The 66,190-nt window shown below is 50.7% G+C and overlaps 8 protein-coding genes across 12 annotated transcripts; 3 read left to right on the forward strand and 5 right to left on the reverse strand.

Moving 5' to 3' along the window:
- The first annotated feature begins 2,702 nt into the window (after positions 1 to 2,702).
- Positions 2,703 to 3,031, forward strand: LOC129403654 (60S ribosomal protein L37a-like). The gene has a single exon (XM_055133478.1). The coding sequence runs from the start codon at positions 2,703 to 2,705 to the stop codon at positions 2,982 to 2,984; it is 282 nt and encodes a 93-aa protein (XP_054989453.1). The 3' UTR covers positions 2,985 to 3,031.
- Positions 3,032 to 11,484: 8,453 nt separating this feature from the next.
- Positions 11,485 to 12,670, reverse strand: TMEM95 (transmembrane protein 95). The gene is made up of 6 exons (XM_004605206.1): positions 12,502 to 12,670; positions 12,253 to 12,309; positions 12,018 to 12,098; positions 11,909 to 11,929; positions 11,691 to 11,771; positions 11,485 to 11,576 (listed from the first exon to the last, which is right to left on the reverse strand). The coding sequence occupies exons 1-6, from the start codon at positions 12,668 to 12,670 to the stop codon at positions 11,485 to 11,487; spliced, it is 501 nt and encodes a 166-aa protein (XP_004605263.1).
- A 203-nt stretch (positions 12,671 to 12,873) lies between these two features.
- Positions 12,874 to 15,251, reverse strand: KCTD11 (potassium channel tetramerization domain containing 11). Its single transcript, XM_055132704.1, has one exon. It carries the CDS (start codon positions 15,133 to 15,135, stop codon positions 14,440 to 14,442), a length of 696 nt encoding a protein of 231 aa, XP_054988679.1. The 5' UTR covers positions 15,136 to 15,251; the 3' UTR covers positions 12,874 to 14,439.
- A 1,265-nt stretch (positions 15,252 to 16,516) lies between these two features.
- On the reverse strand, positions 16,517 to 32,541 carry ACAP1 (ArfGAP with coiled-coil, ankyrin repeat and PH domains 1). Its single transcript, XM_004604881.2, has 22 exons — positions 30,681 to 32,541; positions 30,132 to 30,189; positions 26,720 to 26,839; positions 26,516 to 26,569; positions 26,380 to 26,438; positions 25,716 to 25,899; positions 25,564 to 25,608; positions 25,367 to 25,462; positions 25,182 to 25,256; positions 24,982 to 25,091; positions 23,070 to 23,121; positions 22,869 to 22,969; positions 22,108 to 22,231; positions 21,805 to 22,016; positions 21,114 to 21,183; positions 20,912 to 21,006; positions 20,632 to 20,801; positions 18,554 to 18,726; positions 17,737 to 17,846; positions 17,546 to 17,656; positions 17,141 to 17,190; positions 16,517 to 16,649 (listed from the first exon to the last, which is right to left on the reverse strand). Exons 1-22 carry the CDS (start codon positions 30,770 to 30,772, stop codon positions 16,549 to 16,551), a joined length of 2,262 nt encoding a protein of 753 aa, XP_004604938.1. The 5' UTR covers positions 30,773 to 32,541; the 3' UTR covers positions 16,517 to 16,548.
- A 21-nt stretch (positions 32,542 to 32,562) lies between these two features.
- LOC129403587 (protein phosphatase inhibitor 2-like) lies at positions 32,563 to 35,427 on the reverse strand. Its single transcript, XM_055132703.1, has 6 exons — positions 34,762 to 35,427; positions 34,343 to 34,450; positions 34,123 to 34,194; positions 33,506 to 33,594; positions 33,163 to 33,408; positions 32,563 to 32,722 (listed from the first exon to the last, which is right to left on the reverse strand). Exons 1-6 carry the CDS (start codon positions 35,232 to 35,234, stop codon positions 32,703 to 32,705), a joined length of 1,008 nt encoding a protein of 335 aa, XP_054988678.1. The 5' UTR covers positions 35,235 to 35,427; the 3' UTR covers positions 32,563 to 32,702.
- A 1,040-nt stretch (positions 35,428 to 36,467) lies between these two features.
- Positions 36,468 to 50,890, forward strand: NEURL4 (neuralized E3 ubiquitin protein ligase 4). Of its 4 annotated transcripts, none has more exons than XM_055130331.1 (28): positions 36,468 to 36,764; positions 37,557 to 38,001; positions 38,588 to 38,886; positions 39,040 to 39,151; positions 39,235 to 39,323; positions 40,241 to 40,313; positions 40,462 to 40,726; positions 41,031 to 41,212; positions 41,469 to 41,554; positions 41,674 to 41,836; positions 41,932 to 42,130; positions 42,219 to 42,295; positions 42,427 to 42,505; positions 42,834 to 43,009; positions 43,092 to 43,223; positions 43,853 to 43,998; positions 44,112 to 44,336; positions 44,433 to 44,531; positions 44,616 to 44,777; positions 44,967 to 45,131; positions 46,057 to 46,215; positions 46,646 to 46,825; positions 46,958 to 47,045; positions 47,144 to 47,251; positions 47,384 to 47,528; positions 48,069 to 48,181; positions 48,262 to 48,427; positions 50,204 to 50,890. In XM_055130331.1, the coding sequence occupies exons 1-28, from the start codon at positions 36,483 to 36,485 to the stop codon at positions 50,406 to 50,408; spliced, it is 4,620 nt and encodes a 1,539-aa protein (XP_054986306.1). In that variant the 5' UTR covers positions 36,468 to 36,482; the 3' UTR covers positions 50,409 to 50,890. The 4 variants fall into 4 exon arrangements, with proteins under 4 accessions (XP_054986306.1, XP_054986307.1, XP_054986308.1 ...); XM_055130332.1 differs by having other exon boundaries at positions 43,856 to 43,998; XM_055130333.1 differs by having other exon boundaries at positions 42,834 to 43,003.
- A 165-nt stretch (positions 50,891 to 51,055) lies between these two features.
- Positions 51,056 to 54,754, forward strand: GPS2 (G protein pathway suppressor 2). Of its 2 annotated transcripts, XM_055130335.1 has the most exons (11): positions 51,056 to 51,198; positions 51,415 to 51,577; positions 52,126 to 52,235; positions 52,310 to 52,422; positions 52,812 to 52,891; positions 52,974 to 53,056; positions 53,215 to 53,359; positions 53,454 to 53,543; positions 53,632 to 53,711; positions 53,802 to 53,897; positions 54,015 to 54,754. In XM_055130335.1, the coding sequence occupies exons 2-11, from the start codon at positions 51,484 to 51,486 to the stop codon at positions 54,096 to 54,098; spliced, it is 975 nt and encodes a 324-aa protein (XP_054986310.1). In that variant the 5' UTR covers positions 51,056 to 51,198; positions 51,415 to 51,483; the 3' UTR covers positions 54,099 to 54,754. The 2 variants fall into 2 exon arrangements, with proteins under 2 accessions (XP_054986310.1, XP_004604941.2); XM_004604884.2 differs by lacking the exon at positions 51,056 to 51,198 and having other exon boundaries at positions 51,211 to 51,577.
- Positions 54,404 to 59,244, reverse strand: EIF5A (eukaryotic translation initiation factor 5A). The gene is made up of 6 exons (XM_004604882.3): positions 59,051 to 59,244; positions 57,058 to 57,245; positions 55,686 to 55,790; positions 55,368 to 55,499; positions 55,204 to 55,277; positions 54,404 to 55,043 (listed from the first exon to the last, which is right to left on the reverse strand). Exons 2-5 carry the CDS (start codon positions 57,220 to 57,222, stop codon positions 55,215 to 55,217), a joined length of 465 nt encoding a protein of 154 aa, XP_004604939.1. The 5' UTR covers positions 57,223 to 57,245; positions 59,051 to 59,244; the 3' UTR covers positions 54,404 to 55,043; positions 55,204 to 55,214.
- Between the last annotated feature and the right edge of the window lie 6,946 nt (positions 59,245 to 66,190).

The raw sequence follows: 66,190 nt of genomic DNA on the forward strand, positions 1-66,190 counted from the left end.
CACGCGGCCGACCCAGGTTCGAATCCCAGCATCCCATATGGTCCCCTGAGCACCGCCAGGGGTGATTCCTGAGTGCATGAGCCAGGAGTGACCCCTGTGCATCGCCAGGTGTGACCCAAAAAGCAAAAAAAAAAAAAAAAAAGATAAATATCTTAGGAGTATGGAGTGATTTGGTTTATGGGATTATTGAAGAATTAACTGTCTGTGTTTGGTAGCCAATCTATAGAATCGTAGTCTCTGAAAGTCCCTGTCAAAAAGTCACAGTTTTACTCCCTTCCCATAGTGAAAGGGTTGATTGTGTAATCCATGCAATGTTGTATAACAAACAGTATATAACTTCTAAAAGCTAGATTTTAAGACTATTTTTATTTTATTTATTTAATTATTTATTTATCTGCTTTTTGGGTCACACCAGGCGATGCACAGTCACTCCTAGCTTTGCACTCAGGAATTACTCCTGGCGGTGCTCAGGGAACCATATGGGATGCTGGGAATTGAACCCGGGTCGGCCGCATGCAAGGCAAACGCCCTACCCGCTATGCTATTGCTCCAGCCCCTTAAGACTATTTTTAGAGACTTTTAAAATTTGTTTGTTTGGGGCCACATCTGGTGTTGCTCAGGGCTGACTCTTGGCTCTGTGCTCAGGGATTACTCCTGGTGGGGCTCATGGAACCATATGGAATTCCGGGGATCAAACATGGCTCAGTTGCAAGCAAGGCAAGCACTGTGCTGTTCTATCTCTCAGAAAACCTAGAACTGAGGTTTTCTGCCAACAGCCAAAAGCCAACACCATCATTCCAAGTTTGAGCCATTTTAGAAACTGATCCTCCTCTCAGTCAGATCTCAGATTTCTGCAGTCCTGAACCACATCAAGACTGCACCTACATGAAAAGCCAGAATCAGGCCCATTCAACTAAGCTGCTCTTGAATTTTTGACCAGTTTTGAAATGAGTTGTTACACAGCTATAGGGAAGAATGCATAAAATACTTGGAATGATAGGGCTGCCTTGATAGGACATCAGAGTGCCTTGCCTTGCATGTGGCAAAGTCAGGTTCAATCCCTGGCATACCACAAGGTCCCCTGTGTACCTCCAGGTGTAATTACTGAATGCAGAGCCAGGAGTAACCCCGGAGCATAGCCAGAGTGGCCCCCAAACAAGAAAAAGCAGCAACAAAACCTCAAACAAAAACAAACCAAAAAAAGAATGATGTCTGAAAGATTCCCTACAACTGTTATCCATTGTTAACTTTTATTGTTTTGGTTTCTGGAGCACACCTGGTAGTGTTCATGTGCTACTTCCACTCTGTACATCAGGGATCGTTCTGAGCTATGTTGGGAACCAGATGGTGTCTGGAATTGAACCTTGGACTCCTACATTCAAAGCATGCTTAGCCCATCCCTCAGGCCCATTAACTATAGATAGGAAGACCAAGGTTCAGGCTGGTAAAGGGCACATAGCTAGGAAGTGTCAGGGGCTGGAGTGATAGTACAGTGCAAGCACACTTGCCTTGTATGCAATTGAACTGGGTTCGATCCCAGCAACCCATATGGTCCTCTGAGCACCTCTAGGAGTGATTTCTGTGTGCAGAGCCAGTGGTAAACCCTGAGCTCTTCAAGGTATGGCCCCAAACACAAAAAATTAAACAAACAAAAAAGTGGCAGAGCCAGCATGTCAAAACTAGGGGTTCTAGTGCCAAATCCTGGACTCCTTTTCCTTTGTCTTGTTGTTCCCACTATCTATTGTGTGACAATATCTAGTGGCATGAAACAACCATATATTATGCTCCTAGACTTTGAGAAGCTGAAGTTCAAAACACACTGGGATTGTGTTGATCTGTTCCACCATGTCTGGAGCCTGAGATGGAAAAACTGAAGGTCTGGAGGTGATCTGACAGTAGGGGGCAGTATCATCACTCCCTGGCCTGCTGAGCAATGTTGCTGTTTTGGACAGTCCCCTCCTGTGGACTGCCAGTCCCCTCATGTGGACATGTGGAGTCTTCAAGTGTCCTGGCCATCCTCATATCATGTTCTAGAATAAGGGTAGTCAGTAGAAGAGGCAGAGGGTCAGTTTCTCTTAAGTTTGACCTAGAAAGAGACCCAGTATCACTTATAACATAACCAGTTGGTCAATTGGTCACAGAGTGGAGCTTTAAAAGAAGACTTCTGGGGCAGGAGCAATAGCACAGCGGGTAGGGCGTTTGCCTTGCACACAGCCAACTGGGTTCGATTCCCAGCATCCCATATGGTCCCCTGAGCACCACCAGGGGTAATTCCTGAGTGCAGAGCCAGAAGTAACCCCTGTGCATCGCCAGGTGTGACCCAAAAAGCAAAAAAAAAAAAAACAAAAAACAAAAACTTCCATCCTTGCCTTCGGAAGAGGGGTCACCCCGATCATAACGTGTGAGGTGTGAGTAGGAAAGACCTCCAGGATCCTCCTGAGAGGAGGCAATTTGCTCCAGTGTGGTCTTGGCTCCAAGACGAAGGCAGTTGTGCCCACCGTCTGGGTGTGGTTTACAAAGTCTAGCCTGTCTTAATTCTAAATGTTTCAAAATTTCCCTAACTCAGCACACATTTATTGAGTTTCTTCTGTTGTTGATACATAATCCTTGGCCTTTGGATTACCAATCAAAAAATAAAGAATATTAGGTAAAAATTTTTTTTAAAAAGTAAAAGACTTGGTCCTGGGCTGGGTGGTGGTGCGATGGCTAAACACACCAAGAAGGTGGGGATCGTGGGTAAGTACGGGACTCGATACGGCGCCTCTCTCCGGAAGATGGTGAAGAAGATCGAGATCAGCCACATGCCAAGTACATGTATGTACTCCTTCTGCGGCAAGACCAAGATGAAGAGACGAGCCGTGGGCATTTGGCACTGTGGTTCCTGCATGAAAACTGTCACCGGGGGCACCTGGCCCTACGATACCACTTCTGCTGTCACAGTCAAATCTGCCATCAGAAGACTGAAGGAATTGAAAGACCAGTAGAGCTGCCATCAGAAGCATTGCTAGCCTATAATAAATGGCTTAATTTACGTAAAAAAAAAAAAGTAAAAGACTTTCTGGCCTCTGCTGGTCATCAAAAGGCATTTCAAATAATTTTGGGAGATATTTTAATTGTAAAACCCAGGGCCAGGTGATAGTTTAAAGGTTAGAGCAATTGCCAAGTCTGATCCCGGCACCATGTGAATTACACTGCATGTCACTCTAGTGACCTGCACTTGTTTTTTGTTTGTTTTTAGACCATATCCAGGTATGCTCAGGGCTTATTCCTAGCTTGCTCTGCACTTAGGAGTCATTTCTGACATGGTCAATAGACCATATGGGGTACTAATAATTGAACTCAGGTCAGACATGTTCAAGGCAAGGGGGCTGGAGTGATAGCACAGCGGGTAGGGCGTTTGCCTTGCACGCGGCCGACCCGGGTTCGAATCCCAGCATCCCATATGGTCCCCTGAGCACCGCCAGGGGTGATTCCTGAGTGCATGAGCCAGGAGTGACCCCTGTGCATTGCTGGGTGTGACCCAAAAAGCAAAAAAAAAAAAAAAAAGACATGTTCAAGGCAGCGCTTTACCTGTTGTACTATCTTTCTGATCCAGCATTTATCTGTTTGTTTGTTTGTTTGTTTGTGGTTGTTGTTGGATGGGAGGGGTAGCAGAGCAGCGCAGGGCTTGCTCCGGCTCTGTGCTCAGGGATCACTCCTGGAGGGCTTGAGGGACCACGTGGAATGTCAGAGATTGAACCCAGATAGGGCACTTGCCTTGCACACATTCCCTACCTACTGTACTGTCTCACACATTCGTTTGATTTTTTTTTTCCAGGAGCTACATTCAGCAATATTCACAGGTTACTCCTGGTTCTGCTCTCAGTTATCACTCCTGGTAAGTGCTCAGATCATATGGAATACTAAGGATGAAACCTGGGTCAGCCATGTGCGAGGCACATGCTCTACCTGCTGTACTCTTGCTCCAGTGCCCGCTTAATTGTTTTTTAGAGCCACAGCCAAACTCCAGTTCTGGCAGGGCTCAGGGGACTAAACGTGGTGCCAGGTCTAATCCCATTTGGCAGCGTACACGGCAAGCACCCTGCCCACTCTACCGCCTCTGCCGGGCCTGGGTTTATATTTCTGCGCCCAAACAGCACTGAGCCCCCAATTTCCAACACTGAACCTTCACAGTAAGGAAGTGTCTTCAGGAGCCATCCTGGACTCCCTGCTTTCCTGGAGGACAAAACCAAATAAAATTGCCAAACCTGAGCTAGAGGAACATCTCAAAGGGCTAAAACAAATGCTCTGTGCATGTGCTGAAACCCCAGGTTTCATCCCGAGTTCTCTGCAGGCCCCTGAATGACCTCTGAGCACCACTGGTGTGGCCTTGAAACAAGACAAATACAGCACAAAATGAAAAGAAATGAAAAGAAAACAATGGCCACATTCACAGCAGTCTCCCCGGTTTGTTTGGTGAGGATGCAGAAGAATCTCTTCCCTCCTTGGCAGGTGTTCTCCGTTGCCTCTATTTTGTGTATGCCACAAAGAAACAAACTCTAGGCCTGAGAGATAGCAGAGAGGATAAGGCACGTAGCCAACCAGTGTTCAATCCCCTGCATATTCCCTTGAGCACAGAGCCAGGAGAAAGCCCTGAGCACCACTGGGTGGGCATAAAAACAAAAATAAAACAAAAAAGATTCAAACTCCCCCAGACTCCATACTGGAGTCACAGCCAGCATTCCGCTTAGGGTGTGGCGGTTGTTTCCCTTTCTTTCTTCTCTCTTTATCATTAACAAAACAAAACAAAAAACTCCACAAGTTCCTGTGCCAAATGATCCACGTGATCATGAAGTACTAATACATGGTAAGGAGGGCTTGAGCTACTTTTGCCTCGCATACAGCTGACCCGGGCTCCTTCCTCAGCATCCCATATGGTCCCGTTCCTCCAAGCACCGCCAAGAGTAATATCTGAGTGCAAAGCCAGGAGTAACCCAGGTGTGGCTCCCTCACAAAACAAACAAACAAAACCACAAGGGGCGAGGGTAGTCAGGGATGCTTCATGACAGCCACGAGGTACCAGGCATTGGGGGAACCAACAGGGATGTGGCTCAGCAGGTAAGCGTACATTCTGCATGTGGAAATATGTGAGGCCCTGGATTCAGTCTCTGACACTGCAGAAAAGCAAACAAAAGGGTGTCAGGGCCTCAACCACATATTGCCAGAGCATAACCAGGATCGATCCGTGAGCGCTGCTTGGTGTGGCCCTAAACCAAAATAATGAAATAAAACCAAAAAAACCTTAGGTAGTGGCTTTGTAGGTTAGTGCATGGAGTAGTGGAAACACCAACATCTGAGGTGACATTTGCCACCTGAGACGCTGAGAGAGGGGGCAGTCCACTCAGCTTCAGGAACTCAGAGGCGGCTTTCTCGGAAGAGAAGGGAATCCTGGGGATAGGAACAAGCGAAGACATGAGAACAGTTTAGTCAACTGCAAGTGACTCAGTGCCGCAGTGGATTCGCTGAGCTGGGTGGTAAGTCTCCAGGACCTGGGGAGCCAGATTTTAAATAAGTATCCCAAAGGCAGATCACTTACTGAGAAGCCTTCTGCAAGCATATGCATGAGGAAAATAGCCACAAAGCTGGCACTGCAGCCTAGCCCGAGGGAGGTTACCACAGGAGAGGTCGGGTTGGGAGGAAAGTGGGTTTGAACATGTGGTATCTGAGATAGTTGTTTCCAGTTAGATTTGTGTTTGGATTGTGTCCCCTGGGTCTACAAGACAGGAACAAATTCCTGATTTAAACCCTTGAATATTAAGGTAAAGGGCCTGATCTTCTATGCTCTGTAGACAAAGAATTAAGGAAGGATCTTATTGTTTTTGTTTGTTGGGGCCATGGACCCACGTGCTTGTGTGCTACTCCTACTGTGCTAGAGGACCATCCAGTGACTCCCGCATGGAAGGCATGCACTTAATCTGTTGAGCTATCTCTCCAGCCCGTCATTTCTTTTTAGGGTTTGTTTGTTTGTTTGTTTGTTTTATCTGGTGGTTCTTGGCTCTGTGCACAGGGATCACTCCTGGCAGTGCTCAGGGAACCATATACAATGCTGGGGATTGACCAGATTTGGCCGCATGCAATGCAAGTACTTGAAGCCCCATACTATTTCTGTGAGAGTGCCTCATACATACAAAACAAACACTCCTCTCTTTTTTTTTTTTCTTTTTGGGTCACACTCGGTTACTCCTGGCTCTGCCCTCAGGAATTACTCCTGGCGGTGCTCAGGGGACCCTATGGGATGCTGGGGATCGAACCTGGCTCGGCTGCCTGCAAAGCAAACACCCTACCCGCTGTACTATAGCTCCAGCCCCTACTTCTAAGCTATATTCCTACCCTAGAGATTTTAAAGATATTATAATGTCTAAAATATAAAATAAAATATAATGGCCCACTAAATGACTTGTCGGGCACAATTCCAAACATTTCAGATGAGTTCATTTGAACATCACAGGAATGCTGTAAAGCAAACACTGCTGCACTTCAGTGAATTTAAGATATCAGTTATAATATATACAATTATGCTTAAATATGTCTTCAACTTCAAATGGATTCCTCAGAGACGTTCAAATGTAAATAAATAAAGGGGAGGCATAGAGTATATGAAATGCATTATCTGTGTTTAAAGATGAGGAAAGGAGCTGGAGCTATAGAACAGTGAGTAGAGGGTTTGGCTTGCATGTGGCCCACCCAGGTTCGATGCCTGGCATTCCCCTGAGCACTGCCAGGAGTGGTTCCTCAGTGAAGAGCCAGGAGTAACCCTTGAGCATCACTAGATGTGGCCCCAAAACATAATAAAAACAAAGTTGAATAAAATTGAGACAGAGGAGAGAGCTCAAAGGCTTGAGTGTCTGCTTTACATAAGGGAATCCTATATCCAAGCCCCAGTACCACAAGTTTCACTGAGCATTCCCAGGTATGATCTCCTGAATACAGAGATGGAGAAACCCCACCCTCTCCAAACAATTAAAATAAAGAAGCATTAGGGCCCAAGAGATAGTATAGCAGGTAAGGTGCTTGCCTTGCATGCAGTCGACTCAAGTTTGACCTCCCCCCCCTTTGCATCCCATATGGTCCCCAGGAGTGATTCCTTAGTGCAGAGCCAGGAGTACTCCTGAACATCACCAAGTCTACCCCCCAAAAAAAAAAAGTAGTATTAGAAGAGCTCCTTAAAAGGACAGGAGAAACTGCCCAACATGTGGCATTCAGAATGGCACTTATTAATGGCACTCACTCCTTATTCAAGGATAAAACATAGCAATCAATAATCAAAAATGGACATTCATTAATTTATTTTCTGATACTTACATTTACTATTTTTTTAAAATTTTAAGGAACAATATGAAACAAATTGTTATATATCTTCCAGGTGTGCAGGCTGGAGTGTGGGAGGAACCTGGGGGCATTGGTGGAGGGGAGGGGACATTGGTGATGGGATTAGTGTTTGAACATTGTACACCTGAAACAACTCCACTATGAACAGCTTTGTAAGCCATGGTGTTTTTTTTTTCCTTTTGGGGTCACACCGGCAATGCACAGGGGATACTCCTGGCTCATGCACTCAGGAATTACTCCTGGTGGTGCTTGGGGGACCATATGGGATGCTGGAAATCAAACCCGGGTGGGCTATGTGCAAGGCAAACGCTCTACCTGCTGTGCTATTGCTCCAGCCCCAAACCATGGTGTTTTAATAAAAAATAAAATTAAAAAAGGAAAATAACATGTAGAAATTAAAAATTGCAGGATGAAGAGATAGTGTAGGGGTTAAGACATGAGATCAAGCTTGAATTGAATCCTAGTTCCCATATGACCAGATGTCACTTCTGAGCACAAAGCCAGGAATAGCCTCTGAGTGTCCTTCCCTACAAAAAAGGGAAAAACTTGCCCAAAGCCCAGAACTAGAATTGGGCAGCTTAACCCCAAAGCTTCCCGACTTTTTTAAAATTTGTTTGGGGGCTACATTTAGCTGTGTTCAGGTATGGTGGTGTTTGGAGGACCACATGTACTGCTAAGATCAAACCTGGGACTCCTCTACACAAAACATGTGCTTGGCCCATTGAATTCTCTCTCAGCCTCAAAGCCCAAGTTTTTAAATAATGTTTGATGCTAGACAGGATGTTGGGACCAATGTGTAATTTTAAGACCAATATGATTACTTGGTGTGTGTGTGTGTGTGTGTGTGTGTGTGTGTGTGTGTGTGATGGTTTTGAGGGGAACAGAAAGAGACAGTTCACCTGAGAGGCTGAGATCCATAATGAGAAGGTTCTAGCATGGACTGGGGCCATGGGCAAAAGGTAACACATAGGACAGGGGCTTCAAAGAATGGGGAAGCCTGCATGCATAGCAGGTTAGGTGTAAAAATAAGCACAATTACAGAATGCTGAGTCTGCAGAGAAAGGGGTAGAGGAGTTGGAGGTGACCTCTGCTGTGGTACTAGGTGTTGCTTCTTGTCCCAGCTTAAGCAGTAATACTGCTCTGGGCCTGGACAAGTATGCACTAAGCACTTGTAAAATAAATGAATGAAGGGAATGTACGATATTGGGAAAACTGTGTGAGCTTTATATGTGATATCTGTCTGTCTGTCTCTCACATTTTTAATATAAAAATGAAGATATTTGAGCTGGAGAGATAGTACGGCAGGCAGGGAGCTTGCTGTACATTTGGCCAACTCAAGTTGGGTCCCCAGCATCCCATGAGGTCTCCTGAGCACTGCCAGGAGTTATTCCTGACTGAAGAGCCAGGAGTAAGCCCCAAGCATCTCAGGGTGTGGCCCTCAAACCAAAATAGCATTCAAAATTTTAATTTTTTTTTTAATTTTTTTTCTTTTTTTTTGGTTTACACCCGGTGATGCACAGGGGTTACTCCTGGCTCACTCAGGAATTACTCCTGGCAGTGTCAAGGGACCATATGGGATGCTGGGGTTCGAACCCGGGTCGGCCGCGTGCAAGGCAAACACCCTACCCGCTGTGCTATCGCTCCAGCCCCAGCATTCAAAATTTTAAAAAGGAAGAAATTGGACTAGAATGTGTGAAACAAAAATAGAAGATACTTTCTCAAGAAGGAAAATGTCCCCATTGCCAGCATATGGATCTGAGGTCTGAGCAAGGGTAGAGTTTTGCTTGTGTGGCAATGCAGGCAGGATTGAACCCAGGGCCTCACACATGTGAGGTGTGTGTTATATTTCTAGTCTCCAGTGTGGGTGTTTTTTTTTGTTTTTTTTTTTGTTTGTTTGTTTTTTGCTTTTTGGGTCACACCTGGCGATGCACAGGGGTTACTCCTGGCTCTGCACTCAGGAATTACCCCTGGCCGTTCTCAGGGGACCATATGGGATGCTGGGATTTGAACCCGGGTCGGCCGCGTGCAAGGCAAACGCCCTACCCGCTGTGCTATCTCTCCAGCCCCAGTGTGGGTGGTTTTTAAAGTTGTCTCAGTGCCTCATATATGCAGGTGGTTGAGAATCTTTGCCCTAGAACCTCCAGGTACCCATTTCAAAAGCCACTGGGCTAGTGGAAAGCAGGATCCTTCCAGGACTGGGGCTCTTTAGCTTGGCCTGGTTGGTGACAGGACTTTCTTTTCATGTTCCACTTTCCCTTTGCCATACCAAAAACTCCTGAGAGCCAGGAAACCAAACACCAGTGTTTCTCAACACCACACTGTGGCTTTATTTTTATGTTGTTGTTTTTTTGGGGACACACCCAGTGATGCTCAGGGTTACTCCTGGCTCTGCAGTCAGGAATTACTCCTGGCAGTGCTCAGGGGACTATATGGGATGCTGGGAATCAAACCCTGTTTGGCCATGTGCATAGAAAGCACTTTCTTGCTTACAAAGACTGTGGTCCCAAAACTATGGCTTTCTGGACAGGATAATTATAATTGATGTGTGTGTGTGTTTGTGTGTGTGTGTGTGTGTGTGTGTGAGAGAGAGAGAGAGAGAGAGAGAGAGAGAGAGAGAGAGGGAGAGAGAGAGGGAGAGGGAGAGGGAGGGAGGGAGAGAGAGTATAGAGTATAGTGATGGTGGTAGTATGGGGTTGGGGGAAGAGTGTCGGGTCATACTCAATGGTGCTCAGGAGTACTCCCAATTCTGCAGTCAGGTGTCACTCCTGTATGAGTGCTTGGGGTTGCTACTGAAGTGATGAGGGGACCATACAGTGCTAGGCATGGAACTGGGCTTGGCCTCATGCAAAGCAAGCTTCATGACTCTCTTTGGCCTGGACAGACTTATTTTTTAAGCTGTAGGACTCTTGTGCATTTTAGGATGATGCATGTATCCCTGGTCCCTACCCGGCTAGAGATCAGTAACACATCATCCCCCTCAACAGAGCAATAGAAATTTCCCCAGAGGGGCTGGAGCGGTAACACAGTGGGTAGGGTGTTTGCCTTGCACGTGGCCGACCTGGGTTCAATTCCCAGAATCCCTTATGGTCCCCTGAGCACCACCAAGAGTAATTCCTGAGTGCAGAGCCAGGAGTAACCCCTGAGCGTTGCTGGGTGTGACCCAAAAAGAAAAAAACAAAAGAAAAGAAATTTCTCCAGAGCCCAGGACATAGTCCATAAGCTGAGGCACATGCTTTGTTTGTAGTAATTCAACCTCGTAAGCACTTCCAAGTATGATCCCCTAACACAGAACCAGGAGTAGTTCCCAAGTACTGTTAGATGTGGCTCCCAAACAAATCTAAAAACAATTTCTCTGGACAGAGCGAAATATCTCCTGGGATACAGAATCCCCTTCTCTGAGAATAGCAGAGCTTCCCTGGGCCTGCTGGCCTTCCTCTACCCAACCCCACTGGAGTAAGAGGGTTCAGATCATTAACAGCAGCTTTAATTGGGCCTGGTAGAAGGAAGGCTCCCATAAGGCCAAGACTTCACAATGTTCAGTGGAGGAAGAACAAACATGCCAGAGGACTGACTGATGTGTCTCACTCAGGAGGGAGGGAGTTATCCAGAACAATCATTCTCGGATTCCCAATAAGTCATAGTAGCTTTGGGGCAGGCAGCCCCTGTTTCCCAGAACAGGTAGAAGCAGGTGTGGGAGTGGTGGATTGTGCAGAGAGGGGGCAGTTTTTCACTCTATTTTCCTGGCAGGGGTGACTGCTCCTCTCTGGTTGGCTGAGGAGTGGAAAGGTGGAGTTTCCTAGGATCCCTGAAGGCCATTTGTAGCTAGGATCCTGGGGGTGCCTGGAGTTTCAGGATCTGAAATTTGGGGGTCTATGATTCTATTTCCCCAGGGAAGTAGAAGTTGTGGGGGTGCATTTCTTTAATCTGGAAGTTGGAAGCGATCGTCATCTTTACAGGTCATCTTTTGCTTCAAGGGATCTGGACCTGGGGACAGACAGAGGCTAGGAGGCCTGGGAAGAGGGTCGGGGTGGGAAGTGGGGAGGCAGAAGGATGGGTAGAGGACAGTACTGGTCAGGTCAGAGCTGGTGAGGCTTTCATCTGCCCTTATACCCCAACTCACTCTATCTTGAGGGCGACAACACCTAGGAGCAGCGCAGTTGTGAAGACAGAAAGGAGCAGAATTCTTGCTTCCCAAAGATCATGGCTTCCTGCAGAGAGCCGAGGAGAAGAAAACTGATTCTGAGTACCACATCTGTGGGCATTTGGAGGGCGTAAACATTGGATATCAGGGCGGGGTGAGGTGGGGGTTGGGGAAGAAGGACCTGGGAAGCAGCGTTTTCGGGGCCAACAGTACACCTCAAAGCTCTCACAGGTGGAACAGTTGTACAGGATGGTGCTGCCCCCTGCAGGAGATAGTGAGAACAGGGCGGGGGAAGGGACAGCCGGGCTTCACCCTGCCTGCTACCTCACCCCCACCGCCACTGCAGATACCCTGGGGCCCCTGGAGCTTGTCCCCCTCCCCTGAGCCGTTTCTACTCACGGCAAGCAGGAGCACAGAGCGCTGAAATGAAACAGGGGATGAAGTAGCTTGATCCGCACCCCGTTTACTGGAGATCCAAGGGACTCCTGACCACCTCCCACACAAATACCTTCCCTGGTGTACTCTGGGAACTTGGTCTTTTGAAGCCATCGCCAATATTTTAGGAGTGAGGACAGAGAGCCTTTGATCTCTGGGGGAAGAAGGAATAGTTTTGCTGCCTAGGGCTTCAACAGTTCAGGTTCGCTTCCCTGCTTCCCCCGCCTCCACCACCCCTACCCTCAGGTCTCTGCCTTCTCTCCTCCCCCCTTCCGCCACAGCCTCTAGACTGTGCTGCTGGAGCTCACCGATGACCCTCAGGACTCTGTGTGTCTTCTCTGTGACTTTGTTCATGGTCGTCTCATCTATGGAGAAGGGCAAGGACCTGCAATTTCCTTACCGGCCCAAGGGCTCTTTCCCAGTTCTACAGCCGCTCTCCAAGGAGAGGGTGGTGTGCCAGCTGAAGGCCAGAGAGCTGGGAGCCACATGTGGCTCTGCTTGGGGCACAGGATGACCGACCCCTGCTGGGCCTGTCTCTAACTGTGACTATGGCTCACCTAAAGCAAAAGCTGTGAAGTTCCACGAGGCTTCACAGTCCTTCCACTGGATCTCCATCTGGCTGCAGAGCTGAGCCAGGCGGCCTGATAAGTCTCGGGCAGGGAGGTGGCAAAAGATGCATGCCTGGGAGGCTGCCAAGAAAAGCCCTCCTAGTGCCAGCATCCACATGAGACCCACTAGGGGAATCACACAGGACTGGCCCACCGAGGCGGAAAAGTCTCAGAATGCTGTATCCTGGTTCCAGACCTTTGCCTGGCAGTTCTAGAGTGTTTCAGAATGATGCCATGAATCCATCCCTGACTGGGGTAAACTTATTGCCTAAAGAACTGAGGGACAGATGACATTTCTTACCAGGTCATGAAGAGAGGAACAATGCTTCCACTGAACAGCACCCCCAACCCTCAGCAGCCTTTACAAGTTTGTTTCCAAAAGCAATTTTATTTTTCTTCTTGTAAATCATGACCCCCCAGTGAAGAATTTTGAGAGGTTATCAGTAGCCCATCCCATCAGGGACCCAGAAATCCTTTATGTGCTCTCTCCCAAACTATTTTCTCTCTGCCCTGGGCAGCCTTTTTTTTTTTTTTTTTTGTCTGCTCTATCTTGGGGACCACACTGGACTTACTTCTGGCTCTATACTCAGGGATCACTCCTGGTAGGTTTGGGGGGCTATTTGGGGTTTTCCCTGAAACCCAGGGATCAAACCTGGGTCATCTGTGTCCAAGGGAAGCACCCTACTCACTGTATTATCTCTCAAACCCTGCTGTGCAGCTTTGGGCCTTCTCCAGTTATCTCTAAGTAATAGAACTATGTTGCCAAGCAACCAAAAGTTCCATACAGGCCTCCAAGGCTAAGCCCAGGAGCTTCTCTTATCTCTCAGCAGGGAGATCCTGGTGACTCAAACCCTATTAGGTATCTCCTGCTGCTGATATGAATGCACATGCATGAATACACATAGACTCACCCCTTGTCAAGAAAGTACTAATTCACCATCTACTCACAAACATACCTGTTACTAAAACAGTTGCTGGGCAACTCCAATCAGGTTCAGACAGGCAGACACCACATAAAGACTGGCACAACAGATCCGGATCCAGCAACACTGGATTTGGTGAAGCCAGGATGCCACGGATACACTTGGCTGGGAGGACGGGAGTGTAGCCCAAGGAGCTGGATCTCTAGCTTTGTATACAGAAGGCCTGGTTTTGATTCCTGGCACTACCTGAAGCAACCCCTGACCCCTGAGCTGGCTCAGTTGTGGTTCAAACAAACAGAAAACTAGGTGCGCTGGCTGAAGTGCATTAAAGGAAGTCAGGCCAGGACCCAAGATCTACATTCCTCTCCACAGCCACCCCCTTTCAAATATCCTGTCAAACAGTTGGGCATTTCAGCAGGAGGCTACAACCTCATAATTAAAAGTAGGGGATTCTGCCAGCTCCCAATGCCAACGTAGAGTGGGGGTGTAGGTGGGTAGTTTTACTGTCTCCCTAGCACATGGTTTGGACACAGCAAAGAATCCCCTTCCCCATGTTCCAGAGTATTTTGACCTACCAGTGGTCAGGCCAAGCCAGGTAACTCAGCTCCAGCAGAAGCCACGGTCCAAGAGACCCAAATTCCCTTTCGCCAACCTCAGAGTCTCTCCAGGGCTCCTCTAGGCCTAAAGGGGACCCTCGACTACTGAACTCCAACCAAGGAAAGGAGGTCCTCCTAGGATTAGTACCAGTCCCAACCCCCTGGACCACTTATCAGCCCTTGCTGGGCTCAGGTTTGGGGATCCCTGTCCACATCTGGGTTCAAGACAGGTACAATGGGGGTCTCCAGCTTCCAGTTTCCAGGGCAGAGCTAGGAAAAGGCGTCAGGGGAGATATTATTGCTTCTGCTTCCCATCACTCGCCCCCCCCCCAACCCCGCCAGTCCAAATCAAACTAAAGGCAGTGTTCTCAGTGTCGGACAAAGCGCAGAGATCTGGAGTTGAGCAGATCGTCAGGATCAGGGAAGACTGAGTCCAGACGGAAATTGTGCTCCAGAGCCACTCTCAGTACCTCCTCCAGAAAACCTGGCGTGCCCACAACTTCCCGTTTCTCTCCTGGCCCACCAGTCCACAGTGGCTGCAGCCCCAGTCTCCTATATTCCACCTCAGGGAGTTCTGTGGGGTGAGGGGCCCACTCCAGCCGAAAGTGTGGGCCTTCCTCTGCTCTGTCCTCATTGGCCACACCAAATCGGGCCCGCAAGGCCCCCAGACACTCAGGGTCGGTGCAGAAGAGATTGGCTCGGAAGGTGTTCACCTGCACAGAACTCAGCTCATAGTGGTGTGGGCCCTTGCGCGCAGAGAAGTGTACCAGGCGTGGGCTGGTGTCCACATCTGCATGGAGGAGGGCGGCTGTGGATGTCGGTGTCCCCCGAGAGGCTTCCAGTTCCCGAAGGGCGTCCAGAAGGGGCTGAATCTGGTAGAAGTCAGCCTCTGCCCGGAGTAGCGCCGTTTCCCCGTATCCCCGGGGCAGGTCAAGGCGGCCCAGTCGCAGAAAATTGAGAATGTGCCGGAAGGCTTTGCCATCCCTGTCGATGAAGTAGTGGCCTCCCTGAGGGTTGAGGTTGGGGTGCATGGGAGTGCCAGCCCTAAACATGGCGCCCAGCATGGAGTCTGGGAAGCGAGTCAGGGTCTCCAAAGTGGTGGAATAGAGCGTGCCCCCCACATTCAGGGTCACGGGGCCCCCAAAGGAGGGGGGCGAAGAGGGCACAGGAGGAGGAGAAATTTTGGGGCGTGTAGGAGACACTGAAAGAGAAAAGGTGAAATTTCTGGAGTGTGCTCCTGGGATGGTAAGGTTCAGACTGTCAGTTGAAGGCACAGGTAGGCGAACAAGGTGGCAAAACTTGGGATTCCCCCCCGGCTACTTGGTGGTGGGGGACAGTTTCTGCTGCGAAACCTCAGAGGGTTGCGAGAACAGATGAAAAGAGCAGAGGGAAGCCAGAGAGGAAAGATCTCGATCCAAACTTAATCTACGCTGCGATTTCTGCGGGCTTCAGACAGAGTGGGTTTCTGGAATCCAACCAGCAGGTGACGGTGGCGAGCACCAGGCCGACCCCTTTCAAGAGGGCCCGGCTTCCGAGCTCTCGGGCAGGTCCCAGTGGCCTGGGGTCAGTCTCCGCAGCGCCCCGTCGGCCGGGAGAGGCCTGGCTGGCTCTGGCGCGGGTCCGGGGAGCCGGAGGTGCTGCCGACGGGCGCCGATGGAGGAACGCTTCGGAGTCGCCAGGGGAGTGACGCCGCACCCTCGATCCGAGCTGGCGGGGCCCGAGGACTTGGCTGGAAGAAGTCGGGAACCGCGGGAGTCGGGAGCCGCCGCCTGGGTCGGGAGTCGCCGCAGCGCCGCAGTCCTCTCCGCCCCCAGGAAGTGGCCTCAGGACAGCGCCCCCCGCCCCCGGCCCTTTAAGAGGCGGCTCCGCCCCGGCCCCGCCCCCCGCCCCCGCGGCCCGGGGAGATGGGAGCCGCGGGACGCCGAGCCCGGGGACCGGGCCGACGGGCTGGACTGGCTGGCGCAAGCGGAGGTGCACTCCGGAAGGTGACTCAGGCTCCCAGGTGTGCCCAAGCGCACGTCTGCAGCCCGGCGGGTCCGAGTCTCCCCTCCTGGCGCGCAGCAACCGCCCGCACCGGCCATCCGAGCCTTGGGGCGCCCGCTGCCCCCGCATCCCCGGCGCGCCCGTCGGGAATTCCTAAGAGGGCGGGCGCTGAGCCGCCGCATTCCCGGGATGCCTGTGGGCCGGGGTGGCCTCTGTCAGCCCCTGGTGAGGTGCCAGCGCGCCCCGCGCAAGGCTGGCCTCTGCCCTCGCCCGCGGCCGCTCCCGGCCCAGACCGGTCTGGCCACGTCACCTGGGCCCCAGCGCCCAGTCCACGCCGCAGCCTCCGCCCCCTCCCCAGGAGTCGGTCCCGGCGTGACTCGAATTGGCAGAATCCCAGCCCAATGCTGGACCGAAGGTGGCGCCTAATAAATGCACGTTGAAGGGAAGCACGAAGCACAGTGGGTTTAATGGAGCAGGCGGCGGCCCGGCCCGAGTTACAGCGTGTGCAGGTCGTGGTTCCGCCGGGTCAGCTTCTCGGGGTCATCTGAGGCCATGAGGGAGAAATCACGGAAGATGTCGAGATAGGTCTCGTCTCCTGCATGGAGAGAGAGTGGGCTGCGGTGACCTGGCGGCTGTGACTCAACTCGGAAGGGCCAGATGGGGTTCAGCAGCCGGCCATGCCCGCCTGTCCCCACCCTTGCCCATTCTTGGCCTGTTCTGAGGGCAAGAGGCGGCCTTGCCACCGGGTTGAATAATGTGATTAGCACACCCATTTGGAAGCACCCACATTGCATCCCACGTCTGGTGCCTCACTTCTCTCCCTCTTGAGTGTATGTTTGTGTGTTTGGAGGGGGGACATGTCTGAATGTGCTCAGGGTGTGATCCACTCATGGTAGGGCAGGGGGACCATGTGGGGTCTGCTGGGAGCAAAGCAAGCACCTTCTCCCCACATTTCTATCTCTCAGGTCCTCTTCTCTTTATGGGACTCTTTCCTTTCACATAATTAACAAAGTAGGGAACAAGGGGAAGGTCATCAGGAGCCAGAAACCCAAAGTTAGTTGAACCATGAAGGGATGGGTAGTTTACCTGCCTGGCCCTGGGCCACTTCAGCCTCTCTCATCTTTGCCAATCGCAACCTGACACGGAGGGAATTGAGAAGCAGATGTCATTCTCCTTATTGTCGAACCCCCGCCCTCCCCCCAAGTCCCATCCTTTGAGCTTGGATACTTTATTCATCTGTGTACCCAGTGTTTAGTCAAAAGATGCCTGAAGTGGATGTTGAGGTCTGAATGACGCCCTCTGATGAACTCCCCTGCATCCTCAGAGCCTGTATGCTCCCCCTCTTTGCTCCATACCTCAACAAACAGTAGGAGCACCCCTTCTCTCAGCTGGTCCAGGCACTGCCCTGTCCCATTCCTTCCCAGGGGTCTTTTTTTAGTGAGCCCCAAGTGGAAAATGCAAGAATAATCCCACCCTTTTGGGCAATCTCACAAGGTAACGATGTCAGCATTGGCTGTTTCCATGGCGATGGTCAGTGGGTCCTTGCCTTCAGAATCTTGAGACCCCAAATCTGCCCCCCTTTTCAGGAACAGGCAGGCCAGGCTGGAGAGAACAGTCAAGTTTAGGAACAGGAACAGTCACCCAGTCTGGAGAGCCCTTACCCAGGGCCCTGCTGTTCCTACCCGGTGTGGCCAAGAATGGTTGCGTGGTGGAGTGGTCCTCGGCCATGACTGTCTGCTTGGTTCACATTAGCCCCATTCTGAAGGAGAAACTCACAGGCCAGAAGAGAATTCTGCATAAGGGGGTCAGAATGGGGAAAGAGAGGGCCTCTTTAGAGATTTAAAAGGTTTTAGGGGCAGGAGAGAATATATCCAGTAAAGCAATTATCATGCAAGCTGCCGACCTGGGTTTGATACCCAGCACTATCTAAGAGTCAAGTTCTGCCAGAAGTAAATCAGGTGCGACCCAAAAACCCCACCTTCCCATCCCCAAAGTAAAATGTTTTAGGGCCATGTGGGAGGCCCAGGACATCATGGTTCCCTGAGCACCAAGCTGGGAGTGGCCCCTGAGCACTGCTGGGTGAACAGCACCTCTTTACACCCCCGTATTGCTTGTTAACCTTTTGGCTAAGTCAAGTGTAAATATGTTTTACAGTGGGGTCAGTTCAGAAGGTTGGGTGTGGGTGTGTGAAAGAGTACAGCTAGGTGTCACATTTTACTTTAGCTCTTTCCATATACTAAATCTGTAATACAAACTTGAGATATGCCATTCCTGTTTTACAGGTGAGGAAACTGAGGCACAGAGAAGTTGATAACTAAGTGGTAAATAAACCTAGATTACCTACCTCCAGATCACACATGTTCAGCCATCAGTCTCTATCAGTTATTCCCTAGGAGTTGCAGGGCCCAGGGAGCAAAAGGGAACTGAGCCCAGAGACAGAGTAGGGGTCAGAGAGAAGGAATCTTAGAATGGATTGAGGGAAGCCAGCAAGACACTCACAGCAGCTGTGGCCTGGATCAGCGGTGTGGCATTCTCTCGACTCCCATTGACCCAGTTGACATCTGCTCCGTGAGCAAGAGCATCAGCCATGGTAGGAAGAGATGGAGGGGGCCCAGCAGCTCGAAACAGCAGTGCCCCAGGGTGCAGGGATTCCAGACTATCAGAAGGGGCTTCTGTTAAGAGAGGTCAGCTATTAGTCAAGGAAGAAATCCTTCAGCATAATCCCAGTTCTTCAAGGGGAGAAGTCACTTTTCTTTTTTTCCTTTTTTTCTTTTTTGCTTTTTGGGTCACACTCGGCAATTCACAAGGGTTACTCCTGGCTCATGCACTCAGGAATCACTCCTGGTGGTGCTGGGAGATCATGAGATCATATGGGATGCCGGGAATGGAACCTGGCTCAGCCGCGTGGAAGGCAAATGCCCAACCTGTTGTGCTATTGCTCCAGCTCCGAGAGAAGTCACTTTTCAATTGTAAGGAGACCTTTCAGACCTAGGACTGTAGTGGGAGGTAAAACTCGTGTGTGTGTGTGTGTGTGTGTGTGTGTCTGTGTGTGTGTGTGTGTCTGTGTCTGTGTCCTGAGGTATGGGGACAGCCAATATCGTGTCACCTCTTCCTGTCCAACTAACCTAACTAGCTGGGATAGTACCTGAGTACCTGTGAGGTGACTCCCTGATTAGTCTCACCTGTCTATGAAGCTCCCTCTGCTTATACTATGCAGAGACCTTGAGAAATCCTAACCTTATTCTTTTTTTTTTTTTTTTTTTTTTTTTGCTTTTTGGGTCACACCCGGCGATGCACAGGGGTTACTCCTGGCTCTGCACTCAGGAATTACCCCTGGCCGTGCTCAGGGGACCATATGGGATGCTGGGATTTGAACCCGGGTCGGCCGCGTGCAAGGCAAACGCCCTACCCGCTGTGCTATCTCTCCAGCCCCATAACCTTATTCTTTTCTTTTCTTTCTCCCCCTCTTTTTTTTTTTTTTTAACATTTTGGGTCACACCTGGTGATGCTCAGGAATTACTCCATTACTCCTGGCTGGAGTAACCTGGTTACTCAGAGATGCTGGGGACTAAACTCAAGCTGGCCATGTGCAAGGCAAATAGTATAGCTCTACCCATTGTACTATCACTCTGGCCCCCCATTCTTGTTCTCAACTTTTCTCACACAGTTGAAATTCCTGAGTAGTCCTCCCTACCTACTCACAGGCCCATAGTTCTTCATAAGTCCTAAAACACTTCAAAAAGAAAAGAAAAGTATTTTGGGATCCCAAAGGTAGTACAGATAGCTTGCCTCAGGGCTGGAGATTGTACAGTGAGTAGTACAATGGATTGTACTGTTTGCCTTGCATGCAGCTGACCCAGGTTCAATGCCCAGCATGCCAGATGGTCTCCTGAGCACCACCAAAATGATCCCTGAGCACAGAACCAGGAACAGCCCTGAGCACCATTGGGTGTGGCCCCTCCAAAAAAAAAACAAAACAAAACAGCTTGCCTTGCATGCATTCGTCCCAAGTTTGATCACATAAGAAGTTTGATCTGCATCACATAATGACCCCTGAGCCATACCATAAGTGATCCCTGAGCACAGAGCCAGGTGTAAGCCCCAAGTATATTTGGGTGTCAGCTTCCCCAAAATTTTGTGTCCATAACAGTTGGCACTCAGGTACTACTCCCAGACATGCTAGGAGGAACTATTAAGTATTGGGAATCACACTAGGGTCATCTCCTCCAGCTCTGGCCGTGCAGTCTATTTCTTTGAGCTATCTCCCTGGCACCAAAACCTGAAATTATTACTCTAGAAAGTCAGTGTGGGCTGGAGCTCATGCTCTGCATGCAGGAAGCCCAGTTCAATCCCAGCACTGCATGTTACCTTGGGCACTGCTAGGAGTGATTCTTGAGCACAGAGCCAATAGTTCCCTGAGCACTGCTGGTGTGTCCCCCACATCTGGCTCCCCCTCACACAAAAGACCAGTGTGATTCAGCTCCTGCAACATACTCAGTTGCCTCCCCCAACTCAGCATAGTGCTGAGTACATGAGAGAGAATCACTGAGCAAATGAATAGCTAACCAATCTTATACCTGGTTTGGATCTGAACCTTCCTAGCTGGGGTTTCATGGAAGGTTTGGGGGGCAACGGAGGGTATCCTCGTGCGGTCCCCTGGCCACCTCTTCGCCCTCGAATCTCAGGAAGCTTTGTCAGAAACTTCTTTTCGACATATTTGGCATGAATCCAAGCCTCCTTTTCCTGCCTAGGATGTGAGAGGAGGAAGAGAAAGGAACAGAATGGAGTTTCCCTTCCCATCCCTACTGTTTTCTCCCAGGAAGTAGAACAGCCTCGGTTCCTCCACCCCGTCCTCACCGGGAGCAAGTGGGCCCTGGCTTCTTCACTGCCATGGCCTCCACACGGGCCTCATAGATCTGGTTGATCATGACATTTCCCAGCTCACACATCAGCTTCAGGCAGCCAGGGAGGAGGTAGAGGCAAGGGACAGACAGAGAAGTTAGTGTCTGTCCTTATCTCTATCCCTGCCCCACGCAATCTTCCGGATACCCCAAGTCACCTTCACTAGTTCTGGCTCCCATGAGTCAAGGGTCAGAGACCGCACTTTGGAGAAATGAACGCCAAGGCTCCTGGAGGACCAGAGCAGGAGTCAGGGGATATGCTGTTGCTCCGGAAGACTTGGGGGCAAGGTCCTTCATGCACACTGTGCAGCAGAGCTGGGCAGCTAGAGCCAGCCTGCCTGGCTCGGGCACCATCCTGCTTTCTTATTTCCTTTCCTCTAGTTTTCCTCTGAATTTCACATGGAGGCCCTGTCTAGCCACTCCCTTCACTCATGGTATTTTGGTCTGGACAAGTCCTTCCATACCATCCCCCTTCTTTCCTTCCACCAATCAGGCACAGCAGATAGACCTGTGTAGGCTTCATGGCCTCTTTCTTTGTTCTCCATCCTCAGGTCCCACACCTCTTTCTAAACTTCCGCTGGTCAAGGAAATATACTCCTTGGGTTGTACCCAACCCTGGCTAGGCCAGGACACTTAACAGGTAGGCTCCCTGGGGCCTCTTTATTAACTGCCACCACCCATTCCCCAACAAACTCTGCCCAGACCTGTGTCAGATGGTCATCAAGACCTACGAGAGGACACCAGGGCAGGGTGGGTGGCAGTGAGCCTGGGGATGGGGCCTATCTCAGGTCCTACTCCTGAACACCATGACCAGAGGACTGGGGCTTGTTTGGGGCCTTGGGCAATGACCTGTGGATGCCGGAGCACTGAATGCAGAGGGTGACACCAAGGTTGATGCTGGCCCATTCAGGCGCTGGTTCCCGGCAGTCACAGCACTGGGCGTTGCCATCCACACTCTGCACTTGTGCTGCCACATGCCCACCTCCCCCACGCTCCCTTCCCTTAGTCACACCACCACAGCCCATGGTGGTAGCAGAGCCCATGGCCGGGTGTCCTGAGCCCTGGAGGAGAGAGGGGAAGAAAGAGGGGCTCTGAGGCTTGGAGGAAGGGGTACCCCCTTCTCCGTGGCTCTGTACCCCCATGTTACAGTACCTGGCCTGAACTCTGGGGGCTGTTCTCGAGGTCAGCCTGACTAAAGGCAGTGGCAATGCTGCTTTGCACAGCACTGACCCACAACTGAAGGAGGCGCTCTGAATCAGCTTGCAGGAGGCAGGACCTTGCAGGAGCATGGACAGAGAGAAGGAAAGGGGCTGAGGCCTGGGAAACACAGGCAGTAGGGGCAAACTACTATCAACTGGTCTTCAACTGCTACCAGTCAGACTGAAATATGTCTGTTCTAAGGCCTGAGAGATAGTACAGGCCGGGTTTGATCCCTGGTACCACATGGAATCCCCTGTGCACTACTGAGCACGAATTCAGGACAAGCTCCATGAGCGGAGCAAGGTACGGTACCAAAACACAGCCCACAACCCCTACCTCCACCCCCACACAAACACTTTCATAGGGTCCAGAGAAACAGTACAGAGGTTAAGATTTTTGCCTTGTGTCTTGACAAATCCAGTTCAAACTCCTGGTATCACATATGGTCCCCTGAGTACTGTGGCCCAAAATCCAAAAGCAAAACAACAAACCCACTTTTGTACTAAGAGTGATAGACCTCTCTAAATACCTCTCCCACCATCCTCTATCCTCCCTCTAGTTGGGCCTACAATCCAGCCAGCAGGGTTGATGCCTGGAGCCACATAGGTTCCCTTCAAGTCCCTACTCTTGGGATGACTCTGGGCTTGACCCATCTTTCCAACTGGTCAGTATTGAGGCATATTTGGAGCATCACCCCCAGGGACTGTACTCACTTGCTAGGGGATACCACCTCAAAGCAAAACCGCCTTTCTGAATCCGGGCAGAGCTTCACTGTGCAGAGACGAAGGTCATCGACTACCACAGTCACAGGGTCCTGGGAGAGAAAGGGGATAAAGGACCAAGGCATCCAGTCAGCTGCAACAAGGACTAAATCTCCCTAGACTCAGGTTTCCAAAAAACTTGAGTGCACCTACCTTGTACTTCTTCTGGTAGACCAATTGGTTGCTCTGTATAGTGAACCAGCGTCTAAAGAAAATGGAAAATAAATTATGGACATGGGCAGCACTGGGATGAGACTTGGCGCAGGGAGAGCAGAGACGCTTGCTTTTTTATATTTTTCCCCATAAAGATTTTGTTGAGAGGAGAGAGAGACCTGAGCTGAGTTTCTACAAGCTATTTCAGAGGACAGTGGAGAATTGGACAGACCAGGACATGGAAGCGGTGCTGAATATTCTGGACAACTCAGTAGATGGAAAGACAACTTTCTAGGAGATGGCAGTAAAATGCTTTCTCATAAAATAGCTCTATTACTATTTTGTGTGTGTGGGGAACGTGTTCTACTTATTTGTACACAGTTCCCATCTGGGATGACATTAACCCTCAAGGGGAAGGAACTGAATCACAGCAGACCCCCACCCTGCTCCACACCCTGCAGTGGCTCCTCACTTCCCTTAGAGGAAAAGTCAAGTCCTTACAAGAGTTGACAAGGCCCAATCATGACTCATACTCAATTAGCTCCAATTTTATCTCTTATTTCCTTCCTCAACCCCTATTCTGTATACACCCAGGGTTCCTCCAACATATCCGGCACTAGAACATTGTTGTCCCATTTGCCTTTCTTTTCTCTGTTTTTCCTCTGAGGCACCCCTGGCTGTGCTCAGAACTTACTCCTGGCTGTGCTCAAGGATCACTTCCGGTGGGGCTTGGGAGACCATTTGGGGTGCCTGGTATCAAACCAAGGTCAGTTGTGTGCAAAGCAAGTACCTTACATGCTGTACTATCTTTTTGCACCCCCACATTTGTTTTTCAAGATTTTACTCAGAAGTCTTATTATAAGGCCACACTAACTACACTGTTTAAAATTACAGTGATTAACAAAAAGGTGGGGAAATAAAATAAAATTAATGGGGCCAGAATGATGGTACAGAGGATAGGGCATTTGCCTGAGCAATGGCTGACCCAGGTTCGATTCCCAGCATCCTATATTGGTACCCCAACCACAGCCAGGAGTAATTCCTGAGTGCAGAGCCAGGAGTAACCCTTGAGTGTCACTGGTTATGACCGAAAACTAATAAAAAAATCAATAAATTAAATTAAAAACCCAGGTCAGAGAGAGAGAAATTAAATCAAGGCTTTGGATTTTTTTTTTTCTTTTTCGGTCACATCTGGTGCTGCACAGGGGTTACTCCTAGCTCTGCACTCTGGAATTACACCTGGCCATACTTGGGGGACTGTATGGGATGCTGAGGATTGAACCTGGGTCGACCGTGTGCAAGGCAAACGCCCTACCCTATGTACTATCACATTAGCCAATGGAGTTCATGTTTGGCATGGACAGGACTCCAGGTTCAATGGCCTTCTCATAGCTGCTGGTGTAGCCCTACTGGTACCCAGCACTGCTGGGGAAGCCCACTCACACACAGACACACACACACACAGACACACACACACACACACACACACACAAAATACAAATAGATGGGGGCCAGAGCAATAATAAGTTAGGGTGTTTGCCTTGCACACAACCAACCAACCCAGGTTTGATCCCTGGTACCCAATATGGTCCTGAGCCAGCCCGGAGTAATTTCTGAGTGCAGTGCCAGGAGTAAGGCCTGAGCACCACTGGGTGTGGCCTTGAAATGAAAACAAACAAAAGAATTACAAACCCTTTCCTTACCACCTACTTGCTTTCATTATATTTTTCCTATGACTTTTTTTTACCTTCTCACATAATGTATAATTTATTTGATTACCATGTTCATGGTCTTCCCTGATGGTTTGCAGATTCCATGAATTTTGTTTTTCTTTCCTGGGTTGGGACACTATATAACCACTCCAAAATTGATATAATTGAATGGGTTTGACAGACTGGGGTAATTCTCTCACCTGCTCCAGGTCTTAAATGCATTGCTGGCTCTTTTGAAGAGATGGCCTTCCATCACAGCACCACCAGGCCCTTCCCGCAGGCTTGGCTCTGGCTCCTCCCCACCGAGCTCCTAGGGATACAAGAGTGTCAAGGAGCAACTGCGATGGCAGGGAACAAGGCTCCAGGCATGGCTGCTCCTGCCCGCAGAGCCAGCCCTCACCTTCTGCTTCAGCAGTACATGCCGTTGTTCCATGTCCCTCTTCTCGCGAGCTGAATTCAAGACCAGCTGGTGCAACTGTGCATAGAAGGAGCATCTCAGATGGCCTGGTCTTCCGCCTCTGTCTCATTCATCTCAGAGCCTCTCTACTATCTCTCTACCACATTTCCCACCGCCTGTAGCCCTACCTGGGCACCCAGCTCCTTGCGATACTGGGCCAGCTGGCTCAACTCCTCATGGCCCTGCTGAAAATGGGTCGCCTGGGCCTCCACCAAACGTAGCACCTGAGAGACAAGGTGGGCAGGGAACACATGAGGCAGCTTCCCTCTCTTTCTCCTCCTGACAGGTTCCTTCCCTCATTGCCTTCACCACCGCTGCAACTCACAAACTCCATGATGTCAAACTTCCTTTTGTCCTCAATCACGTTGACCTGAAAGCCCAAACAAACTTCAGTCAGTCTTTAAAACATGCTGGGGACTCTCCAACCTCAAGATGGTAAGGCACTGGTGCCTCAGGAGAACCAGGGTGGGTGGTCACCTGCAGGGCATAGTCCAATGCCCGTCCCCGGTACCCAGCTCGAGCAGCTTTCAAAGCTGATACTGCTTCCTCTGCTTCTTGGGTCCGGCGCCTGGGAACCTCTGCATTGTGAGTGAGAGCAGCCTCCAGGCTCTCAGCCCCCCTCCAGAAATCCCGACGAGCCTCTCGGAAGCCCCGGAGACCTCTGAAAGTCGAGTGACAACACAGACTCACAGATTCACCCACCTGCCCCCACAGAGAAATCCTAGAAGGCCCACATAGAGCCTTTCAGACAGTCATACTCTCACTACTGCATAGTCAGAACCCCAGGGGAACGCATGGGATGTGGAGACCACTGTCAGGCCACTGGAAATGTCTACTCTCACAATTCCTAAATCTAAGGAATACAGGAATTCCCATTTACTCTTCCTTCTGGCAATGGGAAAAGAATTGGAGGGCTGACTTTCTGTTTGTTAGTTTTAGTTTGGGACCAAACCTGGCGGTGTTCAGGGCTTAATCCTGGCTCTGCACTCAGGAATCACTCCTAGCAGGTTTGGGCGAGCATACAGGGTACCAGGGATCAAACCTGGGTTGACCGCATGCAAGGCAAGCACTCTACCCGCTATCCTATCACTCTGGTGCCATGACTTATGGGTGGGAAAAGTCCCTTTCCCTTCCAACTCACTCCTTGACCAGGCTTTGAATTTGCTGCTGCAGTGTGTTCTGGGTGGCATCCAGGAGCTCCTGAAGGGAAGCAGAGGAGGGCATCAAGAACCTGGACCATCTTGCTCCCCTGCCAACCTACCCTCCGCCCCACTCACTGCGTGACTGTCTAGCTTGTGGTTCAGGCTCTCTGTGAATTTATCCAGACATTCCTAGAAAGAAGAGATGAGAGTGTTGACTGTCTGAGATAGCACTTCCTGCCCTGCTTAAGTATGGGACCCGCAGATCCCAGGCCAACCCTTCCCTTACACAGGCTGTCTTGGAATCCCAGACTCCACCCCCATTTGGGGCCCTCCACATACTGCCATCATGGGCTCTGGTGGACCCAGGTGGGCCAGATCACAAATGCCAGCAATAAAGGCACGGCCGGTGGCAAGGTAATGGCGCCCACTTTCCAGGAGTCCAGTGCCCAGCTTGAGGAGCTAGGAAGCAACAGAGGCAACAAAGGGAGTCATGATACATGCTACCAAATTCTCACTTTCTCATCTTCCCTAAGGCTACCTTCTCAACTTCACCCACACCTCTTTATTTTATTTTATTTTATTTTATTTTTTGCTTTCTGGGTCACACCCGGTGTTGCACAGGGGTTACTCCTGGCTCATGCACTCAGGAATTACTCCTGGCGGTGCTCAGGGGACCATATGGAATGCTGGGAATCGAACCTGGGTTGGCCATGTGCAAGGCAAACACCTACCCGCTGTGCTACCGCTCCAGCCCCTCACCCACACCTCTTTTTAGCTTAATCCAGCTATCCATTTTTTTAAAAAATTGTTTTTGTTTTTGGGCCACACTGGAGATTCTCAGGGGTCATTCTGGCACTTCACTCATAAATTATTCTTGGTGGTGCTCAGGGGATCATATGGAATGCTGGGGTCAAACCCAGGTCAGCCACATGGAAAGCAAATGCCTTACCAACTATACTATCACTTCGAACCCTAAAACTTTTTTTCTTTTGCTTTTTTGGGTCACAGTGACAGTGCTCAGAAATTACTCCTAGATCTGTGCTCAGAGGTTATACCTGGTGGGGCTTGGGGGAATATATGGGGTGGTGGGGATAGAAGCTGGGTTGACTACCTATAAGACAAGTGCCCTGCCTAATTTACTAACTCTCTGGACCCTATTTTCTATTTTTAGTTCATACCTAGAGGTACTCATACTCAAAGACAACTCCTCACTCGCCTCTCAGGGGTCACTTCTGGTTGTACTTAAGAGAATATCTCTCCATATCTTTTTGTTTGTTTGCTTAATCTTGGGGTTAGGATTGGGGCCACCCACACCTTGCTGTGCTCAGAGCTTACTCCTGGCTCTGTGCTTGAGGGTCACTACTGGTGCTCAGGGATCCTCTATGCCCCTGGGGATTCGATGCCGGGATAGATGCATGAACCTGTGAAGTTTTTTTGTGTGTGTGTGGGCCACATCCAGAGGTGCTCAGGGGTACTCCTGGCTCTGCCCACAGGAATTACTCCTGGCAGTGCTCAGGGGATCATATGGGATGCCAGGGATCAAATCCAGGTTGGCTGCATGCAAGGCAAGCGTCCTACCCACTGTACTGTCACTCCAGCCCCTCTCCAATTTCTAACTCACACCAGGTTTCTCATCTCTGCATCCTGGCTCCCACTATTCTGTACCCAAACACTCCTTCTAGCCTATCACTAAAGCTACTATCAGCTTCAGTCTCCAAAATGTCCTTCTTTATCAACTCCCACACACCCTTCTGCCCTACTTCAACTTCTTGGATCCAGAACTCCATATGCACTGTCTACCTCACAGGGGGAATATTCTGCTTGATTGCTAAGTTTCTAGAGCAGTTACAACTTGTAACTGCATGCTGATTAATTGCCCTCATAAATATTAATCAGTTGCCTAGACCACAGATCAGGGCAAAGAAAGCATGCTAGAATGTTCCTAGGGTCTGACCCCATCAGTTGACAGACAAGGCTTGATAAATAAGGGTATAGTGACTGAGGAGAGCACCACCAGGAGTGACCACTGGGCACTGAGCCCAGAATAAGCCTTGAATACTACCAGGTGTAGCCCAAAGCCACACAAACAAACACACACACACACAGACACACACGCGCGCGCGCACACACACACACACACACACACACACACAGTTCCTCTTGGCAAGCATTCTAGTATAGGAAAATAGAGAAGAAAATACGTAGTAAGTAGGATATAAACATACTAATATACACAATTATTCCCACCTTTGTATCATCTCTATCCCTTGCATGTGAGACCTGTAAGTTGTTTCTCTTGGGGAAGGGTAGGGGGCATGACCAGTAGTGTTCTGGGGCCACATCTAGTGATGCTCAGGGTATCATACAGTGCCAAGGATCAAACCTAGCGCTCTCACATACCAAGCATGTGATTCAGGCCTTTGAGCTATCTCCTTGCACCCAACCACCCCCACTTGTTTTTAAGCAACAGAATTTGCCAAAGGAGCTGGCAAAGCACTCCTAGGTCCCCAGGATTAGGTTTTGCTACTATATAGCAAAGGCTCTGGAGGCCATTTCTATGATTTAAAACAATAGGTTAAATACACCATCTTGCCAGCATGTTCAAAAAATGACCTCAGCTGTCCTTGAAACAGCAAGCTGTAATAATGTCAATTGTTCAGGACAGACCACAGGACAGGGGATGGGGATGGCACTAAAATATGAGGGTCTCAGTCCCACAATAACAAAGAACTTTCTTTTTCATTGTCCTTTCTGCTTATCCATTTATTTATTTATTTATTTATTTAGGTTTCTGGGCCACACTCAGCCACACTCAGTGATGCTCAGCTCTGATTTCTGGCTCTGTGCTCAAAAATCACTCCTGGTGGTGTTAAGGGGACTGAACGTGGTGCGAGAGACTGAACCCACATCAGGTGTGTGCAAGGCAAGTGCCCTAGCCCCTGTACTGTCTCTTCAGTCCTAAGCGAGGATTTGAACCCTGCTATCTCCTGAGCTGAGAAACCACCGATAAAAATGTAACCTCAGGGGCTGGAGCGATAGTACAGCAGGTAGGGCGTTTGCCTTGCACGCGGCCAACCTGGGTTCGAATCCCAGTATACCATATGGTCCCCTGAGCACTGCCAAGGGTAATTCTTGAGTGCAGAGCCAGGAGTAACCCCTGTGCATTGCCGGGTGCGACCCAAAAAGCAAATAAAAAAAAATGTAACCTCAGCCAAGATTTTATTTGTATCCTATGAGACCCCCAAGGACCAGTCAAGCCGACTCATAGAAACAATCACATACTGACCTCCAATATGTCCAAGGGGGTCCATGATTCTTACTCTCCTGGATGTCCCCTACCAGCATATTGGGTCAAGAGCTGACCAAATAAAGACCATTGTAAAAATCGGGGACGGCGCGATAGTACAGCAGATAGGGTGTTTGCCTTGCACACAGCTGACCCAAGTTTGGTCCCTGGCATTCCATATGGACCCCCAGCACTGCCAGGAGTAACTCCTGAGTGTAGATCCAGGAGGAACCCCTGGATCTGTGGATATGACCTCCCCGCCAAAGAAAAGACTATTGTAAAAGTCTTGTTTTTTGAGCTCTTTAAAGTTAGAAAACCACTTTTATGCTTCTTTTTAGCCTGCCAAAGGGCTATCCCCTAAAGTAATTTTTCAGAAATCCCCTAGAACACTTTATTTCTAACTTTCTTCCTGACCCTGTTCCACTCATCTTAGTTCCATTCTGAGTCACTTCATGTGCGAATCACCTTTTCCAGCCGGGTCTCCAATTCTGATACTTCAGCTTCCACCAATTCAATAGAGGCCCTAGGAAAGAAGGGCTGAAGTCAATGGAACAGGTCTATCTGGCCCATAATGGTAGGGAGGGCTGGAGTAACGTGGGCATTTGAAGTTAGGGGCTGCAAGGTCCAGGGGTGATCACCCACTGCCATTGTCTGCGGGCTGGGTGTAATGTGGGAGCTATCAGGCCCAGGCTGCGTAGGAAGGTTACAAGAAGGATGGCTGTGGTGAGAGCAGGAAGTTGCTAACCGCCCAGAGCAGGTGCTGGGGGAGGGGCAGGGCTCCCAGTGAGAAACAGGAGCGAATGCCAGCTCTAGGGGGAAAGTGAGGCTGAAGCAACCCCCTCCCTTGACACAAAACGAGTATCAGAGCCTTGAGGTTGTTGGCAAAGGGACCATTCAGGCTCCATCTTACCCCTTTGTGACTTCTCCCTTTAAGGACATCTGGCTGGAGAAGGCCGTGTATATGGAGGGGATGTCAGACCTGTCCCTCCTGCCCCCATACCTGCACATACTTACCGGAAGCGGGGTGAGTCTTTGAGACACTCCTCGAAATCCAGCTTGACAGTCATCTCAGCTAGAGTGGTGACCCCCGGGGGTGGGGTAGGCATGCAGTGGGGAAGCTGGTAGAGGCACCCCTGTGCCTGAAGGAGCAGAGGTGAGGGAAAAGAGGGTCTTCTCCTGGGTAAGACCTGGGGAGGTGCAGTTCTCTCCCCAAGGGGATGGGGAGTCCTAGGAAGAGCTCGCACCCCACACTTTCAGGCAGTGCAGCGAGAAGCAGAGGCGGGGCCTGAGTAAAGGCACCGGAGATCAGAGACCACAGCCCCGCCCTCAGAACCCCCATGCAGTTCCTCTGAAGATTCTAGTCTCGCTGCTCTCTTTTGTGCTGACTTTAGGGGGGGCTGGCAGATCCACAATGCCATGCAGTTTGTATGTCACTGAGAAAGCTCTCTGGCTTTATAATCTCCCCATCTGGAAAATGGAAATGACAACCCCCTAACGCTAGGATTGTGGTGGGAATTAAAGATGATAGGTGCAATTATTTTGTTGTTTGTTTTGATTTTGGGTTTTGCAGGGCACACCTGGCAGTGCTCAGCTATTCCTAGTTTGGTACTTGGGGGCTGCTCTCTGGTTGGTGCTCTGGGGCTCCAATACTGACAAATTCCTTTTTATATTCTTTAATTATTTTATTTTGGGGCCATACCCAGCAGTGCTCCGGCTTACTCCTGGCTCTGCACTTTGGGAACATTCCTGATAGGCTTGGGGACCAAATGGGGTGCCGAGGATAGAAAACAGGTCAACTGTGTGCAAGGCAAATGTCCTACCCACTGTACTATCACTCTGGCCCAATACTGACAGATGTATAGCTAAATCATACCAATTATTGTACGCTGCTTCAGCAAGGTCTTCCTGGACCAGGTTCTTATTGCCTGGACAGTTCCAAGCTTTCTTCTCTGTTCTGTCAGCTCTCTGAATTTCCCTGCTTTCCTCCCCTCTCCTCAGTAATTCAGAGCAGGCTCCAACTCACAGTACTCAGGCTCCTGCTCTTCTCTTTATTGTTCACCCCTAGGAGAGTAAGGGCAGGGAATAGTAGGTCCCCAGCATATCCCCAGCTGGCTACATTTTCTGTTGACTGCCTTCCTCCTCCTCAGTTCTTCGAAGCTGCAGGGTTTCATCTGGAGAGAAGGGTCTGAGTTACTGGCTTTCTTGCAGTAAGCATGAGATCAGGTTCAGTGACCTCCAGATTCTCTAGAATATACCTCCCTAGTCCTGTTCCTTTCTTGCTAAGTGCAGACAGTCCCTTGTCCCGCCTGGGCTCATATCCACGCAGGTTTGGGTCTGGGGAGTCTGTATAGCTTATAGACACCCTGCAAGCTTTCGACACTTTACCTGTTCAACCCCACGGATACCAGCTACTGACAATGTCAGACACTAACCAGGACCCACACTTTTTGGAGTACCTGGGATAGCATGGATGGCAGAGGAGGGGGGAGGAGATACATGGGGATTGTTAGAGGTCTAAGTAGAAAGGGGATCCCAACTCCTTGAGTCTCCCTGTTCATCTCTTCACAGTGTGGGCCTTATATATCAGAATATTTCATTATTGCTGATCTACACTTTCTTTCCTCCTTAAAGGAATGGGGGTTGAGGGGAAAGAGCTTGTTTAGAGCCAGGCCCAGTAATATAGTGCCCTCACCAGGGTGTGATGGTGCCACTGGTTCATACAGAGATTCTTAGTGGCTTTATGAAATGGGCTTCTTGTGTCATCCAGCAGAGGGATCTCAGTGTTTATGGGCTTCTATAACAACTACCCAGGGCAAGCTTGAGGAGCCTGGACAAGTTACGGGGTCAGGGGTAGGCATCAGGCTATTGGTTCTCAGGCCTCCCCCCATCGGGCTGACCCAGCCCGCCTCTCACAGTCCTGCTGCTGATCTTCTATGTCCTCCTCAAGCTCCGGGTAAGCACAGCATCGCAGGTATCTTCCTTTGCTATAGTACTCCTTGCGTTTCAGCTCAAACTCCTTCTGCGATAAGCCAGTGGCTAGCTCTTGGGACTGATTTCTGAAGGCAGAAGAATCTGAAGAGTCACCCATATCAATTTGAGTCTCCATCAATCCAACATCCAGTGCACCTGCCTCACTCTCCATCCCCACTGCCAGCCCCACCAGTTTCACCCAGGAGAGAAACTTTAGTTTCAGATTTTCATCTGAAAGAGGGATTTACTGTCTTCTATTTCAGAAAATATTCAGTGACCCTACAACCATCTTCCTGATTCTTTTAAAGACTGTTCCTTCTCACCAGCCAGCCGTCCCCAGGGACTACTCCTGACGGGGCCCTTCCCAGCTGCCCTCTGTCTTCCCTGGGGTCACATCCTAGCTCTATCTTTCAGGCAGTCAGGCTCCAGGTTAATCAATGCACAGGGAAATAGACTTCTCTCTGGAGTCATAGAGAAGGCACCAGACTACATTCCCTTTAGTCCCTGCGGTCCTACTGTTACTAACCTTTGTTTTTTAGAATATGGTTCTTGGCAGCCAGGATTCCTCTGTCTCTGACTCCTCTGGTCAGTCCTCCTGTCCAGTCTCTCTCCATGGGCTCCGAGTCCTGACTCATCACAACCTCAGTGCTACTGTCCACACTGACATTACTCTCACTGCTCTTCTCACTGTCCAAGGACAGATTTTTCTGAGCCTTGAAGAATTTTCCTTCATCATAGTGTGCCTTGCGGTGCTTCTCAAAATCACTGGAGTCTGGGGGCCAGTGGAAGAGCTTGACTTTCCCTCCAGGCTCTGAATGAAGGCCCACTCTGCCTCCCCTTTTCTTTCAGTACTCTACCCCTCAGCTCACATGTCTTAGAAAAGATGTCTGGAGATTCTGGTCTTCTGTTGTCACCATACCGGAGGACCTTGGGGTACAAACTGCCCATTGTGGTCAACCTGAAGAGGAGGGAGACTAGTTGGGGACACTGAAGGGAGAGAATAACAGTGGGGGCAGGTGGTACATGGGGCCTATTGCTGTACCCCCTTTTTCTGGTTGTGGTCAGGTCTGACAGGAATTGTATTAATCTCCTATTTGGGGAGGCAAAAAAAGTAGAGCTAGGGGCTGGAGAAATAGCATAGTACAGCAGGTAAGGTGCCTGCCTTGAATGTGGCCAACCCAGGTTTGATCCCTGGCACCCTATATGATTTCCCTGAGCACTGCCAGGAATGATCCCTGAGTGCAGAGTCAGGAGTAAGTCCTGAGTCCTGCCAGGTGTAGTTAAAAAAAAAAGAAAGAAAGAAAAGGAAAGGAAAGAAAAGAAAAGAAAAGAAAAGAAAAGAAAAGAAAAGAAAAGAAAAGAAAAGAAAAGAAAGGAAAAGAAAAGAAAGGAAAAGAAAAAGTAGAGCTGGCTTAGACCCCCGAGTTTTCAGGATGGAATGAGGAGGAAGTTCTATATCCCAGTTGATCCCTGGTAGGACTTTCACCTTTCTGTTAGCATCTCGGGAGTCAGTGGGCCGGAGGACTCCGGGGACAGGTCCTCATCGCTGTCCTGCAACCTAAGGAGGATGGAGGAAGCAGTATGAAGAAGGAACTTTAAGCAATGTTTTATCCCTAAGGATTCCCTACTTCCTCTCTCTAGTACCACCCCCCTTCTTCAAATAAGGACCAGTCTGGGCAGAAGGGCTAGGACTGAGGGCTCAGCACCTGTAATAGGGGGTGCTGGGCTCATCCACTTTCATAAATCCATAGTTCTTGTCAGCTGGGTGGTAGGTGGCCAGAATGTTCATTTCATCCCAGTGTTGATACTTCTTCCTAGGGTCAGGAAAGGACACAAAAAAGGGGGTAGAAAACCTCTTATTGACCACCTCTTCCCTTACTTCATTCAAAACGTTTTTCTTGTATCGCTTGTACGTAGGAGGCTGGGGATAGAGTCAAACGCAAAGACGATGATGCAGCCAGGATCCCAAAGGCCTGGAATCCTAGATTCCTCACCCAATTGCCCACACCAACTCTCGCTTCTACTTCTGAAGTCTCCGCCTCTTCCCTCCTAGCTTTGCCCTTCCAGTATCTGAAACCCTCCCTCGGGGCTCCCAGCGGCGCGCCCGCGGAGCTTGGCACCTTACCGCTCCTGAGTCGGGCCTCTAGACTTTGGAGTGGAACTGCTTTTAAGGATGCCCCGGATTTCACGAGATTTGGAGGGGTACAAGTAAGTTGGCTCAGAATGCGAACTGTATCCTGAGTTGTACACCCCAGTCGCTCCAGACCCTAGGCTCCACGTCCCAGAAACACTAGCTCCGGTAAAGGGCGGATTGTGAGCGCAGTTTGTGCAGGGCCCACGGCGGGGGCCTACGGCTTCCCCAAGGCTCTCGTTGGAGTTGGACCCCGAACTGAGGGCAGTTACTTCCACGAGGGACTGGCAGGAAGTAGGACTGATTTCCTCAGAGTGCAGGGGAGATCCAGAATCTTGAAACAAGACTTCCCCGGAGGCCATTCCGGAGCCAGCGTCGACTACTCTGACGCTCCCTGGCACTCGCCGGGTTACTCCTGACTCTCCGCTAACGCCGCCAGCAGCTCCCAGAGATCGCGGCTTCTCCATGGCCCCACTAAAGGGTCACTCCCAACCACCTCGCTCCGCTTCCCAGCTCCACATAGCCCCGCCTCTTGCCCGGCCCCCACCGCGGGTGGGGGGGGGGGCAGGAGACCCTTGGATGAGGCCTGGATTCTTTCTCCCTTCTGCTTTCTAGAGCTGCGTTGGGCGGAATCCGGACTGGAGAGAAATCCCCGGCCGGGAGCCCCTCTGCTAGCCCCTCCCTTTCCCACCCAAAGAGCTTTCTTTGTCTCCGGGATTTGTTCCCGCCCTTCTCCCCCATCACGCCCTCATCCGATTTAGCCAATCATAGACAGGTCCTGGCCAAGGGGCGAAAAGCCTTAACTGTTAGGTCACAATTCTCCAACCTCAGCGCGAGTCTCGGAGAGCTGGGCTGGGGTTTATAATAGATCTCGGGGAGCTCTTTTGGGGTTAACGCCATTGCTTGAAACTGCTGCCTGAGTTTCTTTGTACTCTTTATTCACGGGTTTCAAATCTAAGATGTTCGTTGGGGCTGGGGTTCAGGTAGGCTTAGCTAGAGACACCGCGAGTCATTTCTCCCCTAAAAGTTGGCCTGTTTTTCCTCTCACGAGGTGTGATAGAAAGGACTGCTACACTGGGGCCGGACTCAATGACGTGAAAAGCAGACATGCCCATTGATGAGGCTACCGGATCCCTCCTTGAAGTCCTTTTGACCCTCTCACACCCCTGTAAAACGTGTAGTGATGGGGCCGGAGCGATAGCACAGCTGGAAGGAACGGTCCCGCGAGCCTGCCAGGGGTGATTCAAAGCCGCTGAGCGCCGCTGGGTGTGGCCCAAATCCAAAAAGTTAGATAAAACGTGGAGCGCGAAGGCAAGACACCGCCACTGTCCATAAAGCGAACACTAGAAAGTGTCGCTTGCCTCCGCGAGGGCGGGGCCGCCGGTGTCGCAAAGCCGAAGTTGTCGTAAAGATGCCTGCGGGTGTCGTTTCTCCCACTGTCGCAAAAGCTCCCTGCCCAAGTTTTTCTCACTCTCAGAGCCACATCGTCACCTAACCTTGGCCGTAAAGCAGAGCTTTCCGACCCCGTCGTCCTTCTTTTCCCTCGGCGGTAATCCTTAGTTTCCTAACCCGGGAAGCTTCATTGCCCGGCAGTGCCGTAAAGCAAATCAGGCCCCAGCCCCCCCCCCCGTGCCTGTTCCCTCAGGGCATCCGTGCACCGCGGTTGCCACGGTGCCGCCAAGCACGGCTGTCGCGCGGCCCCGGTGTCAACGGCGATGGCGGCGGGGTCGGGTGGGAGTGGGGGCTCTGGGGGAGGCCCCGGGCCGGGCCCGGGCGGGGGCGGGGGCCCGGGCGGGAGCGGCCCAGGACCAGGGTCCAGCGGGGGTTTGGGCAGCGGCGGGGAGCTGCACCCGCGCACTGGGCGCTTGGTGAGCCTGTCGGCCTGTGGGCGTACAGCGCGGCGGCAGCAGCCAGGCCAGGAGTTTAACCACGGGCTGGTGTTAAGCCGGGAACCCTTGCGGGATGGACGCGTCTTCACCGTCCGCATCGACCGCAAGGTGCGGAGCTGGGGCTGTGGAACCGAGATGAGGGTGGTGGGAGGGCGCCAAAAGGAGATGAAGTAGGACAGTTAGGGTGGCCGGCATCACTGGGTACTGAGAGGGAACCGACAGACTTAGGGTGCAAGGTGCCGGGCAGGAAGGGAGTATGAAATCGAGAAAATACTCAGTCTAAAGGGAGATGAGAACTCCTTGAGGTCCCTTCAGACCCAGGAGCAGAGAAGAGACTTGGGGTGTCGCCACTAGAATGACTAGTGAACGCATCTGCTGGAACAGTTTCTAGCATGTGGCAGATGGAGATGTTAGATGTGTGGTGGGGAGAGAAAACAAAGGGAAGAAACCTCTGAACTAGAATCTCTGGGGTTGAACTAGAAGGATGGGTGAGCAGAAATGCTCGGGTACCAGAGTGTTTGTGTGTGAAGAGGCCAGGTCCTCGGAGCTGGAATTTGGGGGGGGGGGGGGGGAGCAAATCAGAGGAAGCAGAGCTAGGGAGAATGGGGCCGGGGATGATTTCCCTACAAGAGTGTGGGGATTGTTTGTGGAGAGCTGTACATTTGGGGGAACTGAAGAGCCAGAGAGCAGAGAGGTATAGAAGGCAGGAGTTGGAGTTAGGCAATCTCACCAGCATCCAGAATGTTCCTTTTGGGATTAGTAGCTGACATTTCAAGATAAAAGCCAGTTAGCTCAGAAAGGTGGGGAAGGGTGGGGCGGCGGCCTGTGAAATGTGGTTTCCTAGTGGTGGGAGACCTGCTTGTGGCCCATCTGAGCCTCTGTCCACCGCCCCTGTCACAGGTCAACTCCTGGAGTGGCTCCATTGAGATTGGGGTGACGGCACTGGACCCCAGTGTGTTGGACTTCCCAAGCAGCGCCACAGGGCTGAAGGGGGGCTCATGGGTAGTGTCGGGCTGCTCAGTGCTGAGGGATGGACGTTCTGTGCTGGAGGAGTATGGTCAGGACCTGGACCAGCTTGGCGAAGGGGACCGTGTGGGTGTGGAGCGCACGATTGCTGGGGAGCTAAGGCTCTGGGTGAATGGGCGGGATTGCGGTGTGGCCGCCGCTGGCCTGCCTGCTCGTGTCTGGGCCGTCGTGGACCTTTATGGCAAATGCACCCAGATCACAGTGCTGCCCCCTGAGCCAGGCTTCAGCCCCCCTACTCCCACCCCCACACCTCCCCTCGAGCCTTCTGTCCCCCCTGAAGATTCTGCATTGGCTGAACAGGGGACCTCTGGGGATGAAGGTGAGAACACAGCAAAGGCAGTGGTGGAGGGTGGGTCAGAGGGATGTGTGAAGGAATCGGGGGAATGGAGTACGATTGAGACTGGGGGTGGGCAGGGCCACCCAGACCCCTGAGTCTGATGAAGGGGTTTGGGTCTAGAACGATAGTACAACGAGTAAGGAGCTTGCCTGGTGCACAGCCAACATGGCAAACTCCTGATCCCTGGCATCCCATGTGGCCGTTCATGCACCTCCAGGAGTAATTCCTGAGTGCAGAGCCCGGAGTAAGTCCTGAGCATCACCAGGTATGAGCCCCAAAAACCAGAGCAGAGAATTTTCTGACTGAAGGCCCAGCACCAGGGACTGAACTTTTATTCCCCTTCCCATTTTGCCTGTTTCCCAACCTTCATGGTATCCCCAGTGCAGGCCCTACCAGAGATGTTTCCTAACAAAGTTGATTGAATAATGGTGAAGGCATCAGAAGGCCTGGGAAGGGGAGGGGAGAATGAGGCGGACATAGAGGGATGTTATTTGAGGGCTAGGGAGAGAGTACGGCAAGCCTGAGGGTGTAGAACCTCATTTCAGCTTTTTTCATTCTGCTGCTGTAGATTTTGCCAGCATGGAGTTATCTGAGGTGGTGAGCAATGCCATCCTCTCTGCCTACAATGGGGGTCTCTTAAATGTGAACCTGAGTTCCCCACCAGCGCAAGAAGGACTGGGTCCTAGTGGTGCTGCCACCTCGCCCATCCTCACTTCCAACGACGCCCTGCTCTTTCATGAGAAGTGTGGAACTCTCATCAAACTCAGCAACAACAATAAAACTGCTGAGCGCCGCCGACCCCTGGATGAATTTAACAACGGGGTTGTCATGACCAACCGCCCACTTCGGGATAATGAGATGTTTGAGGTGTGCAAGTCCTGGGTTCTGGCTGATACCTCATCCTCTGGCAGCTAAAAATGGGGGTCCTTGATACTGGAAGGGTGGAACCTGGTGGGGGGAGACAAAGCCTAGTGGTCCGTTCTCTGCATTTACATTCTTATTTTTTCCCCTCCTGCCAAGATCCGCATTGACAAGCTTGTAGATAAGTGGTCGGGCTCCATTGAGATTGGTGTCACCACGCACAACCCCAATAATTTGGAATACCCAGCCACCATGACCAACCTCCAATCAGGTAACAGTCCCTGACAGGGCGAGGGCATGGGATTCTGAGGTAGGGGAAGTCCGTTCCCTAACCAGTTTAGCTGCTTCCTCCAGGTACCATCATGATGAGCGGATGTGGAATCCTGACCAATGGCAAGGGAACCCGCCGGGAGTACTGTGAATTCAGTCTGGATGAGCTGCAGGTGAGGGCTGACGCACAGCTAGGGCCATTCTCCTAGGGAGCCTCCAGTACTCTTATCCCAACCTGGGAGCCTCTGTCTCCCTCAGGACCTCAAGCAAGTCCCTCTATCTTTTGCTTGAAGATTTCTTTTTTTGGAGGGTGGGGTTGGGGGGCATACCTGGCAGTGTTCAGGGTTTACTCCTGGCTTACTCAGTAATCACTCCTAGCAGTGCTTGGGGAACGATATGGGATGCTGGGGATAGAACACAGGTTGGCTGCGTGCAAGGCAGATGCCCTTCCTGCTGTCCTGTTGCTTTGGCCCCTAAGATTCCTTGTGAGAAGACAGGGTTGCTCAACTCTTAGGCACTCAGATCTTGGAATCATTTAGGTTCAGTTTCTCCTACTGTTTTGACACATCAATGATTTTGGTAGTTTTTTTTCTATTATCTAAAATGAACCTATTAGTAATAGTATTAATAGATTTACTTATAAGGTTGTGTAATCCGTTATTTAGAGATAATTCTTTTTTAAAATTTATTCTTCTATAACAAGATTTTATTTTTATTAATTTATTTATTTACTTATTTTTGCTTTTTGGGTCACACTCTGCGATGCACAGGGGTTATCCCTGGCTCTGCACTCAGGAATTACTCCTGGCGGTGCTGGGGGACCATATGGGATGCTGGGAATCGAACCTAGGTCGGCCACGTGCAAGGCAAATGCCCTACCCACTGTGCTATCACTCCAGCCCCAAGATAATTCTTGAATTTGCATTGAGCATACTGTATGGTCTGAGACTCAGGATCCTCTGTAGTTGTTCCCTTGTGGAAAGGGCTGGTGGGAAGCCTAGAGGACTGCTCTGCTTTCCCGGCCCCAGGACAAGTCAGGAACTTGATTCAGTGGATGGATTCTAGACTGGTGTTTTTCTTTTTTGAGTAGGAGGGGGACCACATTGGTCTCACGAGGAAGTCTAATTCTGCTCTACACTTCTTTATTAATGGCATCGATCAGGGTAAGGGCCTCGAGCCAGGGCTTTTGTGGGTGGTGGTATGTGTACCGGGGGGAGGAGTTCTTACTCGTTTTCCTGCATCTCTTAAAGTATGGCCTCCCTCTATTTGACTTTTCTCCCCTTCTACTCCCTGTGTCTTCTGAACCCACAGGTGTGGCTACCCCATTGACGCCCCCAGTGGTATATGGTGTGGTGGACTTATATGGGATGGCGGTGAAGGTGACCATTGTGCATAATAATAACCACAGTGACCGTCTACGCCGGAATAATGCCATCCTGCGGGCACTGTCACCTGAGGGTGCTCTCCGCCGTGCTGCCCCTTCCACTCAGGCAGAACCTGAGCGCCTGCTCTTCCACCCCAACTGTGGGCAGAAGGCAGCCATCACCCACGAGGGACGCACTGCCTTGAGGCCCCAGTATGGCCCATGGGGTGGGGAGAAGCCTGCAGAAGGGCGCTAATGGGATTGGGGCGGGGGAAGGGAATTGGAAGGCAGAAGAAAATCTGGTCCAGGGAGTGCTAGACAGAAAAGGGGGAACCCTCGTGGAAGGCGAAGTGTAACTGGTTGACTTGGGATAGTGGGAGATGGGGAGATAAACTGGGCTGAGTGCTAGCATATTGTGTGTGTGTGAGTGTGTGTGAGAGAGACAGTGTGTGTGTGTGTGTGTGTGTGTGTGTGTGTGTGTGTGTGTGGTCTTAGTCCTCACTTGCTGTGCCCTCAGTGCCACTGATGACTTCAATCATGGAGTGGTGCTGAGCAGCAGAGCCCTGCGGGATGGAGAGGTGTTCCAGGTACGCATTGACAAGATGGTGGACAAATGGGCTGGCTCCATTGAGATTGGTGTCACCACCCACAACCCTGCCTACCTCCAGTTGCCCTCCACCATGACCAACTTGCGCTCTGGTAAGCTTCCGGGAAAGTCCTAGAGAGCAGTCTATTTCCTCACTCCTTACACTTGTCTCTGGCCCCTTTTTCACTTGTCACACTTGTGACAACTTTGGCTGATGAATGCCACTAGGACATAGCCTGTGGCTGGCTCGAGAATGCAGTTGTCTTCCTCTGGGCTGAGGGGGCAGAAGGGGCTAATAGGGGCTTGCCCCATTAAGAAAAATAACCCTGCCTTCCCTTTCATGTCCTCGTTCTCTCCTTGTCACCCTAGGGACCTGGATGATGACCGGAAATGGAGTGATGCACAATGGGACAACCATCTTGGATGAATATGGGCACAACCTGGACCGCCTCAAGGTGGGAGAGTGGGTGTACCCCAGGTCTCAGCATTGGGGGCGCAGAAAGATAGGATTGCTGCAGGACCAGCGCAGGCAGGAATCTGCCTGACTCCTCACTCCAGAACCCCTTCTTCCAAGGCAGGGGACACGGTGGGCGTGGTGCGTCGGGAGGATGGGACTCTCCACTTCTTTGTCAATGGGATGACTCAGGGACCTGCTGCCTGGAATGTGCCCCCTGGTGTCTACGCTGTCGTTGATCTCTATGGCCAAGCAGCCCAAGCCACCATTGTGGACGACGTGGGTGAGGGCCGGGCTGGGCAATGGAAGGGGATTTGGGTGGCCTTGGGAGACCTCAGAGACAACTATAGGCCTGACAAGTGATGTCTGTTCTTGCAGAGGTGCCTCCGGTCCCTGAGCCACTCCCGGAGGGGAATAACCAGGTATCTCCAAGCTCCCCATCATCAGGGGCTGGAGCTTCTGACTTGCGTTTCCACCAGCTGCACGGCAGTAATGCCGTCATCACTAATGGGGGCCGCACTGCTCTCCGTCACAACTGCCGCAGCGAGTTCAATGATGCTATCGTCATCTCCAATCGGTCAGTATCTAGACTTGTGTACCCTATTATTCTACCGCCCAGCCTCAGCAACCCAAGTAGGGCTTGTCTGATCACCATTCTCTGGCAGGGCCCTACGGGATGGGGAGCTGTTTGAAATTGTCATTCAGAAGATGGTAGACCGATGGTCAGGCTCCATCGAGGCTGGTAAGCAGGGCGGCGGGTGAGGGGGGTGTGTTTGCGCATGCAAACATATGCATGGACACATGCATTCATGGGCTGGGGGGAGGTACTGGCTGCTATGGGATGGACTCTGACCTTCTCCTGCTTTCTCCCAGGAGTGACTGCTATTAGGCCAGAGGATCTTGAATTCCCTAACACTATGACGGACATTGACTATGATACATGGATGCTGAGGTCGGGCTGCCATTTTTGGGGTATCAGTTATGTGGGGCGGGGTTGGATCAGCTGGGGCGAGGAAAACTGGCACCTGTAGAGGTCATGGGAAATGATAGATCCAGGAACTCTGAGTACTGCTCCCTCCCTTCAGTTGTGGGAGACCTCATCCCCCCACAGTTCTTTTTCTTGTAGTTCCTGCTATTTTGCCAGAGAATCCTGGGGACAAGTTCTCAGCCCCTCGAACAAGATCCAAATCCAAAGCATGGGAAAGTTCTGGTGGAGACTGAGCAGGAAGTATATGGGAAGGAAGCTGGGAAGCTAATCTGGCCTCTTGCCTTTCCTGCAGTGGCACAGCCATCATGCAAGATGGTAACACAATGCGCAACAACTATGGGTGTGACCTTGATGCACTGGGCACAGGTGCACGCATTGGCATGATGCGAACAGCCAAGGGCGACTTGCACTACTTCATCAATGGTCAGGACCAAGGCGCTGCCTGCTCAGGCTTGCCTCCCGGTAAAGGTGACTACTTTGACCCCACCAGCCACCCTCTGCCTGAACTACCTGTGCTGTCGGGCTTTTGACCCTTTACTTTTCACCCCAGAGGTATATGCCGTAGTGGATCTATATGGCCAGTGTGTTCAAGTGTCTATCACCAATGCCACTGGACCCATGGACAACAGCCTGGCGACGAGCAACACTGCCACTGAGAAGTCATTCCCCTTGCACTCTCCAGGTTCAGCTGGCAGGGAGGGAGGGATGGAACATGGGCAGAAGGGAGGGTGGCTCTGCTTGCCTGCTCCGGGTCTGTGAAGGAAGAACCTCCAGGTTAGGGCAGCTATTCAAAGAAAGGAACAGAGGTACCGGAGAGATAGTACAGCCAGTAGGACGCTTGCCTTGCATGCATCTGACCCGGTTTCAATCCTCAGCATCCCATATGGTCCCCTGAGCACCATCAGGAGTGACTCCTGAGTGCAGAGCCAGGAGTAACTTCTGAACATTGCCAGATGTGGCCCAGATTTCCCACCCGTACCCCCCAGGAAAAAGAGAGGAAAAAAGAAAGGAACTTCAGATTAAGAAGCAGGAACAGCTTGTGGTTGGAAACAGTTAAGAAGAGGGAGGAGGTTATACCTGGTATATAGAGCCTGAACATGATCCTGGCTCTCGAGGGGCTGGGGCACTGTAAACTGGGGATAGCCAACAGAGGAGTGGTCGTGTGGCGAGAGGCATCAGAGATTTTGAAAGAGTAATGGCAGAAGGGACCTTTGTGTCAACTTCCTGTTTCATCTGAAAGCTTTGCTCTGTGTCCTGTCTAAAGCCTGCTGCCCCAATCCTACCCCTCCCTCCGGTGCCGTCTTTCCACAGTAGCTGGTGTGGCTCACCGATTTCACAGTACTTGTGGGAAGAATATCTCTCTGGAGGAGGATGGCATGAGGGCAGTACGTGCAGCTGGCTATGCTCATGGCCTTGTCTTCAGCACCAAGGAGCTCAGGACTGAGGAAGTCTTTGAGGTAGGCTGTGGAGGTGTGATGAGGAAGGCTGCTGGACCTTGGTTGCCAGGACCAAACTGCTTTCTACCCTTCTGCCTCCAACTATGAAACCTTTTGGTACTTTTCTCTCCCAGGTGAAAGTGGAAGAGCTGGATGAGAAGTGGGCTGGTTCCCTTCGGCTGGGACTGACCACCTTGGCGCCTGGGGAGATGGGCCCTGGGGCAGGTGGTGGCCCTGGGCTACCCCCTTCCCTGCCTGAGCTCCGATCGAAGACCACCTGGATGGTCTCCAGCTGTGAAGTGAGGCGTGATGGGCAGCTCCAAAGGATGAACTATGGCCGGAACCTGGAGAGGCTGGGGGTGAAGCAACAGCTCTGGGGACAGGTGCGGGATTAGGAGTGGGGGTGACAGGGAGAGGTAGGCTTATCAGCTGTCCTTGTTCCACTCTGGCTCTAGGTGGGGAGCCATGTAGGCATCCGGCGAGGGGCAGATGACACAATGCATATCCTGGTAGATGGAGAAGATATGGGGCCTGCGGCCACTGGCATTGCCAAGGTAGAGCCACAGCCTAACTTGAATTTTGGGACTAGGATTAGGTTTTCTCCTTATGTCTGACTTCCTGTGTCTCCTGTACCCCAGAACGTGTGGGTGGTGTTGGATCTCTATGGACCTGTCCGGAGTGTGTCTATTGTCAGCTCTACAAGGCTGGAGGAGTCAGAAGGCACCCAGCCTCCTTCCCCCAGCTCGGACACTGGCAGCGAGGGCGAGGAAGATGACGAGGGCGAGGAGCATAGCCTCAGAGTAAGGCTGCTGCAAAGCCCGCTGATCATACGGGAGGGGAGTTGGTGGGCAGTCAGATAGCAGGTTATTTTGGGATTCTCTGCCTCTTCCAGATAGGTCAGATTATATTCAAGCTTTGTGTGAACTTCATTGGGGCAGTATGGGTTTTGTATTGGCAACTCCAGCAGCTCAATCTCTTCTTCACACCAGGGCCAGAATCAAGTGGCCATTTTGCCCACAGCCCTTGAATTCCTGGAGAATCATGGGAAGAATATCCTCTTATCCAATGGAAACCGCACAGCTACTCGGGTGGCCAGCTACAATCAAGGCATCGTGGTGGTCAACCAGCCCCTGGTGCCCCAGCTGCTTGTTCAGGTGGGCTTCCCTCCTATCTGCAGCTCTCCTTACTGCAGTGAGCCAGGGCAAGCCCCCCGGCCTGAGCCCTTTCCAGGTTAAGGACAGAGTGAAAGGCTCCAGAGAGCTCCTGCTCTCTGGTAGAGGGTGCAGATTACTTTTAACTGGTGAGGAAAGCGGCTGGTAAGGTTGGCTGGAGTGCAGGGGCGGATGCTTGATCTTGTAAGTGGAATTAAGGAGACACTTTGTTTTGTTTTGTTTTCGTTTAGTTTTGTTTTTTGCCACACTTGGTGAGCCTTAAGTGCTCACGCCTGGCTCTGCACTCAGGGATCACTCCTGGTGCGACTTGGAGGTCCATATGTGGTGCTTGGGATGGAACCCAGATTAGCTGCATGCAAGGCAAGCATCCTACCTGCTGTAGTACTTATTAGGTGGTGGTGTGGAGAGGAACATATCTTTCTGCTGCAGATTAAAAATTGTCGGAATTAGGGGCTGGAGCAATAGCACAGTGGGCAGGGCGTTTGCCTTGCACGCGGCCGACCTGGGTTCGATTCTCAGCATCCCATATGGTCCCCTGAGCATTACCAGTAGTAATTCCTGAGCACAGAGCCAGGAGTAACCCCTGTATATTGCCAGGTGTGACCCTAAAAGGGGGGGAAAATAAATAAATAAATAGGAGATGCCTCTTAAAAAAAAAAAAGAGTTGTTGGAATTAGCCAGGTAAAGGAATTCTTATGAAAAGAGACCTGACAGAGGTAATAGCAACACCGTGACTGAAAGAGGGAAAGAAACAATACAGTTTTCAGTTTACAGTGCTGCGGAGGTATCCCAGCAGTCTGGGAAGTGCTATTTTCCCTTCCTGGCTGGGGCAAGGAACTTGGCTCTGCTGGGTGGGTCACCCCTTCCCCAGAGGTCATGACTGGGGAGGAGTTGCTTTATTTCTCAGGTGCGGATTGACTTCCTGAACCGCCAGTGGACCTCTTCTCTTGTCCTGGGAGTCATAACTTGCCCACCGGAGAGGCTCAACTTCCCTGCTTCTGCGTGTGCACTCAAACGGGCAGCCTGGCTGCTGCGTGGTCGTGGAGTCTTCCACAATGGCCTCAAGGTAGGTGAGGAGAAGAGAGAAGTGAAAGGGCAGTGTCTGCGTAGGCGGAGCTGCCAAAAGGAAGAGGAGCCACTCAGTAAGAGCACAGGCCTAGCCTATATGAGGCTCAGGCATGCTTAGAACAGACAGGACTGACGGGCTTGTAGTGGGTGGGCTGCATAGTAGATGGCAAGGGCATGCGTGTCTACCTGGGTAATCATGGACTTCCTGCAGCAATCCTGTACATTGACAGTGCTCGGTGGTAGAGGGTAGCGGGGACTGAACTCCAGGTAATTGAAGCAGTAGGCAAAGGACGTGTTTACAGTCCAGGCAGTGGGCAAGTATAAAAGCAAAAAGCCCTGAGATTGGCACCCTTAAATCGATAATGGGTAGGTGTCACAACTGCCAGTGAGAGTCTATTTTTTGGAAGACAGTAGGTTTTTCCTTTCAGATCTGTGAGAAGTTTGGGCCAAACCTGGATACTTGTCCTGAAGGCACCATCCTGGGACTGCGTCTTGACAGCTCTGGGGGGTTGCATCTTCACATCAATGGGATGGACCAGGGGGTGGCTGTGCCGGATGTCCCCCAGCCCTGCCATGCTCTTGTGGATCTCTACGGGCAGTGTGAACAGGTCAGTGGAAATGGAGGGAGGGAAGAGGGAGTCCCTGGGAGGCTGTCCAGTGAAAGGGAAGTTTGATATGAGGTGATGATCATACAACCTGGGGGCTGGTTATGCTCTTGCTGGCCACCCCTTTCTCTTCAGGTTACAATCATGAACCCTGAGCCTGGAACTGCCAGTGGGAAGTGTGCTGGAACCCAAGGGGACATGGAAAAAGCTGACATGGTGGATGGTTAGTCAGCCCAAAGGCACCCGAATCCTACCTCCTGGTCCCCACCTGTGCTTCTGACCTTGGTTCCCATGATCTTTGCCCTGTTCCTTTGCCCTTAGGCATCAAGGAGAGTGTATGCTGGGGCCCACCACCCAATGCTAGTCCTCTCAAGAGCTGCGAGTACCATGCCCTTTGTTCCCGTTTTCAAGAACTGTTGCTGCTTCCTGGTGAGTTTCCAGTTCCCCAGAACCCCCTTATTACCTGGACTTGTAGAGGACCATGCCCAGAGCCCTGAAGACCAGTTGCAAGGAAGCTACGTGGTTGAGACCCAGAGCACCAAGCCTTCCACTCTTCTGCAGAGGATTATTTCATGCCTCCGCCTAAACGTAGCCTGTGCTACTGTGAGTCTTGCCGGAAGCTGCGAGGAGATGAGGCCCACAGGCGCCGTGGGGAACCCCCTCGGGAATACGCCCTCCCCTTTGGCTGGTGCAGGTTCAACCTCAGGTACATAAGGGGCCAGGGTCATGCATTTCCCTTATTCTCTTTACCCCATAAGAAAGGAAAATCTCAGGGTGGGATGTAGCTCAGCCATAGCAGAATTACCTTGCAATTGCCTTGCATGTGTAAGGCCGTGAAAATTCAAGGCCTTAGCAAACAAAAACAAAAAACAAAAACAAAAACAAAAAACCCAAAAACCCAAACCCAAAAGTCCCTAACTGGGCCAGGGAGAAGTTTCCACAGGCTGGGACCCATGCTTTGCATATGCTGGATGCCTGGATCCATACCTCAGCACTTCTGGGAGTGACCTCCAAGCACTGAACCTGGCGTACCCCTGAGCACTGCTTGTTACAGCCCCAAAACAAAACAAAACAAGAAGTCTTGGGGGCAGGGTTGTATCTAGGCAGTGGAGAGCTTGCTTACATACACAAAGCCCTTTGATGGTGAAGAAAGAAAAAAAGTCTAAGAGGGTAGATGGAAGAAATGACAGTGCTTGTCTAGGGCAAGCCAGTGACCTTTACTTTATGACCTCTGTCCACCTCTTAGGGTGAATCCCCGCCTGGAGGCTGGGACACTAACCAAGAAGTGGCACATGGCATATCATGGGAGCAATGTGGCAGCTGTCCGGAGGGTGCTGGACCGAGGGGAGCTGGGAGAAGGTATTGTGGTGCCTGAAAGAGACAGGGCAGGCCTGGCCTGGCGGCCATCGAGGGCTTCCCTGACTTCACTCTCCTCACAGGTGCTGCCTCCATCCTGAGCTGCCGGCCCTTGAAGGGAGAGCCTGGGGTAGGGTTTGAGGACCCCGGCGAGAACTGTGCACCTCCTCGGGAGGAGCAGCCCCCTCCAGTGCTGCTTTCTCCCTCCCTCCAATATGCTGGGGCTGAGATCCTGGCGTCTAAAGTGCAGTGAGTACACAGGAGGAGCACAGGGCCACTCGGGTTCCACAATGTGCCATTCCCTTTCCACCTGATCTTGCTACTTACTTATTCTCTACCTCGCCCTTTTCTTTTCACATCTCTTGAATAGGCATCACTAATTTTGTGCAATATCAGTAGGCCAGAAAAAGAAACTTGTTTTTGTGGAACGTGTGCCTTCTCACTTTAGAATGTTTTTTGTATTTTTGGTCACTCCTGGCCAGGCTCAGGGCTTACTCCTGCCTGTGTACCCAGGAATCATTCCTGGGGAGCTAGAGGACCATACGGGGTGCTGGGGGTTGAACCCAGGTTGGCTGTGTGCAAGGCAAATGCCCTAGGTGCCATACTATTGCTTTGGCTCCACTAGAATGTTTATGCCTAAAAAGTATCTGGGTTTTTAATTTTTTTGCTTTTTGGATCACACCCGGCTATGCACAGGGGTTACTCCTGGCTTTGCACTCAGGAATTACTCCTGGCAGTGCTCGAGGGACCATGAGATGCTGGGAATCGAACCCGGGTCAGCCATGTGCAAGGCAAACGCTCTCCCCGCTGTACCAGTGTACTATTGCTCCAGCCCCTACCATGTATTCTGTTTTTTTTTTTTTTTTTTTCCTTTTGGGTCACACCTGGTGATGTACAGGGGTTACTCCTGGCAGTGCTCAGGGACCATATGGAATGCTGGGAATCAAACCTGGGTCGGCCACATGCAAGGCAAACGCCCTACCTGCTATGCTATCTCAGCCACCTATCTGGTATTTTAAAGGTTCCAAGATAGCATTATGTAAACAAAGAAGCAGAGTGGGGGGAAGTGAACCTGAGTGGACATGTTAAATAGGTGGTTATTGGAACCTGGTGATGAGCACACGGTCCTTAGTTCTATCCCCTATACTGCATGGTTCAAACAACACTGGGCAGTGGGTGGCTCCTTGCACCTCTAGGCCTGTGCCATGCTGCACCACACTTCCAGCCTGAACTGAACTGTCCAGTCCACACAGTGGGGCTGAGTATTGCCCAAAGTGACCTTTTGGCCTCCTGAGTACTTCCTGAGAGGCTATCCCTCCATCCCCCAGAAAATGGTGGGATTTCAGCAAGATTTTAGAGAAAGAAGAAAGTTCTTAGGGAAATAAAGGTTTCTTGGTGGGCCGGGAGAAGGGAGGTGGGCATACCTGGCAGTGATTAGGAGTTACTCCTGGCTCTGCATTCAGGTATCACTCCTGATGGACTCAGGGGACCATATGGAATGCCAGGTATTGAACCTGGGTTCACTGCATGCAAGGCAAATGCCCTACCCACTGTACTATCACTCCAGCCCCAAGAAGATTGTTTTCAGTAGAAAAAATGACTAAGTACTGATTCACAGTAAGGTAGGGGTGATTCTCCTAACAGCAAGATCAGGGGAGTATAAGACATCACAATGAGAGAGCAGATGAACAGGAAGCTGAAGAGATAGTACGGGGTCCTTGCACATGGCGGAGGAGGGGTTCATTTAGATCTTGGGGACCTCAAGCCCTAACAAGAGTGATCCCTGAGCATAGATCTAGGAGTAAGTTCTGAACACAGTTAAGATGTGGCTCCCCAAAAAAGCAATGGGGAGGGATGACTGGGATCACTTCTGGTGGGTTCAGGGGACCATAAGGGGCACCAGGGATCAAACCTGGGTTGGCAGCATGCAAGGCAATGCCTTACCTGCTGTACTTTCTCTCCAGCCTAGGAAGAGGTGATTGGGACTGTAGGCCTTCTACACTGTTTTTGCTTTTTCCTTGACAGATTCCGGGACCCCAAATCTCAGCGGACACACCAGGCCCAGGTGGCATTCCAGGTGTGTGTACGTCCTGGCTCCTATACTCCCAGCGCCCCTTCTGCTGCCCTTCAAGAACCTCCTGACCCTCACTTCAGTCCAGCCGAACTTGAGTGGGTAACCAAGGAGAAGGGGGCCACACTCCTCTATGCCCTGCTGGTACGGGTGGAATGAGGGTGGGACCTCACTGCAACAAGCACAGTTGGGCTTGGGCCCATGGACTTTTTCGAGTCTGCCTCCACCTCATTCCAATGCCCCAAGGCAGCCTAGTCTGGCAGATGCACGGGAGCATGTAGGCAGGCTGTCAGTTTAGCTGGCAAGTGGAGCACATCTCCATATCCTGAGTCCAGAGGCACTTCTTGTCAGGGGGAGCCTGTGGGGGAGCCCAGCTCCAGGCCATGGGTAACCCCTCTTCATGCACTGATTTGGGGAACAGGACTCCCAATTTCTCCCTCCCCTGTGTCACTTAATTTATTTCCGTTTTTGTTCCTGGTTACTGTGAATCCCAGAGGAGTCTCCCTGTGCCTCATATGAAGCTGCTTTTTCCGGGGGCCATGGGACGGGAGTGGGTATGGGCGGATGCTAGGGAAGAAGGGGCCTCTCTGTACAGTTGTTACTGACTGATTTCTAAGGAGCCAATAAACGCCGTCTCAGAGTACCGGTCTCCGCCTGTCTATCGTGCGCCACTCAAGGCGGCGCCCGCTTCCCTGCGTGCTGTGATCCGGACCTGCCAAATTACCTTGGCGCGGGCCAAGAACGCCATGGGGGCGGGGTCCGTGCGCCTGCAACAGGGCGCCGCAGAGGGGTTTGGATGCCGCGGGCACCCGTCGCCGGCGCTTCCGCCTTTTCTCCGTCCAACCCGGAAGCTGACGGTGGCCCCGATCCGGAAATCCCGACTGGGCCCGGTTGGCGGATGTGACGTAAAGGGCAGGCGCGCGGAGGCCACTGGGAAAGCACAGAGAAGGCAGGTTGGGAGGGAGAGCTGTGGCCCGGGCTGGTGAGGGAGGTGGAGGGGTTGGGGAGATCGCAGACCGCCAAGGCCGCAGCTCACGCGGTGCCGCCGCGGCTGTCAGCTGGGTCTGGGACGCGCGAGGGCGAGCGCTGGTCACGTGACCGTAGCGGCGGGAGGGCTTCCGCCTGGGCCAGGCGCGGTCCCTGCTCAGTGCCCGCCTCCCCGCAGGCCCGATAGAGGTCTGGCAGTCAGTGACAGAGCCGGTGGTCTACGACCCGCGCCCCCCCCAGCAGCACCATGCCTGCTCTCCTGGAGCGCCCCAAGCTTTCCAACGCCATGGCCAGGGCGTTGCATCGGCACATCATGATGGAGCGGGAGCGCAAGCGGCAGGGTGAGCTGGGGCAAGGGTGGGAGGACACGAGGTCTGCTCGTGGCACTGCTGTCCCAGGTCGACCTCCATCCTCAGGCCGACTTATGCTCCAGTCAGCGCTAGAAGTTCTGACTTGAAAACGTGTGAACTGGAAACGACCTTGCAGAGCGCCGACTAAATCGCCCCTCCCCCCTTGTCCTTTATTGCTGCGATGAGAATCCCTAGCCCAGGCCCAAGAGCATAAAATGTCAGGACACACACACACACACACACACACACACACACACACACACACACACACACACACACGGTCCTTAGAGATGACAGAGGGTAAGGTGCTTTGCTTTCCACGTAGCCTACCTGGGTTTTATCCCAGGCACTCTAGCCTACCTGGGTTTTATCCCAGGCACTCTAGCCTACCTGGGTTTTATCCCAGGCACTCTATGACCCCTCTAATGCCAGGAGTAAGCTCAGTGCGGCTCCAAACCAAACAAAAAAGCAAAAACTACAAACTTTCTAGTATCTTAACCACTCTACCATTTTCCCATTCTGCCTGATCTTGCCTCTAGAGGAAGAAGAGGTGGACAAGATGATGGAACAAAAAATGAAGGAAGAACAGGAGAGAAGAAAGAAAAAGGAGATGGAAGAGAGAATGTCACTAGAGGAAACCAAAGAACAAGTAAGCAGACCCTTGCTCTCCCCCAGAAATTTCCTATTACTCTTCTGCCTTCATCATGATCTCTCCCCTCCCAGATCTTGAAGTTACAGGAGAAGCTTTTGGCTCTACAGGAAGAGAAGCACCAGCTTTTCCTGCAGCTTAAGAAAGTTTTACATGAGGAAGAAAAACGGAGGCGAAAAGAGCAGAGGTGGGATTAGATGAAAGTTACATTGGGGTGGAGGTGGGGAGTGCTAGAGATAGCACAGCTGGTTGGGCTTGCCCTGCATGCAGCAGACAAGCAGCGGACTGGGGTTTCCTGCATCCCATATGGTCCCTGAAGCACCACCAAGAGTTATGCCTGAGCATACCCAGGTGTGGCCCCAAAACCTAAAGGGGAAAAAAAAGTTACCTTGAGGACAAAGTATAATCAGTATTAGGTAACAAGTTTTTTCATTTAAATGTTTTCTTTTTATTTGGGGGTGGGGGGAAGGGCTATACCTACCAGGTGCTCAGAATGGGCCCAGAGGCTCCCACATGCAACTCATCCATGTTCACAATGCCAGAGATGTCTGATTTTGACCTGCCTTCTCACTCTAGTGATCTAACCACTCTGACACCAGCTGCATACCAGCAGAGTCTGACAGTTCACACAGGAACACACCTCCTCAGCATGCAGGGTGAGGATGAAACCGTGTCAGAGTGGGCCCTTTTGAGCCTTACCATTTTCCCTTTATCATAAAAGCTTCTCTTCCTCTCTAGGGAGCCCTGGAGGACACAGTCGCCCAGGCACCCTAATGGCAGCTGACAGAGCCAAACAGATGTTTGGACCCCAAGTGCTTACTGTAAGATGAGGAAGATTCTGTGTCTAATCTACCACCACCACCCATGCTGCCTCCCTAAACCCAGTATTTCAGTATTCTATATACTTAGCTGTGTATGGAACATAGGATATACACAAGTGATACATTTACTGATAGTTCTCATGTCCCTCCCTCCTTAGACCAGGCACTACACAGCTGCTTTTGCAGGAACTCCAGAGCATGGCCAGTTCCAAGGCAGCCCTGGCAGTGCTTATGGGACTGCTCAGCCCCCACCTCATTATGGACCCACTCAACCAGCTTATAGTCCTAATCAGCAGCTCCGAGGTAAGTGGGGTTAGAGGTGGGGGCACTTTCCTCCAGGGATTGGGAGGTGTCTCATAACCAGACCTTTCATAAGATACTGTATTTCCTTCCTCAGCCCCTTCAGCGTTTCCTGCAGTACAGTACCTGTCTCAGCCCCAGCCACAACCCTATGCCGTGCATGGCCACTTTCAGCCCGCTCAGACAGGTGACAACATCTGCAGGGACTTTGCACCATGGTCCTCCTTCCCTGTCTTATTCTCTGCTCAGTCTTACACCCTTTTCTCCTTATGCAGGCTTCCTCCAGCCTGGTGGTGCCCTGACCTTGCAAAAGCAGATGGAACATGCTAACCAGCAAACTGGCTTCTCTGACTCAGTGAGTATGGAGCCTTGGGAAGTTCAAGAGCAGAGCTATATGCCATGGGGAACCCCAAGATGTCATAGGCCCTTGTTCTGTTCTCTGCAGTCCTCCTTGCGCCCCATGCACCCCCAAGCTCTTCATCCAGCCCCTGGCCTCCTTGCTTCTCCCCAACTCCCTGTGCAGATCCAACCAGCAGGAAAGGTAAGAATGTGATCCCGTACACTACCATAGAAACAAGACTTAGAACAGGTTGTCTGTATCCCCTGGGGGCAGTAGAAAGAGTCTGTATTCTGACAGTCATCCTTTCATTGCCACCAGTCTGGCTTTGGAGCCACCAGCCAACCTGGTCCTCGGCTTCCCTTTATCCAGCATAGCCAGAATCCACGATTCTACCACAAGTGACCATCATCCGACTACCTGCCTCCTCACCGTACCTCCCACCATAAGTGAGGGTTTCTTGTATATATCCATGTCAATAAAAATTTACTTATCTTTGTCCCTGCTATTTGTATATATTTTCTAACTGGGCCTCAGCTGGAGAGCACTGGGGTGGCTACAAATTTGTAATGACCTCAGTGACACATTTCAATTCTTCTAGCCAGCAGATACTCACCTTGAGGCTTGTTTAAGGCCTGGACTCTGACCACCAAGCCATATCCCCTCAGCCAATACCCATTTAATTCAAAGAAGCAACCAAGTTGGGGGGCTTCATATTAAACTTGTAGTTTTATTCAGGTTTGATTTTAACAAATGTGTCGGGGAGAGAGCCCACAGGAAAGGGTGAAGCCCATGGGGGCAGGGCCCTCCTAGATGCCTGAGGAGGGGGCAGGTCCCCTCCCCTCTCCTCCTCTTCCCTCCCCACCTAAAGGGATTTGGGGAGAGAGACAGGCAGGGGAGGGGGCTGGTCCCCAGTCTGTAGGGGTGGTGCCAGGGTAAAGGGCTATGGGCACAGGGACCAGACTAGGGTGAGTGGGTAAAGGTTATTACAAGGACCATTTGCCAGAATCCGCAGCATTCTGATTCCAGATTGAATTAAAAAAAAAAAAAAAGGAAAAAAATCCAACTAAAAATAAACCACAAGCAGCACCCACTCCTCTCCCCCACCAGGGCTGTAGTGCGAGGGGAGAAGAGGAGGGCAGCATCGCCAAGGCCACAGCTCACTCACTCTTGGCCAAGGGAGCAGGGTAGAGGGAAAGGACTCCCCGACAGTTTGGGGTGTGGGGAAAACCAAAATAAAACGTCAAATAAATTGTGTAGGAATCCAGCCAAGGGCCTGGACAGGGCCGGGCCAGGCTGGGGGAGGGGGCCTCTGCAGGCTCGAGGATCACTGCTGCCACCACCGCCACCCTAGGTAGGAGAGAGAAACCAAGTAAGACAAACCAGTAAGACAATGAGGTCTTCAACAGCAAGAGGGATGAGGTGACTTGGGCAACAAACAAACCTGGAACAATTTTAAGACTATAAGGACAATTAACATAAAAAGGTTGGGGCCAAGTGTCCAACTCACCTGGGAGCCAGTTATTTTGCCATAGCCTTGATTGCAACAGCTGCCTCCTCTGTCATGGCAGACAGCACCGTGATCTGGGGGAGGGGAAAAAAGAGCAGAAGTTTAAGCTTTGAAGTAAAAGACACAAAGAGCAAAAATGGGGAAGGGGATATAAAGCACCATACCAGGATCTCTTCTCCACAGTCGTACTTCTGCTCAATTTCCTTGCCAAGATCTCCTTCAGGGAGGCGAAGGTCCTCTCGCACCTCCCCACTGTCCTGGAGCAGTGATAGATACCCATCCTGGATGCCAATCAGCTGGGGGCAGACAGGAAAAGAGGCTTAAGGCAAGTAAGGATAATGGGTTTGAGGTACAAACTGGGTGGAACATTATGATTACTAAATAATGTTTTTGCCATTTTCTTCCTCTCCCAATACCAAGCTTTCTGGACAGTTCCCCTTAATTAACCACTAACCCACCTATACCTAGACCATCTAACATACCTGGAAGTCATTCCTTTTGATGTTGGGGACATCCATATTATGAGTTGATGGGCAGATATCTTCGTATTTCTTCCCAGTAAAGATGTCAATACCAACCAGGTGGACCTGTATGTGTATCACATCAAAAGAAAAAACAAGACAAACTCTGGGATGAAGGACAGCTCAAGCTGTTCCAGGTTGTTGAGGGATTACGTTATTGAGGGCAGAGGTAAGTTAGAATTGAACCAAATCAACTCAAGAAAAAAATAATTCTAAAAAAGAACATAAACTAACCATTGGGGCTGGCTGGGATTAACAGCATTCAAGAAAGTGGGGGGGGGGAACCTTGGGGAAACTGGAGAGACTTAGGTACAAGTATGTACAGAATTTTCTTTAAATTGGCATGAAAGGCTGAGGACATAAGGTAGATGAGGAAACAGGAATGAGAAGGGAAGAGGTGAAAATATGGGAAGAAAATTTGGGGGAGACCAAAACTATGCAATCAGGAAAGCTAGAAGGTATTACAGATTAGCCCAACAGGAATGCTAGGTCAATAAAGAGATGAAAAACTGATGAAATAAAACCTCAAGAAATCCAGGGATGAACCAGACCCAACTTTTTCCAGCTTCACACGTTAACAAGACAAGCACTCTACTGCTGATATCCTACCCTCTCTTTAAAATTGTTAGAGAAAAGGGGCATGCAGGGAAAACAAAGATACAGGGTTGGGGAAATGGCTCAAGTGGTAGAGTACATACTTAGCATATGAGGCCCCAAGTCCAGGTACCATATGGTGTTTGAAACACTACAGGGTAAGACCCTTTTGAGCACTGCCTGGCATGACAATCCTGGTCAAAGCTGGCCCCACAACTAAAGGATGATGCTAGAACTGAGAAAGCAAGGAATTCTGGATAAGCGGCAGTTTGATGCTGTTTAAGAAATCTAGAAAGAATAGTGGAACTTTGAAAGGAAAGCTAGAAAATGGGGCAGTCAAAGCCATTTGGAAACTCAGGTATACTGAATTATTTTGTCAGGTTTTATTTTAGAATTAGAGAATAACTGGGTAAAGTCATGGTAAAAGTGCACCAGAAAAGCTCAAGGGATGTCAAATAACAAAAGTCAGGAATAAGAATTAACTTAGAGCAAAAAAGACTCACTAGGAAAGTTCAACCTTCCAGAATGAAAGGGGTACAAGAGAAAGACTAAAGCAGAAGCATAAAGCCAGGGAAAGGGCATAGTTTCTGAAAGAAATCTAGGCCTGAGTGCTGAAGACAAAAGACTGGAAGAAGTCAAGGAACATGGATAGGTCCAGAGCAGCAAAGCCTGCTTGCCAGAAGCTCATTGATATGTACACGTTTAAGGAAGCCAAGATGTGAATAGGTAAAATTCTAACCTTGGCGTGGCCATGCTTGCCGGTCTTGGAGGTAGACATCTCCACAATCTTACATGGTCGGCCTTTGAGCACCACAAAGCCATTCTTACGTAATGCTGAGCACTGCATCGGGAAGGTGGCTGAGGCCCCTGCATCTCCTGTCTCGAAGTCCAAATCATCTGCCATTTTTTAAGAGGCTTCGATTCCAACTAAAGTTAAGAGAATCGACGTCAATAAAGATGGAAGTTAATTGGGCCTCCAGTTTATCCCGCCCTGGCAAGTTTGCTTCAGTTCCCCCTCTTTATCCCATTTCCCAACTAAAGGCAAAGTTCCTAAGTTATTGAATGAGATCACAAATACTTAAGAACGGGTGCGTGTATGTGTCTGGATACAGATCACTCCTGAGAATGAGTCCACATTAAAGCGGTGGCATGGGAGTAGGCTCTAAGGGAGTTAAGATTTCAAATCTCTGAGATGGGCAAGACCTAATTCGGGGAGTAGGAGGACTCAGGTGTTACTTGCCACTGAAACCAATCACCCCTGTCCCCACATATAACCAGGGCTATAATTAGGTGAGCAGCTATGAACCAGCAAAGGGCGGGGCTAATGGGGGGAGGGGGCAGGCCAGAGGACTGGGCCCCACCCATCTGTTATAACCTCCCCCCCCACCAACATAAGCCAACCTTGTGGTACAGGAAACCACGAGGCCTCTTTGGGGGATTCCCACCTCTTCAACATGCATTTACACATGCCGCAGAGAGGGAGAAAGTAGTTTTTTTAACAGATTCCCTTGATCCAGGTTCCCAAAGGGAACCTAGGAACCCAGCTTCTCCTCTAGGAACCTCCCACTTTTCCCAGGATGCATCAGTTCTGTCTGCTTTTCAGGCCGGGCCAGTACAGTCAAGTGGGGGAGTGAATGACCAAAAAAAAAAAAAAAAAAAAGGCCTACACACCCAAAAAAACCCGAAATGGCTGGTAGTAATGAGTAGTATAAATTACCCCAGTGTAGTAGAGTTACGGATACTAAAACCATGATTTTGCAAATAAATATGAGGAAAGACAGTGACAAGGTGAAGAGCACCTATCACAACGGGGAACTCTACAAGGAGTTTAAGGCGCGTCGCCACTACAGACAAGAGTTGGGCTTCGGTCCAATCGCTCTCCGTTTCTCCATTTCTCTGTCCCACTAACACGGAGGAGTGCTACTTACTCCCGGCCGGTAGCCTCACTTCATGTGAGGCGGGAGGGGAGGAAGGGGGGAGCCTCAAATGCCCATGAGGTGGGGGGCGCGCTAACATATGTCCGCAGAAGGCTATCCGGGTGTTCAAGCTCCGGACTTCGGGTTTCTCTGCAAATTCCAAGCTCCCTTTAGGCACTCCCAAAGACCAACTCTCCCAGCGTAGGGGGTTGCCGGCTCCCGCCCACCATGTGGCCGCCCGGGGCTTCCGGTGGCTGAGGGGGAGGGGTCCCCGCGCTGCCATGCGGCCTCCGACCCCGAAGGCACCCTCTGTGGGGGGCACTTCCGGTGCCACGGTCACCCCCCCTCCTCAAAGGCCACACCAGGCCGGAGCCACGCCGCCTCCCCTCCCCCCGCCGGCCGCCAACCACCCCTCCACATGTCCTCTTACCGAAGAGCCCCCTCCCCCACCTCACGTGGCCGCGCGGCGCTCGGTACTCAACGGCCCAGGTACTCCTTGCCCCAGCGGGCCGATCTGGCCCGCAGCCCTTGTCCCGGCGTGGCCGCCCGGCGGCCTCTCCCGCGTGGCGGCCTCGCGGCTCGCCGTCCCCCGCCCTGCGTCGCTCCAACGTCACCTAGCCGGCCCTAACCGTCACCCTACAAGCCAGCCAGGGCGCGCGGCCGCGCCACTCCGTACACGGCGCCACTCACCGACCGAATCTCGTGCGGCGGTGGCCGCCGCTCCCCTATGCCCCCTCCCTGATCCCTTCGCAGTTCCATGTCTACTTCCAGTCCCCAAGCCAAGATTCCGCGCACGCGCGCCCTGCCCGCTCTCACCTCGCGCGAACGCACTGACCCGACCCCGTCCGCTCGCCGCGAGCCCAACCGCTGCCTCCGAGCCCGCTGCCGCCGCCGCCGCCGCCTCTACCGCCGCCGCCGCTGCTGCACACAGCTCTTAGTACGCAGGCGCCGACTCCCCACCGACCAACCAAGCAGCCCTGTGACAGCCGCGCAAGCGTGCTCCCAATCTCCTCCGCCCTCCACCCCCGCACTGCGCAAGCGCACACGGACTTTCCCGGTCTCCACCCTCCCTCCCACCTACCCATCTAATGACGCGTATCTATGACCCCGCCCCTCACAAGTGCTGAGTTCGTCCCACTAGGAGGCAACGCGCAGGCGCACCCGGTTTTTTTATTCCCTTCAGCCTCTACTTCCCTCCCGGTGATAGACCACTAGCCTTACCGGACAGTCCCTGCGCCTGCGCAATAAGGAGCCCTGCACTCCACACCCTCTGAAGGAAACGCCTCAGCCTTAGCGCGCATGTGTATTGCGAATCCTGACCGCCCCTCCACCTTAGACGTCTTCTGTACGCAGGGCGTTGGAAAGACCACGCCACTGTTACCACTTGTCTAGTCTAGAACGCATGCGTTTCGGAAACGCCCTACCTCATCTTTAACTGGATTTGGACGATCATACGTTTAAGAAAACTTGAACTGTGGAGTGGGGTCGTTTGTGTCAAAACCTTTACCCCCCCCCCCCCGCGCCCGGTTCCATACATGCGCAAAAGAACTCTTTCCGCTCTGGTTTATAGCGCGCTAGTATGGTCAGGTTACCACCCATTTAGGCGTCACTATAAACTGTACGCCTCTGCTCTGCCATAGAGTTTTTCCCGGACAGATAGAGCGGTGCTACCCCAGCCACCATCTTGTTTAAGCTCTTGATCAGTTTTGGTTCCTCTGGCTTGTGTAGAGACCTTTCTCTCACTGAATTTTACGTAGACGTGGCATTTCTCCCTTCCTAATTATTCTCTGCAGCCCCCTAAACAACGGACCAGCCTTCGTAAGAAAAAAATATATAGGGATCGGAGAGATCTTACTGCGGTTATTATCTTGCAGGAATTATCTCGCACGCGGCCGACCTGGGTTCGATCCCCGGTACCTTATCGGTCCCCCAAGCCCCACCAGGACTAAACCCTGAGCGCATAGCTAGGAGTAAACCCTGAGCACCGCCAGGTGTGAATTCCCGACCCCCGACCCCCCCCCCCAAAAAAAAAAAAGAAAAACCTATAAAGAAGAGAGGTGAGTTAAATTCCACTGGAAGTCTTTTAAGTCAGATGACCTTGTAGCCGAAACGAGCTATTTCGAGAAAGTATTTTCCTGGCTTTCGTTCTAGGGAAGAAAGCGTCTTTCCTGAAACTTTGTAGTCATCCCGCTCCAGTTCCTAACTTTCAACACTTGCTTTCTCATTACCTTGTTTTCTTCACTTGGTGGACAACACTATTGTGGAATGGGACAAGCAACTAAATATCTAGATCTGAATCTGGTTCTTTTAAGAATCCTGTGACACAGGCAGAGAGAACTCAATGGACTCGAGCGCAGGTTTTGCATGTAGGAGGCACTTGTTCCATTACCCGCACCACACATAGGGTCTCTCCAGCACCCCAGGACAGAAACAAACCTGTGACTAAATAGATGTGAAATGCAAACACTAGCTTGAATTAATACACACATACGTAGTGTATGATGTTACCACTCACAGATATTTGGGGGGAAGGAACGCATCCAGCAGTGCTCAGGGCTTACTCCAGATTCAGCAGCTCAGGGATCACTCCTGGCCGGGCTCTGGAGTGCATGTGGTGCAAGCTTCTTACCTACTGTACTATTTATCCAGCTCCTTGCAACATTTTTACTCAATTTTCTGAAATCCCAGCCGTTTGGGGGATTTCAGAAATCACACATGCAACTTGTGGGTACATCTTAAAAGTTGTATTTGGGTCAGCCGCATGCAAGGCAAACGCCCTACCCGCTGTGCTATCACTCCAGTCCTAAAAATTAAAAAACAATTATTAACATTTTTAATTGTTGTGGGTTTTTTTTTTTTGGTTTGTTTGTTTTGGGGCCACAACCAGCAGTGCTCAGGGATCACTTCTGGTGGCTTAGGGGGACCTTATGAGGTACCGAGGATCAAACCTGGGTCAACTCCATGCAATACAAATTCCCTACCTGCTGTACTATCACTCTGACCTACGGTTTTATTTTTAAGTAAATTTGTAGGAACCACATCAGATGGTGCTCAGTGGCCACCAGGGTTCCAGGAGCAGTGCTGATGATGGATGGAGGGGCTATGCCAGTGCCTGGGATTGAACTTGAAGCATTTTGTTCTCAAATACTCTATCATTTGAGCTACCATGACCCCTAGAGTTTTATTATTTGTGGTTGATTCCAAACTGCTCAAGGTGTCCTGGGCCACCCCTGGCAACAGTTGGCCAACTGGGTAGGACCATTCAGTACTAGGGCCTGAGCAGTGCCATATTCTCTGGTGCTGGAGGTCAGTAGGGTCATGCCCACCAGGGTTCAGGGGCCTCCAGGGCTATGCTAGGCAGTGCTCTGGGGGCCACACAATGTGGAGTTTAGAGTCTGGGAATCCCTGTGCTCTCAGCCTGACCCTATTGTGTTATGCATCTTGGCAGTAGCACTGCACTTTAGCACTGTCTTCCCGTTGTTCATGGATTTGCTCAAGCAGGCACCAGTAATATCTCCATTGTGAGACTTGTTACTGTTTTTGGCATATCGAATACTCCATGGGTAGCTCGCCAGGCTCTACTGTATGGGCGGAATACTCTCGGTAGCTTGCCAGCTCTCCGAGAAGGACAGAGGATTGAACCTGGGTTGGCCACGTGGAAGGCAAACGCCCTACCCGCTGTGCTATCGCTCCAGTCCATTGTGAACTACTTTATAAAAATAAAATAATTGCAGTATTAAGGATCAAACCCTGGGCCTCATGCATGCAGGACGTGAGCTATATCTACTGAGCTATATCCTGGGTTGGGGTTTTTGTTTTTAATCAACTCAGTTATTTTTTTGCTGGGCTAGGGATTAAATCCAGATCTGCATTTTCTTACTGAGCCACAGACCTGACTCTTTGGGGTTTAATTTTAGAGTGATGAATGTTTGAATATAGATAGAGAGGGTGATAGCACTACCACTGCCAATGTAAATACACTAAATGTTACTGAATTGTTTATTTAAAACTAGCTTGGGGCTGGAGTGATAGCACAGCAGGTAGGGCATTTGCCTTCCACATGGCTGACCCAGGTTCGATTCCCAGCATCCCATATGGTCCCCCGAGCATCGCCAGGGTGATTCCTGAGTGCATGAGCCAGGAGTAACCCCTGTACATTGCCAGGTGTGATCCAAAAAGAAGAAAAAAAAAACTAACTTATGTTGGGGCTGGAGCAATAGCACAGTGGGTAGGGCGTTTGCCTTGCACGCGGCCGACCCGGGTTCGATTTCCAGCATCCCATATGGTCCCCCGAGCATCGCCAGGGTGATTCCTGAGTATAGAGCCAGGAGTAACCCCTGTGAATTGCTGAGTGTGATCCAAAAAACAAAAACAACAACAACAAAACTAGCTTATGTTGGGGCTAGAGCAGTAGCAAGGTGAAGCAAGGTAAGGTGCTTGCTTTGCTTGGTGTGGACCCGGGTTTGGTCCTCAGCATCCCATATGGCCCCCTGAACACCAAGGAGTGATCCCTGAGTGCAGACCTAGGAGTCAGTCTTGAGCACCGCCAAGTGTAGCCCCAAAAATCAACAATTTCAAAAAACTAGCTATGTTACATGTATTTTTACATTCATTTAAATAACTTTCTTGCGGGGTTTGAACCACACCCCAGTGCTCAAGGCCTACTCCTGGCTCTGTGCTTAGGGATCATGGCTGGCAGTGCTCTGGATGGGACCATACAATGGCCAGGGGTCAAACTCAGACTTCGTTCATGCAAAACATGCTCTCATTAAATAACTGATGCAGGAGTGTTCAAAAAAACTTTATTCACAAATGCTGAAATAAAATGGAAACTACTCAAAAGTATATCAACTGACAAAAGGATAAATAAATTATGGTATATCCATAGATTGAAAAAAATTTAGGAATGAAAATGAATAGAGGGGCCGGAGCGATAGTACAGCAGGTAGGGCACTTGCCTTGCACATGGCCAACCCAGGATCAATCCCCGGCATCCCATATAGTCCCCCAGGCACCGCCAGGAGTTAATTCCTGAGTGCAGAGCCAGGAGTAACTCCTGAGCATCGCTCGATATGACCCCTTCCTCCCAAAAAATAAAAATAAAAGTGATACTAAAAATAAATAAATAAATTTTGAAAATGAATAGAGTAATAGGAACAAGGGAAATACATGAAATATTTTGTTGTGAAATATGCTATATGAAAGTCATTCATAAAAGACTACATAGTACATAATCCCATCATATGAAATGTCCCAAATGGATGCCCAGAGAGACAGAAAGTAGATGAGTACTTATCTAATGCCAAAGGGTGTCTGGATATTAATGATTGGTTAAGTAAGTATAGACCCTAAGAGTTTCCATTCAATACCTGTAACAAACCATCATAAACAACTTTGTGAACCACAGCATTTAAATAAAGTGTAGAGGGAGAAAAAAATTTTTACATGTGAAGGCCTTACCTATTTCATGTAAACTCCAAAATATATTACCACAGAATTTGTTTTAAGTTTACTAATGACAGGTAAGACATAATTGTCACCATAATGAGATTCAAGTATAAAATAAAATTTAATGCAATATATCTTACAGAGTTGAAAACTTATTTATGTAAATAAGAATAGAAATTTTATTATATTGTTTTAATTTCCTTATTTACATAGGTGAAAATCACATAACAATCACAAATTGGCTTTCACTGATTTCTTTCCTTTCTTTTTTTTTTTTTTTTTTGCTTTTTGGGTCACACCTGGTGATGCACAGGGGTCACTCCTGGCTTTGCACTCAGGAATGACTCCTGGCGGTGCTCAGAGGACCATATGGGATGCTGGGAATCGAACCCAGGTCGAGCCACATGCAAGGCAAATGCCCTACCCGCTGTGCTATTGCTCCAGCCCCTCACTGATTTATTTTCTGAGCATTCTATTTGCCATTTCTTTAAGATTTGATGGAGCAAGCCATATAAAGTAACTTTGATATATGACTAAGGGGGCGGGTTGGAGTTGAGAGGGAAACTGAGACAATGGTGAAGGGAAGGTGACACTGGTAGTGTTGGAATACTAAATGCCTGCAACAGCTGGATTATGAATAACTGTAAATCACAGTGTTTTTATAAAAAGCAAAATTGGAAGAAAAAAAGGAGTTTCCATTCAAGGAGCTGGACAGATAGTACAGTGGGAAAAACTCTTGCCTTGCATGTAGTCAACCTGGGTTTGATCCCTGGTACCACATGGTCCCCCAAACCAAGCCACAAGTAAGCCCTGAGTATTGTTGGGTGGAGCCCAGAAGAACGAAACCAAAATAAAAAACAATCAAAAACAGAGTTTTGGGTCAAAATAGAAGAGGTGGGGCTGGAGCAATAGCACAGCGGGTAGGGCTTTTGCCTTGCACTCGGCCGACCTGGGTTCAATTCCCAGCATCCCATATGGTCCCCCGAGCACCACCAGAAGTGATTCCTGAGTGCATGAGCCAGGAATAACCCCTGTGCATCGCTGGGTGTGACCCCCCAAAAAAGCAAAAAAAAAATAGAAGAGGCCAAAGAGATAATATAATTAATCTTTTTTATGGGGACAATTGGGGACCCAGTGGCCGTCTTAAACCACACCTGGTGTTCTGGGACCATGAAGTCTGGGGGACTGAACCAGGGTCAGCTGTGTGGTAGAGAAGTGCCTTAAGCCCTGCATTATCTTTTCAACCCATAGGTAATAATAATCTTTACAGAAGACGAAGATGTACATTCACACACTGTCTGTAGCACTGTTGTCCAATTGTTCATCGATTTGCTCGAGCAGAGACCAGTAATGTCTCCATTGTGAGACTTGTTACTGTTTTTGGCATATCAGATACGCCACGGGTAGCTTGTCAGACTCTGCCGTGGGGGTGAGATACTCTCAGTAGCTTGCTGGGCTCTCCCCAGAGGGACAGAGGAATCGAACCCAGGTCAGCTGCATGCAAGGCAAACTCCCTACCTGCTGTGCTGTCGCTCTAGTCCATAACATTAACATTCAGTCAAGAGCAAATTATTGTATATTTTTTAGAGTCGGGAGAAGACTAGCATTGCATCTCTTGATTTCTCATAGCCCAGGGTAGTCTTCAGCTTTGTAAACCTCAACATTTTATTTTGCCAGTCAAGTCACTTCTTAAAGTTTCTATTTATTTATTTACTGTTTTGGGGTCCACACCCAGCTTTACTCAGGGCTTACTCCTGGTTCTGCACTCAGGGATCACTCTTGGCAGGCTCAGGGAACCATAGTGGGTGCTAGGGCTCTAAACTGGCTAGGCCACATGCAAGGCTAATGCTCTACCTGCTGTGCTATCTCTCTTGCCCCATTTCTTTTTCTTTCAGAGTGAAAGGATTGGGGCCACACCAGTAGTGCTCAGGGGACAATATGTGGTGCAGGGATTGAGCCAGGATTCCCTACATGCAAGTCAAACACCTTAAACTCTGTAGCACCTATCCAGCCCCAAACTTCTAGCATGTATCACATAAATTATTATCCATTTATTTGATTGTTTTACTAATATTTTCTTCATTAGAATACAACCTGTTTATGGGGCTGGAGCGATAGCACAGCGGGTAGGGTGTTTGCCTTGCACGCGGCCAACCCAGGTTCAATTCCCAGCATCCCATATGGTCCCCTAAGCACTGCCAGGAGTAATTCCTGAGTGAAGAGCCAGGAGTAACCCCTGTGCATCGCTGGGTGTGTCCCCAAAAGAAAAAAAAATACAACCTGTTTAAGGACAGGAGCCACTCTGTTTTGTTCACTTCTGTATCCACTAGAATTGTGCTTGGAAAGTATTTGGAACACTCACTCTTATAAGTATCACAATAAATGAAGATTTACTGTGTGCAGAAATTACTCAAGGACCCACCATGGCATCCCTAAAGTGGTCCTGGGCTGCTATAGTGTCATTGCTGGGACAGGGACACGCAGCACTGTGGGCTGAACGTGCTTACC

This window comes from Sorex araneus, chromosome 3 (assembly GCF_027595985.1).
Source record: "Sorex araneus isolate mSorAra2 chromosome 3, mSorAra2.pri, whole genome shotgun sequence".
NCBI lineage: Eukaryota > Metazoa > Chordata > Mammalia > Eulipotyphla > Soricidae > Sorex > Sorex araneus.

What these genes read in the sequence shown, in the direction of transcription:
- LOC129403654 (XM_055133478.1), top strand. Translation starts at nt 2,703, where the DNA reads ATGGCTAAACACACCAAGAAGGTGGGGATCGTGGGTAAGTACGGGACT.
- TMEM95 (XM_004605206.1), bottom strand. Translation starts at nt 12,670, where the DNA reads ATGTGGATGCTGGCACTAGGAGGGCTTTTCTTGGCAGCCTCCCAGGCA. An exon ending in CCCAGAGTACACCAGGGAAG is followed by an intron (nt 11,930 to 12,017) that starts GTATTTGTGTGG and finishes GTTTCATTTCAG; the next exon opens with CGCTCTGTGCTCCTGCTTGC. An exon ending in CCGAAAACGCTGCTTCCCAG is followed by an intron (nt 11,577 to 11,690) that starts GTCCTTCTTCCC and finishes GGCTCTCTGCAG; the next exon opens with GAAGCCATGATCTTTGGGAA.
- KCTD11 (XM_055132704.1), bottom strand. Translation starts at nt 15,135, where the DNA reads ATGCTGGGCGCCATGTTTAGGGCTGGCACTCCCATGCACCCCAACCTC.
- ACAP1 (XM_004604881.2), bottom strand. Translation starts at nt 30,772, where the DNA reads ATGCCTACCCCACCCCCGGGGGTCACCACTCTAGCTGAGATGACTGTC. An exon ending in TCTACCAGAAGAAGTACAAG is followed by an intron (nt 22,970 to 23,069) that starts GTAGGTGCACTC and finishes TTTCTCTCCCAG; the next exon opens with GACCCTGTGACTGTGGTAGT. An exon ending in AAGGTTCAGATCCAAACCAG is followed by an intron (nt 18,727 to 20,631) that starts GTATAAGATTGG and finishes CTCTCTTAACAG; the next exon opens with AAGCCCCTTCTGATAGTCTG.
- LOC129403587 (XM_055132703.1), bottom strand. Translation starts at nt 35,234, where the DNA reads ATGGAGAAGCCGCGATCTCTGGGAGCTGCTGGCGGCGTTAGCGGAGAG. An exon ending in AGAGGCCCGACTCAGGAGCG is followed by an intron (nt 34,451 to 34,761) that starts GTAAGGTGCCAA and finishes TCCTGACCCTAG; the next exon opens with GAAGAAGTATCAACACTGGG. An exon ending in CCCGAGATGCTAACAGAAAG is followed by an intron (nt 33,595 to 34,122) that starts GTGAAAGTCCTA and finishes CCTCCTCTTCAG; the next exon opens with GTTGACCACAATGGGCAGTT.
- NEURL4 (XM_055130331.1), top strand. Translation starts at nt 36,483, where the DNA reads ATGGCGGCGGGGTCGGGTGGGAGTGGGGGCTCTGGGGGAGGCCCCGGG. An exon ending in CATGACCAACTTGCGCTCTG is followed by an intron (nt 41,213 to 41,468) that starts GTAAGCTTCCGG and finishes TTGTCACCCTAG; the next exon opens with GGACCTGGATGATGACCGGA. An exon ending in AGAACTGTTGCTGCTTCCTG is followed by an intron (nt 47,252 to 47,383) that starts GTGAGTTTCCAG and finishes ACTCTTCTGCAG; the next exon opens with AGGATTATTTCATGCCTCCG.
- GPS2 (XM_055130335.1), top strand. Translation starts at nt 51,484, where the DNA reads ATGCCTGCTCTCCTGGAGCGCCCCAAGCTTTCCAACGCCATGGCCAGG. An exon ending in GCGGGAGCGCAAGCGGCAGG is followed by an intron (nt 51,578 to 52,125) that starts GTGAGCTGGGGC and finishes TCTTGCCTCTAG; the next exon opens with AGGAAGAAGAGGTGGACAAG. An exon ending in AAACTGGCTTCTCTGACTCA is followed by an intron (nt 53,712 to 53,801) that starts GTGAGTATGGAG and finishes TGTTCTCTGCAG; the next exon opens with TCCTCCTTGCGCCCCATGCA.
- EIF5A (XM_004604882.3), bottom strand. Translation starts at nt 57,222, where the DNA reads ATGGCAGATGATTTGGACTTCGAGACAGGAGATGCAGGGGCCTCAGCC. An exon ending in GCAAGCATGGCCACGCCAAG is followed by an intron (nt 55,791 to 57,057) that starts GTTAGAATTTTA and finishes ATACACATACAG; the next exon opens with GTCCACCTGGTTGGTATTGA. An exon ending in TCAAAAGGAATGACTTCCAG is followed by an intron (nt 55,500 to 55,685) that starts GTATGTTAGATG and finishes GTCTGCCCCCAG; the next exon opens with CTGATTGGCATCCAGGATGG.